Source organism: Sapajus apella, unplaced genomic scaffold (genome assembly GCF_009761245.1).
Source record: "Sapajus apella isolate SASKATOON/1434 unplaced genomic scaffold, GSC_monkey_1.0 scaffold19, whole genome shotgun sequence".
Taxonomy (NCBI): Eukaryota; Metazoa; Chordata; class Mammalia; order Primates; family Cebidae; genus Sapajus; species Sapajus apella.
The window spans coordinates 23,619,668-23,691,756 of NW_022436959.1; the positions used below are offsets into that span (position 1 = coordinate 23,619,668).

The following is a 72,089-nucleotide window of genomic DNA, read 5'->3' on the forward strand; positions in this document are numbered from 1 at the left end:
GTACATGAGATGGGTTTCCTGAATATAGCACACCAATGGTCTTGACTCTTTATCCAGTTTGCCCTTCTGTTTCTCTTGATTAGAGCATTTACCCCATTTACATTTAAGTTAAATATTTTTATGTGTGAATTTGATCCTGCCATTTTGATGCTAGCTGGTTGTTTTGCCCATTAGTTGATGCAGTTTCTTCATTGTGTCGATGATCTTTACAATTTGGTATGTTTTTGCAGTGGCTGGTACTGGTTGTTCCTTTCCATGTTTAGTGCTTCCTTCAGGAGCTCTTCTAAGGCAGGACTAATGGTGACAAAATCTCTCAGCAGTTGCTTGTCTGCAAAGGATTTTATTTCTCCTTTCCTAGCTCCTTCTGAGCCCTCCACCCTGTTCCAAACTCTGCCTGTTACCCAGTTCCAAAGTTGCTTCCACATTTTAAGGTATACTTACAGCAGCACCCCAGCCTACTGGTATCAATTTACTGTATATATCTGTTCTTTACCTGCTAATAAAGACATACTTGGGAGTGGGTAATTTACGAGGAAAAATAGGTTTAACATACAGTTCCACATAGCTAGGAAGGCCTTACAGTCATGGCACAAGGGGAAGGAGGAGGAAATGCATTATCTTACATGGTGGCAGACGAGAGCATGTGCATGGCAACTGTTTTTTGTAAAACCATCAGATCTCATGAAATTTCATCAGTATCACGAGAACAGCACAGGAAAAACCTGTCCCCATGATTCAGTTACCTCTGACTAGGTCCCTTCCACAACACTTGGGGCTATGGGAGATACAATCCAAGATGAGATTTCGGTAGAGGCCCAGCCAAACCATATCAGATGTCTTTAGTCACCTAGATTCCTTTGGGAAAGTGATAGATTAGAATTCACAATGAGTACTCAATTGTGTCATGTATAGTGTATCAAAATTGTTCCAAAAGTTGTTTAGTTTTAATGATGCAAAAAAGATGAATACATAAGAGCTCTGGGAATTCAGAGACGGGAAAGCTTATTTCAATCTTGGGAAACCAGAGAATGCTTCATGGAGGAGATAGCTCATTAATGTTTAATTTAGTTTGTCTTACCCCAAATGAAACAGATCATGATATAAAAAGCAGTGGTTCTAATCTTCATGCATCAGAATCCTCTAGATGACTTGTGAAAACACAAATTCTGGGCTATACTCTCAGAATTTGTTATTCAGTAAGTGTGGATTAAAAATCTAAGAATTTCCTTACTAGTTTTCCAAATGATACTGATACTAAACATCTGGTGCCACACTTTGAGTACCATTAGCATAAAGGTAGACAATGAAATCAATTGGACTATATTATTTAATTTTAATTTCTGAGGAATAATTAGGCTTAATATCCTCAAATGGTCTCCAAATTTATTTTTATTTTTCTCTCATCATATTCAGATAACTGAGTCTCTACTTTGAATTCTCTTGAATTGTGACATTAGTCCTCTTCTGTTTTTTGTTTTTCAATTTTCTCACATTTTTTTTGTTATTTTTTTTCTAATGACAGTTGTATTACTTGTATCATGTCAATCTATGTTTTTTAACTAGAGGCTCCTAGAAGCTAAGCTAAGAAGAAAGAGCAATTTTTTTATATATCAAATCAAAGGAATGCCTACACTTTTTTATGATAACTGTAATATGTACTTGTCTTAGCCTTGTTTCCTTAGAAAGCAGAGACTGAAGCAAGAGAAAGTGTTACTCCTTCATTATGGAAGGCCAGAATGCTGTCTCAGGAGCAGAAAAAGGGGAAAAAGTAAATGTGGTAGAAAATGGGGAGAGCCAATAGGAGAATGTGTTTTCATCCTGACTACCACTTGGGTATCAAGCACAAATTCTCAGTCTCCTGGCACCATCTTGTGAGGGGTTTCATAAATGACTAATTTTCAGAGAAGCCAAGGAAAAAACAGGGGAAGGAAAAAAAATAGAATCATTGGCCCCTTTCTACCACTGGTCAAAGTGAGCCCACAGGGAATTAAATTCCTCTGCACTCTCTAATTGTGCACGTGGGAGGGCCAAAGTCTTCGGTGCCCAAGTGCTACTGTCAGTAAGGAAACTCAAGGCTCCAGAACTGTTCTCTGTGCCACAGAAAGCTCAGGGAGAAATAGATTATTAATGGCCAATAAGAATACAAATGGCCAAATGCCCAAGAGACAGTTTAGGCCAAAAGAATCCAAAGTAGTTCATAAGAGGGCTATAATACTGTTCATCGTAGAATATTATCTTCCCTGTCACTTCTGCTGCTCTATAATAATGTTGAACATTTTGCTTTTAAATTTATTGCCCTGACTTCCAAGAAAATAATCTTTACTGACTCTGCCCTTTTCTCCGTGGCCTTCCTCATACCACTTTTCCTTTATATATCCATCAAATATTGCTTGGACTCCTACCTGTAGCCATCTTTTCTTCTCACATCTACTTTCTGATCTCATCTACTCAATATGCTCAGTTGAAATCTACATGCTCATGCTTACAACATGTATCTACTGTTGAGATCTCTTTATGGAGCTGCAGACCTATAAATCTAATTGCCCAGTGTCTATTTTTGCATGGATATTTACTAGGAATTCAGCATTTTTAAGGTTTAACATACTGTTTGAAGATCTTCCCTTCTCTGAAGATCTGTTTGTCTTGTATTTCTTAACTATTCATCAGTCTTCACCATCTCCTTCCAGTCTTTATGTAGTTGAGATGATAATTTTTTAAAATTTCTTGCATCTGTTTAGTTCCTTCCACCCTCATTAACACAAGCCTATGTGAATTACCATCATGCCCAGCTGGGATTACTGCCAGGGACTTCTAATTGAATGACTTTTTAAAGCGTCCTTTCTTTTCCATTTTTGAGGGACTCCTTCTCTTGCCTGGGCTGAAATGCAGTGACATGATTATAGCTCACAAAATATTGAACTCAATATCGATCCTCCTGCCCCAGACTCCTGAGTAGCTGGAACTACAGGCGCGGGCTACCATGCCCAGCTAATTATTTAATATGTGTGTGTGTGTTGGTGTGTATTTATTTATTCTTTAACGATGGGGTCATGCTATGTTTGTCTCAAACTTATGGCCTCAACCTCTCCTCCTCCCTTGGTCTCCCCAAGTGCTGGGATTATATAGGTATGAGCCTCTTCATCTCGCCTAGGATCCCTTTTTACTCCAATTCTAAACGTTCTTCAATTGTTCTCCATGGCCTTAAGAAAGAAAAGCAAACCTGCAAACCTTTTGTCCTGTTTTTACATGATTTGCTTTTTGCTTAATTGTTTATCTCATTCATATCATTCAGTATTCCCAGAGAGTTGTTGTGAGCTGCAGTCAAATTAAATGATACCCAGTTCTCTGAATCCACCACACTGTTACTCACCTTCAGGCCTTTGTGATTCCTTTTGCATGAACCCACATGAACTTCACTCTTTACCAGACTCGTGATTCATTCTTTAAGATTCAGTTTTTTTGTTGTTTTTTAACATGTCTCACTTTAACTGTACTACATCCAACTCAGATTTGTCATTCATTCATTCTTGCACTTTTGTGTTGTTTTAATTGGTTTGCCTATATGGCACTGTGCCTACAATAATCAAAGGAGACAGGTAGTGTGTATTCTAATCTGCTGTTTATTACATGTTGTTCTCATTTAAGTTATACATTCCTCAATGGCTGGAGCAACCATGTACGTATATTCAGGCCCATAAATGGCCACTATGTGTTTGAATACACTAATAAATAATAATCACATTCACTGACCAACTAATTTGCTGCACACATTGGATGAGTTATTGCATATTATCTCCTTTTTTGGCTGAAGAAACTGAGCCTCAGAGAGTATAAATAAATTGTCCAAAGCCAAACAGCTAGTAGGTGACAGAGCCAGGTTCAGCATCACGCAAATCTACTTCCAGAATATTTGTCTTTACTATAGTGCTATATTAAAAGTGTAAGAATTCAAATTCCAACTCTGTCTCTTGCCAAAATAAGGCTTTGACTTCTCTTAAAAGCTGTGTCTCAATCTGCTAAAATGGATGGCAATACAGTGCATTTGAGATGACTTTTTTAAGAAAAAATATGCAAACATATCCTTTCAGCTTGTAGTTTTTCTTAAACATTTGTCATTATTCTTATTATTTTACTTATTTACTTAGTATTAGAAAGCAAACAGCATAAAATGTAGACCACCTGGGATATCATGAATAGACATAAAAATTCATATTTCATCAGGATTTAACAGAATAATGATCCTCTACTTTCCTAACAATGAGGGAAATGAATACAATTGTATCATGAAATACTATATGCATTAGAGACATTTTATTTGAAATTTATAGGAAATTACTGTGGAAAAATAATACTGAGGTGGAGAATTTTCAAAGACAGTGGATCTTTTTATTGTAACTCTACACTTACAGATGAACTCACAAAAACAAAATTGTGATACATTTACCTGGGTTGAACACCAAGGGTGGGCAGTAAAATAACATTTAACATGGAAGGCCTGAGGAAAACCACCTAAGGCAGCCTTGCACTTTTTGGCATGCGAGTTAGTCTTTAATCTTGATATATTTTTCTTAGGAGGGTGAAGAGTAATACATTGTACTGTTAGTGATTTTCAACAATAGCCTTTTCTTGAAGGATTAAGTATATATATATATATCTGAACCATCCACCAACATATGATAAGTTGAACATATTTAACAAGCCTAATTTTCTTTCTGACTTAATAGGACACAATAAATGGAAACTGTGCAGTCAGAATAATGAAAAGAGGACATAATTTATCTCATTCTGTTGGTGTCCTTTCTATGTTCTTTTGTCCTTTGATTGCACTGGCGGATAATATTATTTTGTTCCCAAGGAAATATGTCCCTTTGATTAGGTTGTAGATATTCTCTCATTTGTCACTGTTCTATCAAGCTATGCCATGTAACAGCAGGAACTCTTGATTATTTAATTGCTTGTAAGAACTCATTAAATTTGACTATCAATCATGGGACATATGGTAAACATCACCCAATAGCGTGAGAGGTTGTAGCAGTGATCTGTCACTAGGGCAAACCTTTTTTACAGCAATGCAGACTTTGGTTTAGTTGTCGGATGGTGATTATTTTTAATTGATATTGATTTACAAGGGAGGGTTCATGTATAGTAGCCTTAATCCACACTTTCAAGTTAATAATGTAAGCATTTATAATTTTATTAGAAACATACTCAAATGAATCTTTTCTGCTTTGTACATGATTTTCTTCTGTAATAATTGAATTTATTCTTTTATAAACAGTGCATAACAAATTTTGAAATCTATATTTTCTCTTGATAGAATTCAAATAGTACTCCTTAATAAATAGAATTTACAAAGTTAATATCAATACCTGGATATCATCAGTTGTGGGGAAACAATATCTTTCGAGACTGTTTCTGAAATAGAGAAAAATCAAAACAGCTATGTTGCTAGGAGCAAAGTTGTGTGGGTTTAACTATTCTATCTTCTATTAAGTGAACATAATTTTTAATAATGTGTATTTACAGTGAAGGTTTAAAACCATCTAGCGATCCATTGTATTTCCTTCAGAAACTAGGCCTAAAGCTGCTTTCAAAATTACATTCTATGTCATTAGCCTGTTTCTTAGAAACTCATGCATCTGGTGGTTATCTAAATCAGCTGCATATAGGGTTGAGAAAAAAATAAAGTTTCAATCATCTTCCGGTTTAGATGAATTAATACACTTTGAAGCCATTAGAAATTATAACTCTAGCAGCCTTCAGAATACATCCCCAAAGGAGAGGCATGCACACATGTTGGATCTAGTTTGATTCCATTTTGAAGCTCCTGAAGACCTCCTTCAGCAAATCTCTCAGATTGCTACTTAAATTGCAGAAATAGTTCAGTGTGGTTTGTCAGATCCTTCTAGGGAATTAGAAAGCTTAGAAGATACTAGAACTCTTTGTCCAGGCATTCTGGCATAGAGGTGATGACTGTGGAGGTGAATTTCAAAACGTTGAAGACATTTATTACTGCTTTCAAATATATTTGGTGCAATGGGCTTGATAGGCTCGTTGGTGCAACGGAATTGATAGGATCAGATATAGTATCAGAATAATATATAATTATTCTTTTGTGCACTGGAAATCATTATATGTCAATTGGTTAAAATTGTGGGACTAAGGTTCTTTGAGCATAGAAGCACCACAAGGGGAAAAATGCAGCCACGATTTCATCCACAGTCTTCAGAAAGACTGGGGTTCACACCATCACCCTTTCTTCCTTCTAGGTTGGGGGATAGGGTGAGTCAAAGGAACTCCAACCATGCTCTGTCCAAATGCAAGTGAGGGTTCTGGGGGCGACCAGGAGCGGGGAATCACCCTACAACCTACATGCTTTATCTGAGGGTCCATCCCCAGAATTTCCAGCTTTTGAAAGTGGCCTGGATAGGGAAGTTGTTTACTTTTAAAAGAAGGATGTACTAACAATTCCCATGCCAGAGTGAAATGATTAAGTATAAGAACAGATTCATGGAGCCAAGTCACTACATTCTGTGGAAGGGAATCTCTCAGGAGTAAAGCAGTTTTGTGTTTTTCCCCACATCTTGTATCCTTATACCCACTTTTAGGATAGGGTGCTGGCAACTGTACCAAGAAGTGGGTAGTGATGATGGCAAAAAGGGTGTCTGGGAGGGGGGAAACAGCTGCAGACCTGCTGCTCCTACACTCGCCCGCCCCATTCTGGGGCAGTGTGATTTCATTCATTTGCTCCCTTGGATACTGCACCTTGGGTCCCACTTTGTCCGGGATGCCAACTGCACTAGCTGCATGCAAATGATGTATCTTGTGCATTTTAACTTTTTTTGCCGTAAATGTTCTGGTTTTGTATATTTTAATCTAAGGCGCTCATTTCCTGCTCTGTGTTCTCAGGTACAGGAGCAATCTCAGGGATAAGTCAGCAGCAGCTCCAGGTCTGCACAGCAGGAATACTTTGTGTTGTTTTTGCCACCGTGGGGAGCAAGTATCTGGAGTTCACAGCCCATTGAACTACCCCATTTTTGCCAGTGAGAGCTGGCTTTTCTGCCATAGTGTCCTTTTGAAACCCTCTCTGCCTTGAAAATGTTTTATGGGAGACTAGGTTTTAACTGAGTTGCCCCATGACTTGACTGCCTCCTACTGCAAGATTGGAAATTAGCCTAAACAGGAAATGGTGGTACAGAGAGGCAAGGAGAGGCTGGGCCAGGTGAAAGGCCCAGAGAGGAAGCCAAGATTAGGTGAGGGTTGTCTAATCCTAGGGCACAGGACGTGCTTTACATCCCAGATACATTCATCACCAGATCAGGCTAGGCATACTGTGCACAGCAGAGTGAGTGTGTTCATAAAACCGGAGTTGGTAAGGGTAAGTTTTAAGACCAGTGCCCCTGTACTTAATTCTCTGCTGTTGAGGAATGGCTATATGAAGTAAGGTGTAAAATCTTTAACCTTTCAAAATTCTTGGGTTCCAGGAAGACACATGAGCGAAGGCTTTGTGGTGCCTGGGGCCCGTGTCCTGCCCTGCTGCAGCAGTGATTGACAGTGTCATGGCAGCTAAAGGAGAAAAGGGGCTTTAGTTTACATGATGTGAGATCGCCGCAAACCTACCTCACTGTGTCGAAATGAGACAAATGCAATAGAACACATTGGGTGGTGTGTGTCTGATCCTGGGTTCTTGTCTCCCCTAAGTGCTGCACCCCTCTAGTTATTGTATTTGGGGCTTGTAGGACTTCACTGATTGCTAGGTGGCCTAGTTTGTTTAATACAATGTATTGGTCTTTCTCTGTGTTCTTGGGGGTTTTGTTTACAAACTTCTTTTTATATTGAGAGAAAAATAGCCAAAGCATCTTTGACAGAAGGTTCTGCACCAGGCAAAAAGATGTGAAACATTAGTTTGGGGGGACCCTCTTCTTAAAGTGGGAATCTTGAACCATCCTTTGGTATTCCTCTTCCCCTCTTACCTATCAGACCAGATCTTCTGTCCTAAAAATATGGCTTCTACCCTGTCCTCTTTTCTGTTCACCCCCAAAAGAAAACCTACACACCCACACATGTACACATTTAATGCTTAGAATGTCTCCACAACTCTTAAACGATGTATACAAAAACCCAGAAGAAGCTAGGAACCCCCCAATCCATTGTTGCCAACCTCCTGAGTCAAGACCATTGCCACATCTTTTGGTGAGCCACTGTGCCCTGCCGACCATTTTTTGATGTATTCATACCAAACACTTAAGACACTGCTATAGGCTGTGCATGGTGTGTCATGCTTGTAATCCCAGTACTTTGGGAGGCTGAGGTGGGCAGATCACAAGATCAGGCGTTCGAGATCATCCTGGCCAACACGGTGAAACCCCGTCTCTACTAAAATACAAAACATTACCCTGGTCTGGTGGGGTGTACCTGTAGTCGCAGCTCCTTGGGAGGCTGAGGCAGGGGAATTACTTGAACTTGGGAGGCAGAGGTTGCAGTGAGCTGAGATCATGCCACTCCAGCCTGGGCAACAGAGCGAGACTCCATCTCAAAAAAACAATAACAAAAAGACACTACTGTATTTTGGGTGATCAAACCTACTTAATTTTAAATCCTAAAGTAGAGAGATGCAATTGGGGGACTGCCATGTAGAAAGTGGGGTCAGGAGGCCAAGAAAGGGAATATGAATGTATATCCAAGTCACTCAGGAACTTGTATGCAGGTGCTAGAAACTTACATCAAAGCGGCCACAAGATTGTTTAATAGGAGACGGTCAAATACAACTCCATGTTTACTGCTAGAAACCAAAGCTTTGTGTAAAATCTTGAATTTATGGGGAGGGAGGGTAGGAAAGCCTGTACCTTTCTGTTCTTTTCCTGATTCCTTTCCTTCATTCCTGAACTGCTGGAGACTGAGCCCCTTTGGGCTTTCGTGACCCCGTCACTGGGGTGTGTTTATTGGATGATGGTTGATTTTGCTGTACTGGGTATTTCCTTTCCCATTTTCTAATCATTTATTAACACATGGTGACTCTTCCCTTTCCTTCTCCTTTCCCTAGGAAAATACAATGAATAAATAAAGACTTCTTGGTACTCAAAAAAGAAAGATAATACAGTAGATTTTTAATAAATATTTATAACCTGAATGAATGAATAAGTGAATTACCCTTACACCAGTATACCTATACCTAAAAGTTTTTCCTTGGGAGAAGGATGTTTGTTGTTTTATGTCTGCACATAATACTAAGACCGTTAATCATTTTTCTTTATAGTAGGCTAACACTTTAGGAACAATATCTCATTTAATCTAGTTAATGTTAATAGAGTGATTACATGTGCTAGGTACTGTGGTAAATACTTTCTCTGTATTATCTTATTTAATTACTATTGTAAGCATATATGGAGTAGATCCCATAATTTTTTTTTTCTGCTTTACGGGAAAGGAAACAGTGGTTTTGTGAGATTAAGCAATTTATTTAAAGAAGCACAACTAATAATAGACAGAGTCCAGGTTGGAATCAGAGTATGCCCGACTCTTTAATCTTCACTGACAGTTTCTTCTCTAGAGAAAGTAAATGGGGGATCCTTGAAGTGCTACTCTCCTCTTTCACTCATTGCAAAGTGGTTATGCCACATGTCCTCAGAGTCCTCAACATAGGGCTCTAGGTAGGCAATACCTCTTGTATTGTGAGTAAAACCATTTTGCCATCTGTATGTTATTCTACATCACCCTTAACCTCTAAAAATACAGGCACAACTGCTTTTTTCAATCAGAGCTGCATAGATACAACACAATTATAAAGTAACTGTGAGAAACAAGGATAGTTAATCAAAATAATGTGTGCAAAACCATAAGTGACTGGACATCTGCCACTTTCTTTGTATCATTAGGAATCCCTGAATACACAGGATATGTAATAACCATTTCTCAGCTCACATCTAGGTAAGAATTCTCAACCATGAAGGACATTTTGTCTTAAACAGTTTTTGTTAGTGAGTTGTGACTAGACAGATCCCCCTGTCTGAAGATGTTATTTTATTCCCTTTCTCCGATTGCTGGGAAAAGCAATAGGCTTTTCCTTTGAGGAGAATAAGTCTCATGTTCGATTTTTTGGTTCTTGTTTGTTTTTCCCTTTACATTGATCCATGTGTGACCTTATCAGTTACATTAGAAAATTTACTGTTATTATCTATGAAGTTTGCTCTGGCATTAGTAACAGTTTCTCCTTTTGTGCCCTCACAAAATAAGACTTTGATCTTGTCATGATGATATTACTTAATCTTCTCCTATAATTTATATCTTTATATGTCTCTTGCCCCTAGTAGACAATGAACTTCCTGAGGGCAAAAATTAATAAACATGTCTTGCCCATATTTGCACAAACATGTCCTGCCCATATTTGCACAAGTTGAAAAACATAAATTTCATTTTGTAGATTCTAATATTCTTTGATTAAATAAATAAGGTAGTGCCACAACCTGGTGTGTAGCTATATTCTCTGACGCTCCACAGTCTACTTTTTATTTCAGTTCTATAAATGACAGTTCATATGTCACAATCCTATCTTTAGATTTTCCATAACATATATATTTAATGTTCATTAAATTAAATGAAGGCCATTTTCTGATTATTGATCCAAATATTGAATCTGTCAAACTTCCGGATGAGTTATTTATGTCATACATGCACATCCCCCATAATTCTGAAATATCTTTTTGTTGACTGCATGGAAGTATTCTCTAGCTATAACTAACAAAATTTGAATTTCTGGGGATAACTGATATTCCTGCTAGAACTAAGTTCTTTATCAGTATCAAGAGTACAAGAAACAAATGCTGCCATATGGAACAAGAGAAAATGACAGAAAAAATACAAAGAGGTCCTGTATTCATAGCATAGTTACTCTGTGATGCACTTGTCTTTTTATGATTAATTTAGGCATTTTCACTAATAGATTCAAAGATAATTGCCAGATAAACAGCTGTGCTATCTCTATAACAGGAGAGGAAATGAGTAAGGGATATTAAATAAGGAAAAATGTTTCTCAGGTGCATTAATCTGGAAAATGGAGCTCATTGTAAGACGTTCTGTCTTCCTTGATATTTGGATTTGAAAATTGGAGTATTAAGGTTTAAGGACATGATAGGGCACCATAAGAAGGGATAATATCTTTATGAAACCAAGTGATTATAATAATATAATTATGAATAAAATATTTTTGCTTTTAAATTATTCAGCCTTGTACTAAAACCTATGTTATACATAAAAAGTTTACAATAATTTTTCCAGAAGTGTATAAATCCTGAATTAAAACGACGTTTTAGAAATACTAGGAATACAGAACAATACAAATAGAACACTCATAGTGTCCTCATTCATTTTAACTCATTGCTCTCATTAATCCTAATTCTTTTTAAAATTTAAGGTAGAAATATTTTTGCTTAAGTATAAAGTGCTGAAACCATCAATAACTTCAAAATAGTTTATTTTATAATCTTTAACTTTTTCAATCAAACTCCTATAAAATACATCCTGTTTGTAAATCTGGAAGAAGCAATCAATCTGTATCATCAAATTTTTAAAAGTTGATCTGATGCCAAATGTAACTAGACAATTAAATTCGGTAGTTGCCTTAATAGATTAAGTAATAACTTAGAGGCTTTGTTAACGTCTGTATAAAGCTGTTTTCCAATTGTAACTATTTGTTTCACTTTTCATGAGTATAGTGAATCACTGTACTTTTAACAATCTTTGCTCATGTAAACTATTAGCTCAGGTCCTTAAAGACTTAGTGTATTGATGGGAACTGCATTATACTAATTTTATGACTTTCAGATAGGTTAGTGCCAGGGAGGTCAGCTCAAGAGTAATGAATGCCATTTTAAACTACCAAGAAGCATGATGATTTTCATACTGATATTGCCGTGGAAAAATAACAAAGAGGCTGTGAGATTATGCCACAAAGTACAAAAACTATTCCAGGAAGTAAGTGCATAAACGTGGCTCTGCAAGTGTACGGAAAAACCCATTAAAACCCATTAAAAGGACCCAAACTGTAGACAGAAGATAAAAAAGGATTGATCAGCTGCATCCATGAAGACAATAGATTGTCCATTTATTAATTAAAAGTACATTTTATATATTGTGATGTGATAAATAGTTTGGCTGTATAGGTTAATTCCCTCAGATCTGTGCTGAGGGCTATTAGCATTGATGAATTATGCACTATGACATTTAACATTTCTGATAGACGATCTTAAGGAGTGCTGTACCTGCAGATTTCCATCTGGTATTTACACAGCAATTTAGTCTGGCTATAGTTATCTGTGAAGCATTGTGAATACAAGTGGGACTATACCTTAAATAAGCATGTGCTCTTGTGGTGGCTGGGTGATTATAATTCTAGAACGAGAATTAAGTCTCTTGAACCCTAACTGTCTGGATCACCACAAAACACAGAGTACTTCTACCTTACATAAACATTATCAAGTCTCATTGGAATAATGAATTTAAGTGCCCCAACATATCTTGAATCCATATGCATAATATGGAAACCTGTTTTTTGTTTTTATAGTAATAGGGTGACAATGTCCATTTATTTTTATAAATTACCATAAGGGCATTATTTTAAAATTTGTTTTGTGTTTTTGCACTTTGCTCTAGGTTATTTTTTAAAATACACTACTTTATTAACTTAACACAGAAAACTGTTCAAGCATCTTTGTGAGGTTTTAAAAAGCTGTCAAAATATCTCTCTTTAATGGCCTTTCTTCAAAGGCTTTCTATATACAAATGGCCCATTTGGGAAAAGTAGAACACATGGTAAAGTGGAATGTAAAATAGAACAAAACAACTACCAGGCAACATTTGAGAGTAATACACATATATATCATACTTTCCAATATACAAAAGGACTTCCAACTTAAATATCTTAATCTTGCCAACAATCCCATAAGATGTAAAGGAAAAATGTTTCTGCCATCATTTAACTGATTGGAAGAACAAGAATTCAGGAGTTTAAATGGCTTGCCAATACGGATAGGTAGGAAACAGAATTCAGGTTATTCAAGGCCTGGTTATGCCTGATTCTATTATAAAACAGTATCTTTTTTTATTCAAGGATATATTGAAGAAGATGAAAGGTTAATACTAGCTATTGAGTTTTATGTGTATATCAGGAACTTTATATAGCCTCTTTTATTTAATCTCATAAAGGCCAGGTTCATTTAATTAACTATATAAAGTATCGCAGTCCATAAAAACTCACCGTTGGATGTCTGAAACTGTGTTTCAACCCTGGCTAACCGATAAGACACTCATGGAAAATATAAACTGTAAATGTGTGGGATATATACTTATGGCAAAGACAGAGTAACAGGACCTGGAGTTATCCTCCTGTCTGAAACAACTGTAATATAGGACAAAATATATTTTAAAAGTGGTTTTCAAGGAATTACACATCAGATGATTAAGAAAATGATCCCTGAAATAAAGGACACAAATGGGGTGTCCAGGTTTAATGTCCTCAGAGAAGAGGGATCCAGGCAGAGTCTGGTGGACTCTCTGAGCTGAACTGATGATGCTGAAAGTTTGGCAAAAATAGGTAACATTCACAGGACAGAGTACCAGACAGGAGAGAAATGCATGTAGAAAGAATTCCAAGGGTTTGGAAAAGGCCCCTTGATTGTTCAGTAGATTATTGATCAGGGCATATATGTATGAAAAATATCAAAGGATGGGTAAAAAATTACTTAGTAGAGAGAACAATACAAGGATTTTGTACAGGGCTGAAAACAATGGCTTTTCTTGTTAGCCACACTAAAACTCATAATTCGTGAAACACTGGGTAAGGAACCAAAAGAGTCCCTCAGCAGTGGGAAATAAAGTAGCCATGGATTAGTGTTTTGATTTGATCTTTAAAAAAACTTAAAAACAAGGAAATAAAAGATCCAATTATTTCTAAGTAAATTAACTATCTTTTACAAAATGGATCAATAATTTTTTTAGAAGTTCCAAACTATCCAGCAGCTATTAATAATAACGTAAAATTTGCCATGGCTGTTACAATATAAAAATAAGGGCCATGAAAATAAGAAAATATGATCCACAATGAAAAGATGTTATGACTATCCAAAATGAAACACATTAAGAGAGCATCAGTAAGCTGTTGGTAAGTTTTATGTGGCCTGATACATTATTTGGAGTCCTTGGAAGACACAAAATTGAAAGGCAACAGTAAAGCAATTGAAATGCTAATTGCTGAAAATTTTCCAATTTTGATAAAACCTGCAAACACAAATTGAACAACTCAATGAATCTCAGTCATAAGAAACATGAAGAAAAGTAGAGGAAAAGATGTCATAATCAAATTATATAAAACAAGCATGAAAGAGAAAATCATAAAAGCAGCCAGAGTGATGGGTGTAATAAGACACAATGTATAGAGAGGAACACATTTCTTATCAGAGTAATGTAAGTGAGAAGACAGTGGAGCAACATTTTCAAAGTACTAAAAGAAAAAGAAGAGCATGTGAACCTACCATTTGTTAACCAGCAATAATATCTTTAAAAACAAAGATAAAGTGTTTATCAGACACATAAAAGCTGAAAGAATTCATAAATAGAAGAAATGCATCATATAAGTTATAAATGGAAGTCCTTCAAGCAGGAAGAAAATTGACACATAGATCAATAAAAGGAATGAAGAACATGAAAAGGGTAGTCACAGAAGAAAAATTATGATACTTAAAATAATGTAAGTCTCTTAGTAGATAATTGGCTGTTTATAAAAAAAATCGAGACAATGTAGTATGGGTTTTACAACATGTAGAAGTAAAATATATGAAAATGCAAAAAGCAGGAGAGGAGAAAAAAGGATGTCATTTTAAGGGGCTTATATAATACATAAAACAATATCACTTGAAAGTAGACTGTAATAAGTTAAAGATATATGCTACAAAACCTAAAATAATCACTAAGATAACAAAGTAAGAAGCTTTAGCTAACAAGCAAACATAGGGAGAAAATTAATAATCTAACACATTCCAACTAAGCAGAAAGAGAGGAAAAAAAAGAAAGAACAGGCCAAACAAATAAAAAACAAATAGCAAGTTGACAGATTTAACCGTAATCATATCAGTAATCACATTAGATGTAAATGGTCTAAATTTTCAAAATTAAAACACAGATTGTTAGATGGAATAAAGAAGCAACACCCAACAATAGGCTGAATAAAAAGAAGAAAATGAAATATAAAGACACAAAGAGGTTAAAAGTAAAAGGAAGGGAAAATAAATACTGAGCTAATACTAGTAGAAGAAAGGTAGAAAAATTCTAATATCACACAAAGTAGAGTTCAGAGCAAAGATTATTACTAGAAACAGGACAGTCATCTTATGATTATAAAGGGGTCACCCAATCAAAGAAATATACAAATTTGAAGCATTTATGTATGCATCAAACAAAAGTGCTTTCAAGATACATGAAACAAACAGATAAAACTGCAAGAAGGAATAGACAAAAATCACAATTATAGTGGAAGAATTAATATCCCTGTTTCATAAATGATACAAATAGACAAAAAATCAGTAATGATATAAAGAATGTGAACATCACTGTTGATCAATTTGACCTACTGGACATTTTTAGAAGAGTTGATTCAACAACAGCAGAACACTCATTATTTTTGAAAAGAGCACATGGACAATTTACTAAGATAAGCTGTACTGTAAGAATAAAATTAGTGTCATATTTCAGAACAATCAAGTTACATAAAGAATGCTCTGTAGTTACAATGAAATTAAATTGGAAATCAAAAATAGAATGACATCTAAAAATTTCTAAATACTGGAAAACAAATATAGATAAATCTATAAGTTAAACAGGAAAATTAAAAAGGTTTTCATAAGTAAGTGAAAATGAAATCACTACACATAAAAATTTGTGGACTGCAGCAAAAGCAGTACTTATAGTAAAATTTAAAACACATAATGTCAATATTAGAAAAGAGGAAGGTCTCAAATCAAGATCTCCAGCTTCTACCTTGAAAAACTAGAGAAAGAACAAATGAACTCAAAATAAAGCAAACAAGGAATAAAATTACCAGAGCAACATTAATAAAATAGAAAGCAGAAAGACAATAGAAAAAATAAACCAAAAACTCGTTCTTAGGGAAATTAACAAAATTCATACACCTCTAGCCAGGCTGTTGAGAAGAAAATTGAAAGAAGACATAATGTACCAATATCAGATATGAGAGAGGTTATGATGTTCCTACAGATTCCATAGATATTAGAAGAAATTTAAAAATCACAAATAATTTTCAAGTAAACAAAATCTCCAGTTTAGCTGAAATATACAAATTCCTTGAAATACACATACTACTATAGCCTACCCAAGATAAAATGGATTACTGGAGTAGCCTTATAACTGCTAAAGAGATTACATTTATGGTTAGAAATTCTACAATGGCAACTCTATTCCCAGGTGGCTTAACTGACAAATTCTAGACAATGTTAAAAATAATAATGTGTAAAATCTTCCAGAAAACTATGAAAAAATTATTTCCTATTCTATGAAACAGTAGTATCCTGATACCAAAATCAGAAGAAGACTTTACAAGAAAAGACAAAGACAGACCAATAACTCTCAATATAGATGTACTAATTGTGCACAAATTTTAGGCACCTCTAATCCAACATTATATGAAAGAAATAATACATTGTGGCTAGGTGAGTTTTCTGTCAGGAATGCAGATTGGGTTTGTCATTCAAAAATCAGTGTGATTCACAATATCAAATGATTTAAAAAGTTCTCTTCAAAAAATTGTAAATGCCTAAATGCCCTGTTATAGCCATAAAATGAAATACTGCTCCCAAATAAAAAGAAATAACTCCTATTTCATACATGAGTATTAAAATAAACATGCTGAGTTAAAGAAATCTTCCTAAAAGATCATATATCCTTTGTGATTTTATTTACCAAACGTTTGGAAAATGCAAACTTATGTATAGTGGCAGAATGCATATTACTGGTTTCATGGGAAAAGTTGGGAGAGGGGCTGTGGGGGTTTGAGAAGAGCTTGGAGGAATAGATTGCAAATGGGAATGGGGAAACTTTTGGAGGTGATGATTATATTCATTATCTTGGTTTTGGTAATTGTTTCACAGGTGCAGACACATAAGTCTTATCATATATGCTGTTCCTTATTTATTTACTATATTTCAATAAATCTGTTTTTTAAGAGAGACAGCTATGGAACCCCAAGGTCTGTGTGACATGCAATATCAGAATCTCCAAAATCGTGGCATGGACCTCAGTGTTAGCCCCACCTGGCTGAAGGGAGTTAGTCTTTATCATTCACCCCTCTTGCCAACCAATTTCCAATTGTCTTATCTGATTCTGAGAGGGGAATAAATTTTATTTTCTCAATTTCTTTAAAAAGCAGTGAGAGTCAAGTTTCAAAATAATCCTTCATGTTTCCTTTGACTCAACTGCTGCAGACACAAATTACTAAGAGAAATTCAAGAAGCACCAACTGACCAGTGAATGTTTAAAAACTTTTTGTAAATTCTGCTTTGTTGAAAGGATTGATAGTGTCAAAGCAATTTCACTCAATATAAACATGTGAACATTGCACTAAAAGATCCAGGATCTACAAGGACCTAAAGCAAATTTACAAGAAAGAAACCAAACAATCCAATTAAAAAGCAGACAAAGGACATAAACAAACTTCTCAAAAGAAGATATACATGAGGCCAATAAACATATGAAAGAAAGCTCAGGCCGGGCGTGGTGGCTTACACCTATAATCCCAGCACTTTGGGAGGCCGAGGCGGGTGGATCACGAGGTCAAGAGATCCAGACCATCCTGGTCAACACGGTGAAACCCCGTCTCTACTAAAAATACAAAAAATGAGCTGGGCATGGTGGTGCGTGCCTGTCATCCCAGCTACTCAGGAGGTTGAGGCAGGAGAATTGCCTGAACCCAGGAGGCAGAGGTTGTGGTAAGCCGAGATCGCGCCATTACACTCCAGCCGGGCTAACAAGAGCGAAACTCTGTCTTAAAAAAAAAAAAAAAAAAAGAAACTCAATATCACTGATTATTAGAGAAATGCAAATCAAAACCACAATGAGATATCATCTCATGACAGTTAGAACAGCAATTATTAAAAAGTCATAAATGAACCCCATTCCCAATTGCTACAAAGAAAATACCTAGGAATACAGCTAACAAAGGAAGTGAAGGACTTCTTCAAGCAGAAGACAAAGCACTGCTCAAGGAATTCAGAGAGGACACAAACAAATGGAAAAATATTCCATGCTCATGGATAGGAAGAATCAATATTGTGAAAAAGGCCATACTGCCCAAAGTAATTTATAGCTTCAATGCTGTTCTCATTAAACTACCACTGACATTCTTCACATAATTTTTGCTCTCCACTTGGGAATAACTTGTCTGAGTTACAAGCCAAGCATCTTCTTATAAACCTAAAATCTATTACACAGTAAAGATTACGGGCCTTGGTTTTTCATGATCACTATAATGTCTAAATAACAGTCTTATTATTGGCGTTCATTATTTGTTTATAAACAACTACATAACACCTTTTTTTTTTTTTTGCTTCCCTCTGTCATTTTATTCTCAATTCTACAAACCTCTAGAAAGTTGAAAAGATAAAGAAGATCTCTTTTTTTAAATTGACACATTTTTCAGTAAGCATAGCTGAAAAATACATGTTCAAGGTTATGTGAAGTTTATGTAACCTTCATGAATCAAACTGACTAACAAACTTTTTTGATATAAAATTGAGTTTGTGAAAAAGATTATTTTGGGATAATGTTGAGTAAACAATTGTAAATAATTATTTAATAGAGCAATGTCTTGAAGCAAAATTTCAATAACTACTAAATAATATAGACAAAGTATCATGATAATTCTTTCTTCTGAGGGATGTGTTCTGGAGCATCACTGGTCAACCTATATAGTTGAATATCTCATGCATTTTTCTGAGAATTTAGATGTTATTTTAAAGTATTATTGGTTAGCTCTCTTTTCCTTTGTTAGCAATTAATAATGTAAAATTTTCATTAGATTAGATCCTGGTGGGTTAGATTCCAAGGGTCAGACTCAATTTTGCTATTTTTAGAAAAATAATTTTTAATTTGGATTTTTACACACAAATTACTCACTTTAATTCTGTTTTTTAATCTGAGCTACAGTTCAGAAAACAATTCTAGATTTTTAAAGTTTTTCTTGTCATTGGAAACGTCTGAGTATACTGCTTTAATCTGTTATTTGCATTTTAATGTCTTGAAGAGTGGGTCATACTATGGGGGTGGCCTTGAAGGTGGTGGTATTGATGGGTTATAATGTTCAGAATATTGCATTGGAGATCAGTCTCAACATTGTTATTTATACAACAGGCAGTTCATTTCATTTATATAATCTGAAGTTTTCTTGACCAAAGAAATTAGAAATGAAATGAGACAAAAGTAAGCTGCTTTCTAGCTGAATAGTGTGAAAGTATATCTGATTGATGTTGTTCCACTGTTTTGAGAATTCTTTAGTGATGAATTTATTCCTGTGCTAGTTAAGTAATGGATGTTAATCCCAAGGCTATGGAGAAATGCTTTTCCTCTTTATCGCTGTTCATTTTGTTGCATTAGGTTTCAGATAGCTCTCAGGGATGTTAAGACGATATACTGAGCACCTTTCCCTATGTGTCTCTGAGCTTAACCATGGACATATTCAACATTAAAACACGCTTCGTTAGGGCTGAGCACAAGAGAAATCTGGTTGTCCCGATCTTTAAGTCCATGACAGCCTTTGATACTGATGATAACACTTTGACTGTTTTATCTCCTTTGCCCATCTCCATTTTATCTGTTCTTCATTTGATAGATTCTAGCTCCATTTCTTAGAGGCTCGACCTCTTATAGCTTTATATGACTCAACTTTAAAATGAGGATTACAACATCAATTTCACAGGATTATTGCATGGCCTATATATAGTCACATATAAAGTACCCAATAAAATAACTGGCAAGCTGGGTGTGGTGGCTCACGTCTGTAATCCCAGCACTTTGGGAGGCCAAGGTGGGTGGATCACAAGGTCAGGAGATCGAGACCATCCTGGCTAACATGGTGAAAACCCGTCTCTACTAAAAATATAAAAAAATTAGCAAGGTGTGGTGTAACACACCTGTAGTCCCAGCTACTTGGGAGGCTGAAGCAGGAGAATTGCTTGAACTCAGGAGGTGGAGGTTGCAGTGAGCCAAGATCGCGCCACTGCACTCCAGCCTGGGTGAGAGAGTGAGACTCTGTCTCAAGGTAATAATGATAATAATAACTTGCAAATAATAGTCACTTAGGTCAGGAGTGATGGCTGATGCCTATAATCCCAGCATTTAGGGAGGTCAAGGCAGGTGGATCACTTGAGGTCAAGAGTTCCAGACCAGCCTGGCCAACATGGTGAAACTCCATCTCTATTAAAGATACAAATACTAACCAGGCATGGTGGCACATGCCTGTAATCCTATCTACTCAGCACATGGAGGTATGAGAATCGGTTGAACCTGAGAGGTGGAGATGGCAGTGAGCCAAGATTGTGCCTCTGCACTCCAGCCTGGGCAACAGAGAGAGACCTGGTCTCAAAAAACATAATAGTCACTTAATAAATACTTAGAACTTCTGAAGATGGAAGGAGGCATAGGAGAGAGAAAGAAAGAAAAGAAGGGGATGTGGGAATAGTAACAAAAAGAATTATTATTCCAGGAGCACAACAGGTTGTTTTTTTAACTAAGGTGATTTGAAGGGAAAATTCTTTGTGCTAACACCACGTTAAAATATCCAGAATGTAATATTTAAAATATATGCACAAATGCTCCTTCTCACGTCACAAAATTCATTTGTAAGATGATTTTAAAATGTATCTCAAAATACATTGAGGATTTTAGTCCATCCTTTAACCTATCTAACAGGAAAATGATATGAAATTGCTACGCTGTTAGGGGCGACGTAGGTAGGCGATGAGTAGAACCTAACGAAACAGTACTTTATCAGTGTAAAGCTAACTTTTTTGACAAAAAGCTGTAGGCATTACAAAAGGGAAAATAAGAAAAAGGAGTAGGAGAAGGAGGAGAAGTAACAATGAAAGGTAGCGATGTTCAAGGGAGCATCCCAGCTTGTGTAACAGAAAGAAATGCTGAAAATCCTGATTTTTGCCCACTATCCTTTTCACAAGCTCTTTCTTTTCTGTTGATAAGCCAAGTGTATTAACTCCATTTGATTTCTGTACAAAACTTGATGAAAAATTATTTCATTGATAAGCCAGGAAGATTTCTCTAAATATATGTGGCTGCTCTTAGGACTCTTCACCTGACTTATTATGTATATGTCTTGATGTCCCTGAACTTTGTCCTGCTTTGGTTTTGTAATAAAGTTGCCATGAAAACTCATCACATCTGTTGCTATTCCTCCAGGTTCAGTCTTTATTGTAAAGGTGAAAAAATCCACTGAGATAGATGGATTCTATTTTATTTTTAGATCAAATGTTTGGTGAGAAAATGTGAACTTCACAAACCCGTATGCAGTAGGTCAATTCAACTCTTCAGTTTTGTAATATTTGATAAATTTGATATAAGGGCATATATAGTCAAATAGAGTGCCCTTAAGAATTCTGTTTGATAAAACTAGATTTAGTAAGTCTCTACTTTTGAAACTGAAAGGATGTTTTCAAAGTAAAGAATAAAAAAAGAGAAGATCCCTTTTTAGCAGCTAAAATAAACTTGGATTTACATGTTTCATATCTTCTTCTAGAAAAACAACATAAAGCTGCATATACAGATTACATCTTTAAATAGTAGAATAGTAATGAAACACAGGAATTCTCTTCATTACATTGCAAAATACTAAATAAGAACATATTGTAATTTTAGCTAAGAATACATGGATAAAATCACAACCAGATGAAGTAAAAAAAGATAAATGTTATTATCCAGAAAATTTAAAAAGCAAGTAAAAATGTAGAAGATTTTCTTGCTTAATGGTGAATTTCTCTTAGTTTGTACCTTACTTTAAATGTTCTCCTCTGTAGTATGATTCACCATGTCTATGCAGTATTTAAAAAATGGATAGGTTTAAAGTATGTTACTGGTGTACAGGAAAACTTTATATACAGTATTTTAATTGTATATTTCTTACTAAATTGTAATGAGCTTTTTGGAAAGTAAGGTGCAATGTCATTCAGCAGTGCACTATTCCACCAAACATTTATGTTAAGTACCCAATATATGCTTGCGTTAAAATGAAGTATGACTCTCCTGTAGTGGTACTAATCTGTTTCTAAAAAGAAACAAGCACTATTGGGAACTTGATAACCGCTCTTTGTAACCTTGTTAAATTATAATGAAAAAAATACATACATATAGAAAAAGCATATAGTATTTGTAAATTCTTACTTTATGACTTTGAACTGTATGAACCTGAGTCCAGAGTCTTTCATCTCTAAAGTAAAATTAACAGTATCAAACTTGCAAGTTGTTTTACATAGTAAAAGAGGTATCATGACAATGCGTAAGTATGTAAATGGTCAAATGATAGAAAGACTTAGATTTCTGAATTACTTTTTGAGTAATTCCTCAAAATTGGCTTCTGACATATCCTTACTATAGCTTATCCTAAAGTCTTGGTACAAAAATTCCTTCCATGGCAGATCCCAGCCTGCCTGTGGATTATGACAGCACTTGATAACCATCAGGCTAACTGCTATTAAAATATGTGGGAGTGTGATTCTAATAGAGCTGGAAAGCGTAAAAGAGAGAGAGTGAATTAGCCTTAGAGTGAGTATTAGGACAAAGATCCCAATAAAGAAGACACTAAAAGCTAGCATTTTTCATATGCAGTGTAAGTAACTGAAATAAATATTAGAGTTTTATGTGGCACATTTTTGGCACTATTTCTCCATTTGCTATCTCTAATGGGTACAGGGCATGGCCCTATTAGAATACCATAAGATGTTTTCATTGGACTGGGATGGAACTCAAGTGGGAATTGAATGTGAGTGAGAAGGTTGTTGTCAGCCAAGAAACAAAATGAAAAATTTATTTTAAGTGCCTTCATCAAGGAGTCAAAAATAGATCGACATATATCTTTAAAATTCTCGGTTAAATATTTTGGGGTTCTTTTCACGTTCCTTGTTTAGGATAATGTCATTTAAAATGACGTTACTACTTTTGATCAGGATAATATACAATATTAAGAAAACTAGATAAAATTCTAATATGCTATAGTTAATATGTTTTAAATTATTTTGATATAATTAGTTATATTTACTTCTGGTAATGTAAGATAAATGAAGAATTTTCACAGTGATCAACTCACATTACTTGATTAACAGTCATTTTTGTTAGTCTTAATCGAGTGGCATTTAGAATTTAATATGTGCACAATTTTATTGCATATCAAATGTCTGCTTTGAACTGTTTTATCGAGATCTTGATGTTTAAAATGGTATTAAAATTTAACCTAGTATTGCACATTACATTATATTAATGTCTTTAGGGACATCCTCAGAATTGTAAAATTGAAAATGTAACAAATATTTATTCATTCACTCTAGAGAAAGACATGATAAACAATGATAACCAAACCTCAAACCTTAAATCTGTTAAACAGTAATTTTAATTTTTGACCCTTAATAGTTTTGTTATTTCTTTAATTGATAAAATTGCATATACTTATGGTATACAACATATATGATACATAATATTTGCTGAGAAAGGAAAGCTGAAAAAAGAGAAGATGACGAAAAGGAAACAGGAAGATGGTATTTTTTTTTTTTTGGTGGTCCCTAGGAGTCTGCATTCAGATGAAGCCTAGGAGTATAGTAGAAACAAGTTTACATTTCTGATATTGATTTAATCTTTTTTTTCTATTGCATTTAAGTGTACATTCTAATCAAGAAAATCCAGAATTTAATTAGTAAATATCTATAAGTGATTATCAGTATTACAAATATGACTCTCAAAATTACATATAGGCACACAAAACCTAGTAGAAATATGTCCATATATATTAACAGAGTGGGTACTGAAAACTTTGTTAAAACTTTCATTTTGACTTAAGACTGTGACATAAAATTGAATATTCTAAAATATTCTCTGAATCAGTATTGGCAGATGTTACATTTTACAAAACAAAATCATGACATTGCAAAACAGCAGGTAAAAAGTCCAATGGAATAATTTGATATATAAATAGTCAATGAATGCTTCATAGTACAAAATTCACTGTATAGTATTAGAAGTTGAAATTTCCTAACAGTGATTTTTTAAAATCTAAATTCTTTGATGCTATTCCAATATTTCTGATCAATGAAAATAAATTCCTATATATTGCCAATATATAAAGGCTAGTTTTGCATATCTGTAAAGATAGGTGTTTCTATCAGTTTCAATACAGGATATTTGTTGGGTATGAAATGTGATTTTATCTTATTGATAGACAAGTAAGTTAGCCTTTAACTGTATGCTGATAAAGACATGAAACTTCAAGCTAAGAAATATTTTATGATTCATGGCACTGAAGTCAGCATGACTATCAACATATTTGCATTGGTTCTTCTCGCCTCAAGTTCCGCATGGGTGACATGATGTAGCCCGGAAGAATACTATATACACAATGGATTTCTATCATAGCTCAGGCAAACTAAATGGGAAAATTTATCCCTTTTATTATGCAATAAGAAAGCCTGGTCTTTGTTTGTGGGGAGGGATTGTAACCAGGGGAGTGTCCCAGTTCCCAGTTTGGAAGAGGTTCTTGGCTTCTCTTACTACAAAGAATGGGGAAAGGGGTCCCCGAGGTGTGGTGAGCTTACCATTCAAATAAATATTGTGGACCCAAAGAGTTTTGTGGGAGAGCGCCTTGTAAGACAGACACAGAGAGAGAGACAGCTCCCACGGTGTTGTGGGAGGGGAATCCCAGAGCTGGTGATCAGTTCAGGTAAGGAGCAGCTCAATTTTAACCCTTCAATTATTCCCTCCCCATTCATGTTCTCATCCAATGAGAGGAGTTCTTTTAAACTTCCTCTGGAATGACTGATCTTCGATATCAGATTGGCTACTTGGTCCACAGCCCTGAGTTACAGAGCCCCCTCCTCCCAGAGGTTTTGTCGGGATTTTTGGAACAAAGGAGTCCCACTTGGCTTTCCCTACCTAGCGTGGGAAACCGAAACAAAGAACTTTACATTTGAAAGCCCTCTGGTTCCTGGATGGAGGCCTGGAGCCAGAAAACTCCTGCCTTTGAAACCATGCCCCTCGCGGTCCCGGGAAGAGAAGTCCTTCAGAATGGTGCAAGGAGATGGTGACATATTTTTTAAGGCTACCAGCTACATGGACCCTTTCGGAAGAGCCCTAGGTTAAAAAGCAGTCATTCTACTTCTACCAGTTCACAAGAGCCAAATGTGCAAACGAGTCCCAAATCCACATTCAGTGAGATTACCTCAGTGGCTTGAGATGAGCCCCGGTGACAGTACTGACACCAGGGAAACCATTAACATTAAATTTCAGGGCTTTTTTATTATTATTATTCCCAGAGAACTGGTTGTTAAAAACTTACCAGCATACCGCTGTACCACTCTGTGTTACTGGTTTTTTAAGACAATAGTTTAGGGGACGATGTGCTTAATAATAGGTACCAATTCTAACCAATTTTCAAAGATCTGTCTGAGTATGTGTGAGAGAAAGACAGCCAGAGAAAGAATAAGGAGGGGACGTTCCAGTCAAACAGCTTAACACGTGACACAAAACTGCATCTCGGAGGGTGTCAAAGAATACTCCTTAGGCTGAACCAAAAGAACAAAGACTTTGAAAGGAATAGTTTCATAGAAACCAATGAACTGTTTTGGAACCTGAGAAAAACAAAAATATTATTTTCAAGACTTACATTGTAGAACTAAAATTTAGAAAGACCAAATTTAAGAAAGAAAGGAAGAAAACGGACAACTCTGTAGGTCTTATGGTTTAATACTGTCACTAACAGAGGAAGAGCCTGAGGCTCCTATTAACCCTTGAAGATATTTTTGGAAGAGTCCCTAATAGTAGAAACTAGATTTTAACAAATCACGTTATTCTTATGCTAAAAAAATACAGGGTCAATACCAATGTTAAGCAAAAAGGCAGCATCATCCTCTGAATTAGGTTAAGAATGAGTAACCAACAAACTATTCTGAAGAGCTAAGAAGGTTGTTTAATTTTTTTCTTTTCACTACTCCCAACAGTCTATCATTTGTGTAACCCTATTTCAGCTCCTTCCCAAAACCTTTAGGATTTCTCCTTTACTAACTATAGCCACTTAACTATTTACATTACTTCAGTGGATCTCCACTGGATTCTCCTAAGAAAACCATTCAGCTTTCTTCAGCCCATGTAGCAGAATGCACCAGACTAAAATGAGTTTTACTTTGTCATGGCTGGCCACAGTGCTAGCAGTTTACGTCTCAAGAAAGACAGAAATTTCGTTCAAAAACTTTTACTTTTTAAAGAAAATATGGTTTAGCGATGTATGGTATTAGTAACAGAATTGTAGTAGAAACTCAACTTTCTTAACCCAAAAGCCAGCCCTGAATTTGCTTTCAATATAAATCTTTGAAGGCCAGCTTGAACTTCTGAGGTCATGGGGCTGTGAGGATGCTGACAGCAGCTTGCTGGTTTTTGATTTTTAAAATCAATATTATCTCAAATTATGAAGGGTTTAAGAAAATAAATTTCCAAGTGTGAACCGATTCACTCTCTTGAAAGAGTCTGAATTTTCATAAATTCTGCAATGAGTCACTAAGCATAAAAAACCCTGACATCTATTGGTCATAGTTTAGGAAAAAGGGGATCCCATAAGCAAATCCCAATTCTTTAGAATGCATTAATAAATGTAAACAGGATGTTTCAGTACAGAAAGCATAAAATTGCCTGATAGATGCAAGGCATATCTTTAATGATGTTTAAAAAGGAGCTAAACATCTCCTTGGGAATTCTTAAAAACATTTATCTCTTAAGCAGTTAGTTATTTAGCTTCACAAGTCTTTGTTGTTTAACAAGCTAGAGAAAATAGGTCAGCTAATGTTATATTAATCAGTAAATTAATATTTTAATTAGACTTCTTTCTAGTTAAAATGCTTGCAGCTTTTCCCTTTTGTTTTTCCTTTTTCAGCACTGATGGTAAGTGAGATCATTATCATATTGTACCTTGGGGTTGTGAGATAACAGGGTCCAGCCATGGCTTTATTCTTAGAAGAGTGGGAGGGTTGTCACATCACTTGCACATTTAAAATGACACTCCATGGCTTCTGTGCAACGGTGTCTTAGAGCTGAGTCATAGAATTCTCCAAGTTATGCTTTTGAATTCCTATTCTAAAATCATACCTTTCAACTCTGAGTAGATAATACGTTTTGATTAGTAGAAATCCTGTCTTTGTTCTAGGAAAAGAAAAACAACCTTATTCAAATTATCTGAACAATATAAATGTAAGTTTCAGTCTCTATTTTCTTGTTTCTTGTATCAACCACAATTCAAAAATAAGTTAGATTCAACAATTCAAAAGTAAGTTAGGGTTTGATGGCCTATTATCTGTAAGTGAATAAAGATCCACCAAAGTTTTACAGTAGATATTTAACATAGGCTAGGTATTATTCTTTTAGATTTCTCCAAAACAAACCCAGAAAACTCTATTCATTTTTTTGTTTACCTATTTTACTTTTTGAAGAATTAAAAATAATAGCAGTTGCATAATTTTGTATGATATTATTTCTGTGGTGATCTTAATTTTCCTTTTATAGCTTGTTACTGTGAAATTCTGAGTCCAAATCTGGCATGACTGATGGAGAATGTGGCTGAGGTATACACTCTATCTAGTATAAAGAAAGATACAACAATCGGTCTTTCTCTGCTTTCCTGTAATTCAGCTGGAGTTTATTTAAAACAAAAGGAATGGTAAGTAATTTTATGGTGTTGAAAATACATATGTATTAAAATATATGTAAGAGCAGTGAAATAAAATGTAAATATATAGCTAGGAGGTATAGTAAAACCTATCAACAGGAAAATCATCTAGGATGGATGAGTTTCCATCTCAGCCTCCATTTTTATGAACATTAAAAAATTTAAATCTTAGCTACATAGATCCACGAAGTTGTTAATATGAACTTTAGCATAACCTAATTGCAGAAAACTGTACCGCAGTTAGAAAATACATGCTTAACTGGTTTAAATTACTACTAAATGCATTGTTTCCACTTTGTCCATATTCGTCCCATGGCTCTCTGGTGTATATTAAGAAGAAAAGTTCCAATCAGTTTGCCAATGTGAAAAAAGCCACATAAAATTCTCAAAGAAATATTCAAGTTTATAATCTAAGAAGAATTATAGTCATTTAACTTGCATGAGCCTGTTACATAGAGTTATAATATCTTAAAAATTATTGTTTAAATTAATGTAGACAAATGTTAGCAATTACATGAGCAGAATGTTGAATGTGTAGAATCCATATGAAATTCATATGGTCAAATGTTTTCTTTAGTCTGGTTAATCTGCTATATCTGGTTTTCATAGGAAGGTTTTAAATAAAAACAGTAGATAAATGAAGATATAGGAAATCAAACATTGATATTTAAAAAGCATATATGTATAGATTAATAAACATTTACCAACAATGGTAATTAGCTCTGAGAGGGGAAGAGAAAGTAACTTAGAGGCCATGAATTATGGACCACACTTTCTGCTAGTCACCAGACACATATAACAATAATAACAAAATACCTTACATTTATTGAATGTTTACTATGTTGGTTCTTGTTTCAAGCATTTTATGTTTTAAGCAATTAGTTCTCACCATTCAGTGGTTAGAATGCTATTTATCATCCCTTCAGCCTATGAGTAAACCAGAGGTAAGGGGTGAAATAACTTGTCAAAAGTCCAGTGTATGGTATAGCTGGGATTAGATGCAAGTTCTTGTCATGACCTACATGATGTTAAATCACGTTTAGCCTAAGTTGCCTCCTTACGTATTTTATGTTTCTCTGGACATAGTGAACTATAACCTAAATGGAACTGTAAACAGACTGTAACCTACCCTTTAGCCAATCACCGAGCTTTGGCCAGTCAAAGGGGGCCAACTATTAAAACCATGTTCAAATAAGGCAAATGCTGAGCTGTAACCCCTCAGGCTGTTTCTGTCTTCACTTCCGTTTTCTATATATCACATGCCTTTTTCTGTCTGTAAATCTTCTTCAACTACCTGGCTGTTCTGGAGTCTTTTTGAGACTTCTGTGGCTGGGAAGACCAGATCTGTGACTCATTCTTTGCTCAGCTAAAACCATGTTAAATTTAATTTCACTAAGGATTTTCTTTTAACAAAGATTAATATCTCTTTTTTTTGAAAATGATGGTGAATGAATTGATGTTAATTTAATTTAAAAACAGGATAGTTTATTTTTGAATAATTACAATTCCCTTCTCAGCACTTTTCAGAATTTCTCTGCATCCAAATTTCTATTTTCTCAGAAATAGAATCTGATTGCTGGGCTCATGCTATGTGACCATAACTGAGTGATACACTCAAATGTGATGAAGGGATAGATCACGTGATCTCTTAGTCCAAAACGGCCAGGGCATCTCAGGCTACCGGAATGCCCAACTCTGTCCCATACAGGTAGTAAAAAAAAAAAAAAAAAAAAAGTTGGCCCAACAAAAACAATCAACAAATGCCAATTATCCGTTTCATATTAAAAAAAAAAAAAAAAAAAATAAAAAGAAAGAAAAAGAAAAAAAAAACAAATGTTGCTATTTTCCAAACCACTTAACTATTGTTTTAAAAATAAAACTCAAAAAACAATCAAACACAAAACAAACAAACACAAGGCTAAAAATCTTCCAAAAACAGTATTGTAAAGGTTAACGACTAACTGTCCTGGCTCTATTCTCTGCTAGATTCGTTTATAATCATTTTATATTTGTTAGCCTCTGGGCTTTTCATCTTTAACCGCCTTGTCACATTCATTTCTTCTAAAACCATAAAGTCACAAATAATCCTGCTGCTAAAACCCCAAATGTCCTTGGCTTGTAAGCTCTATCATAAATCTCTAAATCAACCTGCACCCCTAAAAGGCTACCCTCTAAAAAAAACCTCAACTGCAGGGCCCCTTCTATGCCCCGTTTCAGCAAAAAGTAGTTAAAAAGCTATCAACACCTGTATTCCAACAGAAATTGGGCTTACCTGTTCAAAGGGGGAAATGAGGGGAATGTGTTCTCTTTCCAGGGTCCACAAGGGGGCGTAGTTTTAAGGGCAAGAACTTCCCAGTGCCATGCCCCCTCCCATCTCTCTCCATCTCGTATATTTAACGGTTTATGTTTAAATTTCACAGGCACGGAAAAAAACTAAGAGTGAATCACCCCAGTGGAAGTTTAATGGAACTCCTTTCATTGGCCAGAGGAACTTTTGGGGAGGTGAGAATTTCTCCCAGGATACATTCCCCAGCTCCTTCACCCAGGCCGGATTTCCAGCCCTCCGGATCTCCTTCCCACATAGTGGGAGCTCTCTTTCCCCTCCGGGGTCCCCTTCCATCCTCTGTGGAAGCTCTTCCCTTTCCTGGATTCCATCTTTCTGGTTTCTCTCACTCTGTAAGGGGAGTTTTCCTTCTCTGGTTTTCTCCCTCTAAAAATCCTTCTCACTCAGTGTGAGAGCGGCTTTTCTTTCTCTCATTCAGTGTAAAAGCTAGCTGTTTCTTTCTCTCTCCTTCTCCTTTTTCTCTCTCTGCCTAAATAAATCACATTTCTGCAACACTTTTGGGGTCTGGTATTTATTTCACAAGCTCACTGCGCGATGGTCTCCTCTCTCATTCTTAAAAAAGTAGTGAGCCAAAAACCAGGGGAAATGGCCTCGCAAAAAAGCTAAGGGCTCCCCTAAACCCCAAGAAGACCTCAACCCATCAGACCAGCTCAGCAGCTTGAGCTGAGCATGCTGAACAACTCCCAGCACCTTCAGATTGGGTAAGCAGTATCTCCTCTTTTCTCTATCAGAAGAGGAGACAAGTCTCTCCGTCTCTTTAAAAAATTCCATTGTTAGTCACGGAGTCAGGAAGACCGTCTTCCCTCGGTGTCCGTTCTACTGCAGGGACGCCTGCCTTGACCACTCACCTACGTTACAGCCCAGGACTCAGTCAGGGACGCCTACCGAAAACCCTGGCAGCTGCTCGCTCCTTCTCCTTGTCTTTACTCCTTTTCTTAAAAATTATCTCTTTTGCTATGGGCAATATTCTGCCCTCTATTCCTCAGTCTTCGCCTCTAGCCTGCGTCCTAAAAAACCTAAAACCTCTTCAACTGTCACCTGATCTGAAACCTAAACATCTCATTTGTTTTTTTCTGTGACATGGCCTGGCCTCCATACAAATTAAACAATGGTTCCAAATGGCCAGAAAACAGCACCTTTAATTTTTCTGTTCTGTGAGACCTAAACAATTTTTGTAAACGAATGGGCAAATGGTCTGAGTTGCCCGACGTCCAGGCATTTTTTTTGACACTGCAATCTCTCCCTAATGTCTGCTCTCAAGACAACCCATCCCAAATTTGTCTTCTGTCCCTTCTGTCTGCCCCTCCTGCATCTGCCAGCAACAGAGTCTTCCTTGACCATCCGCCCTTTCTCCTTCCTGCCTGTCCGAACCAGACCCTAATCCAGGCCCTAAACCACCCTCCCCCACACACACTGAGCCTCCCTCCTCTTCCTCTGCCTCCGACCCCCTCCTTATTCCCCTGCTGCCACCTCCCCACCTCACACCCAGTCCAGTTAACAGTTAAGTCTGCGGCTGACTCCTCTGCCCCTACCTAATAGTTCACCCTTCGAGAGGTGGCCGGAGCCGAAGGCAGCAGTTAGGGCGCACGTTCCTTTCTCTTTATCTGACCTTTCCCAAATCAGTCAACAGTTATGCTCCTTTTCATCAGATCGTCAAATATTTAACCCAGTCCTATAGTCTCACCTGGAGTGACTTAAATGTCATCCTTCTCCTCTCACCCCTGAAGAACATTTATCACCCAATCAGCCCCTAACATTAAAAAGCGGCCCTCAAAACCCACAACGGGAATGAATCAACCTCGCCTTCAAGGTGTTTAATAATGGGGAAGAAGCTTCCCAGCAGCAGTGCATCTCAGAACTACAGATGCTTGCCTCTGCCATAAGACAAATCTTAGCCACTCCACTGGCTCAAAAAGACTTCGAAGTACCCAGACTGCAGCGTCCAGCCACCCCTCCTGGACCTTGCTTCAAGTGTCGGAAACCTGGCCACTGGGCCAAGGAATGCCTGCAGCCACGGATTCCTCCTAAGCCTTGCCCCATCTGTGTAGGGACCCGACTGAAAGTTGGACTGTCCGACTCACGTTGCTTCAGCTTGGCCGCTGAAGACTGATGCTGCCCGAACACCTCCGCAGCCCCCTGGACCATCACAGACACCAAGCTTTGGGTAACTCTTACGGTGGAGGGTAAGTCCCTCCCTTCATAATCAATACAGGGGCCACTCACTCCAAGCTGCCTTCTTTTCAAGGACCTATCTCCTTGGCCTCCATAACTTGTGAGAATTGATGGCCAGGTTCCCAGGCCTCTCGGAACTCCCCAAGTCTGGTGTCAGTCAGGCCAGCACTCCTTTCCACAATCTTTCCTAATCATCCCCACGTGTCCAGTTCCCCTGTTAGGCCGGGATATCCTAACTAAATTTTCTGCCCCCTTAACTGTTCCTGGGCTGCAGCCACACTTCATTGTCACCCTTCTCCGCAAATCTATACCTTCTTCAATAGCTCCCCTTATGTCCCCCTAACTTAACCCTAGGGTGTGGGACACCGCCTCCCATCCCTTGCTACAAATCACTCACTCTTCATCATCCCCTTAAAACCTAACCACCTATCCTGCCCGGCACCGGTACCCCATCCCAGCACAAGCAGTAAAAGGCCTAAAGCCTGTTATACTCACTTACTGCAACATGGCTTTTAAATTCCTACAAACTCTCCTTACAATTCCCTATCCTAGCTGTCCCCAAACCTGACAAATTCTACAGACTAGTCTAAGATCCCTGCCTCATCAATCAGACTGTACCTCCCACCCACCTGCTTGTACCAAACCCCAGCACCCTCCTATCTTCCATACCCCCTTCCACAACTCACTATCTTGTTCTTGACCTCAGAAACGCTTGTTTCTAACACCCAAATTCCTTCCCCACTGTTATAATCCTTCGCCAGCATACACACACTCTCTGACACCCGTATCCAGCTAATTTCCCGAAGCCCAACCCCATCCACTAAACAACAGCGTCTCTCCTTCCTGAGACTTGCAGGATACTTTCACTTCTGGATACCAGGTTTTGTCCCCGTGAGTAAGCCACTTTATGAACTTACAAAAGGAAACTTAGCTGACCCCATAGACCAAAAATCCTCCCATTCTTCCTTCCATTCTCTAAAAAAGGCCTTAGAGACTTCTATTTGAGTGCTTCCAACTCCTCTCAACCTTCTCTCTCTATGCAGCAGAAATAAAAGGCAGTGCCGTCGGAATTCTTACACAGGAGCCAGGCCCACGGCCTGCAGCCTTTTTAGCAAACAACCTCACAGTCCCGGGCTGGCCCTCATGCCTACGCGTGGCAGCAGCTGCCATCCTGATACTCTTAGAATCCCTCCAAACTCACAGGCTATGCCCCACTTACCCTCTCCAGCTCTCACAGCCTCCAAAGGTTACTTTCCTCTGCACCTTACCTCTCACACGCTTCCTTTCAGCCCTTTGCTTTCTCCAGCTTTATGGACTCTGTATCAAAACCCCCACAGTAACCATTGCTCTTGTACCTGACTTCAACCCAGCCTCTCACTTAATACCCAGCGCAATCCCTGATAAATCCATGATTTAGCTCCTAATCCATAAAGCACCCTCCCCGTTTCCCCATATTTCTCTTTTTCCTATTCCAGACCCAGACCACACATGGTTTATTAATGGCAGTTCCCCCAAGCCCAGTCGGCTGCCACCGGCCAAAGCTGGCCATGCTGTTGTAGCCCACTCATTTATTATCAAGGCTGCCATGCTCCCCTGTTCCACACTTCTCAGCAAGCTGAATGGATCGCCTTAACCTGTGCTCTTATTCTTGCCAAAGGACTACAATGTTAATATCTGTACTAAATCTACACCTCTACATCCTATGCCACCATGCTGCCATATGGGCAGAAAGAGGTTTTCTCACTTATTTCTTTTCCATCGTGGAAGTTCATCCTCAAAACAATCACATCTCAATGTTCTATCTGCCGCTCTCCTACTACTTAGGGGTTTTTCAGACCCACCCCGCCCCCAACACACACACTTTTTCCTTCACATCAGGCCCGTGAATTTTCCCCTACACAAGATTGGCAAATAAACTTCAAGTTTTGCCTAGGTAAGCATTCACCCTGTCTCTCACTCCATCCTTGGCTGCCCTCCCCTTGCTCCTCAGACTCTGCTCCAGACCCCTCTTGCTGTCTGCCCACGCTCAATCTTGTTAATGAAAGTGAGTGGTTACTTACAGATACCACACGCTTCCTCAGAAACCATGAAAACAAAAGCTCTCCCTCCACAGAGTTACCCTACCAAACTGCAGCCCTTGCTGGTTCCCGTGGCATTTGGGTCCAAAGCCCCAGCCCCTCAGAACTTTTTCTCACCTTTTCAGTTTACACTTCCAGTTCTGTCTAAGCCAAGAACTTTTGTTTCCTCTGTGGTTCTTCTTCTTACATCTGCCTTCCTATCAACTGGACACAGACTTGTACCCTCATTTTCCTTACTCCTAAAATTCAGTTTGCCAGTGGAAATGAAAGCCTCCCTGTTCCCCTTGAGGTCCCAATACAACATAAACGGGTCATACCACTGATCCTCTTACTTGTAGGGTTAGGAATTACTACTGCACTCAGCTCACGCCTAGCAGGCCTTATCACTTCAATTGTCACCTTCTGTAGCCTCCCTAATGATTTCTCTGCTAGCAGTGCAGAATTAACTCAATCACTGTCCCTTCTTCAAGCTCTAGTAAATTCCCTAGCTGCAGTGGTCCTCCAAAACTGCAGAGGTCTTGATTTACTGACTGCTGAAAAAGGAGGTCTTTGCCTATTCCTAAATGAAGAATGAAAACCAGTCTGGCCTCGTATATGACGCCATCAATAAATTAAAAGACAGAGCCCAAAAGCTCGCTAATCAGGCAAATGGTTATTCTGGACCTGGCTGGACTGGCTGGACACTCTCTAATTGGGTGTCATGGCTTCTTCGAATCCTTAGTCCTCTGATACCTACAAAATCTTATACAAGCGATAGCCAATCACTCAATACAACAAATGCTCCTTCTAACAACCCCACAATATCACCCCTTGCCCCGAGATCTCCCAGTACTCTAAATTATTTCCTATTTTTAGGTTTCCGTCCCACCCCCAATGCTGCTCAAAGAAGCCCTGAGACACATTGCTCTACACTGCTTTGTGCTGGCCTTCCTAATACTCTACTGCCCTCTACTCTTTCTTTTTCCTTGATATTACTACTATAAAGAGTCAGGAACATAAGGTCTTCTAGGCTGACGGTGCCATGGACACCATGATGATCCCCATGACCTGCTTGTACACCTCTGGAGGGCCTCGCAGCATTAGAAAATCTGAAGTAACTGGAAGAGCATGAAAAGAGGAAGAATGGTCAACCCCTGCAGCACCTACCTAACTTGAGATATTATTCTATTGTTTCTCATTCCAGCCTCAACTGATAAGGCTATTGGACTTCGTAACTGAACTTGGTCAACCTCGTGACTCCAGACCCTACCACCCCCTCCCAGCTTGCAAAAAACCACCTTAAACTGTTACTTCTATAACTTTCCACTGCCTACCCCAAACCTATCAAACCAGCTCCTATCCCACTGCCCTCCGCTGACTCTCTTTCCAGACTCAGCCCGGCTGCACCCGGCTGAATAAACAGCCATGTTGTTCACACAAAGCCTTTTGTGGGGGGGATCTCTTCATTCAGAATTTTAAAATATATGTTTGACCTCATAAGGTACCGAAGTGTATTAGTTCATTCTCACATTGCTATAAAAAGATTCTGGAGACTGGGTAATTTAGAAAGAAAAGAGGCTGAATTGGCTCACATTTCTGTAGGCTGTACAGGAAGCATGGTGGCATCAGCTTCTGGAGAGCCCTCAGGAAACTCATAATCGTGGAGGAAGACAAAGGGGAAGCAGGCCTGCCTTACATGGCAGGAGCAGGAGGAAGAGAGACAGGAGAGATACCACACACTTTTAAACAGCCAGATCTCTAGAGAATGCCCTATTCACTAACAAAGGGGGTTGATGCTGAACCATTCATAAGAACTCCACCCCCGTGATCCACTCACATTCATTCCACCAGGCCCCACCTCCAACACTGGGGATTACAATTCAACAAAGCATAAGGCCCCAAGCCACATGAGAGTTAGCATACTTCTTCAAGCTGTACATCCAAACATTCAAATCATGTGGACCGTTTGAATTATCAAATACAAAAAAAAAGAGCATAAACATTTTTATGCGTAAAGAAAAGGAGGGACTGGTAGTGTTATGAAAGGCAAATGATTATCAAAAATATACAAGCACATTTTTTAAAAGATCCATTTATAAAACGTCAAATTATTGAAATGCAACAGATGAGTTAAAGAGCATATTAGACGCTACTGAAAAAAAGATTTAGTAGATTTTGAATAAATTCTCTGAATAGGATCTTAAACAAAATTTACAATAGTCTTGATTTAAAAAACCACACATTTAATGAATTTCTAGGCTTGAAATTAGTAAGAAAATCTCCCCAAATACCTCAACAATACAAAATCCTGGGCTGACACTCAATATAGATCTAGCGCTATGAGTTGATATGAAAGGCAAGGCTGCTGGAGATGAGTCCATACAAGCACTGCAACATGGAGAGTCAGCCGTGAGTCAGCTGCAGAAAAGATACAGCCGTTTCCAGACAAATGCTGAGAGAATTTGCCACTACCAAGCCAGCACTACAAGAACTGGTAACAGGACCCCTAAATATTGAAACAAATTCTTGAAATACACCAAAGTAGAACCTCCTTAAAGGATAAATCTCACAGGACCTATATAGTAATAACACAAGTTATTCAGGCAACAAATAGCATGATGAATAGAATAGTACCTAACATCTCAACACTGAGTGTCAATGGCCTAAACACTACACTTAAAAGATACAGAATGGCAGAATGAATAAGAATTTACCCACCAAGTTTCTGCGGTCTTCAGGAGACTTGCCTAAGACAAAAAAAGCCACGTAAACTTAAGGTAAATGGGTGGAAAAAGATATTCCATGCAAATGGACACCTAAAGTGAGTAGGAGTGCTATTATTTTATTGGATATAACAAACTTTAAAGCAACAGCAGTTAAAAAAGACAAGGAGAAACATCATATAATGATAAAAGGACAAGTCCAACAAGAAAATATCACAATTCTAATATATATATGCACCTAACACCGGAGCTCCCAAATTTATAAAACAATTACTATTAGAACTAAGATATGAGATACACAGCAACAGAATAATAGTGGGAGGCTTTGATACTCCACTGACAGCACCAGACAGGTCATCAAGACAGAGCGTCAACAAAGAATGGACTTAAACTATACCTTACAACAAGTGGACTCAACAGATATTTACAGAACATTTTACCCAATTGCAGAATATACATTCTTTTCATCAGCACATGGAACATTCTCCAAGATAGACCATATGATAGGCCACAAAAGAAGTATCAGTAAATTTAAGAAAACTGAAACTATGTCAAATACTCTCTGAGCCCACAATGGAATCAAATTGGAAATGAACTCCAAAACGAACCCTAAAAACCATGGAAATACATGGATATTAAATAACCTGCTCCTGAATGATCACTGGGTCAACAATGAAATCAAGATGGAATTTAAAAAATTATTTGAACAATAACGATACAACCTATCAAAACCATTGGGATATAGCGAAAGTGGTGCTAAGAAGAAAGCTTATTGCATTAAATTCCTACATCAAAAAGTTGGAAAAACATCAGTTGACAATCTAAGGTCACACCTCATGGAACTGGAAAAACAAGAACAATCGAAACCCAAATGAAGCGGCAGTAAAGAAATAATGAAGATCAGAGCAGAACTAAATCAAATTGAAACAAACAAAAAACAAAACAAAAGATAAATGAAACAAAAAGATGATTCTTTGACAAGATAAATTTGATAGACCATTAGTGAGATCAACAAAAGAAGATTCAAATAAGCTCAATTATAAACAAAATGGGAGATATTACAGCTGATATTATGGAAATACAAAAGATGATTCAAGTCTACTACAAACATCTTTATGCACATAAATAGAAAACCTAGAGGAGATGGGTAAATTTGGGAAAATATACAACCATCCTTGATTAAACCAGGAAGATATAGAATCTCTGAACAGACCAATAAGAACCAGTGAGATTGAAATGGTAGTGAAACAATTGCCAGCAAAAAAGTCCAGGATCAGACGGATTCACAGCTGAATTGTATCAGTCCTCTAAAGAAGCATTGTGCCAATTCTATTGACACAATTCCCAAAGATAGAAAAAGAGGCAATCCTCCCTCATTAGTTCTATAAAGCCAGTAGCACCCTAATACCAAAGCCAGAGAAAGACATAATAAAAATAGAAAACTACAGACCAATATCCCTGATGCACATAGATGCAAAAATCCTCAACAAAGTGTTAGTGAACTGAATTCAATAGCATATCAAAAAGATAACCCACCATGATCAAGTGGGTTTCATACGAGGGATGGTTTAACATCTGCAAGTCAATAAATGTGATACACTGCATAAACAGAATTAAAAACAATAATCACATGATCATCTCAATAGATGCTGAAAAAACATTTGACAAAATCCAGCATCCATCTATGTTAAAACCCTCAGCAAAATCGGTATAGAAGGGATATATCTTAAGGTAATAAAATCCATGTAAGACAAACCCAGAGCCAACATACTGAATGGGGAAAAGTTCACAGAATTTACCCTGATAATTGGAGAAGGCAAGGATGCTCACTTTCACAACTTCTATTCAACACAGTACTGGAGGTCCTAAACAGAGGATTAAAAAGAGAAAGAAATAAAGAGCATCCAAATCAGTAAACAGAAAGTCAAATAGTTGCTGTTTGCTGATGATATGATCATAGACCTAGAAAACCCTGAAGACTCCTCCAAAAAGCTGCTAGAACTGGTAAATAAATTCAGCAGAGTTTCAGGATATAAAATTAATGTTCACAAATCAGTAGCTCTGCTGTACACCAATAGTGACCAAACTGAGAATCAAATTAAAACTTAACCCCTTTCTCAATAGCTGCAAAAAATAAAATAAAACAGAATACTTAGGAATATAATCAAGGATGTGAAAAACCTTACAAGAAAAACTATAAAACACTGCTGAAAGAAGTCATAGACAACACAAACAAATGGAAACACATTTCATGATCATGGAAGGGTAGATTCGATATTGAGAAAATGATCATGCTGCCAAAAGCAGTCTACAAATTTAATAAAATTTCCATCAAAATACCACCATCATTCTTTAAAAAATCCTAAAATGTATATGGAATCATAAAATAGCCCACGTAGCCAAAGCAAGATGAAGCAAAAAGAACAAATCTGGAGACATCACATTACCCAATGTCAAATTATATTATAAGGTCATGGTCACCAAAACAGCTTAATATTGGTATAAAAATCAGTATATAGACCAATGGAACAGAATAGATAATGCAGAATTAAAGCCAGATACTTATAGCCAACTGATCTTCCACAAAACAAACAAAAACATAGAGTGGGAAAAGGACACCCTGTTCAACAAATGGTGCTGGGATAATCGGCAAGCCACATATAGAAGAATGAAACTGGGTTCTCAACTCTAACCTTATACAAAAATCCACTCAAAATGAATAAAAGACTTAACTCTAAGACCTGAAACCATGAAGATTCTAGAAGATAATATCAGAAAAACCCTTTCAGACGTTGGCTTAGGCAAAAACTTTATTATGAAGAATCCAAAAGCAAATGGAACACAAAGATAAATATCTGGGACTTAATTAAGCTAAAAAGCTTCTGCACAGCAAAAGAAATTATCAGCAGAGTTGACAGAAAGCCCGCAGAATGGGAGACAATCTTCGCAATCTATGTATCAAAAAAGGACTAATATCCAGAATCTACAAAGAACTCAAACAAATCAGAAAAAAAAAAAAAATCCCCTGAAGACATTGGACGCAAAAAGACAATTCTCAAAAGAAGATATACAAATCGCCAACAAGCATATGGAAAAATATTCATCATCACTAATTATCAAGGAAATAAAAATCAAAACCACAATGTGATATCACATCACTCCTGCAAGAATGGCTGTAATAAAAAATTTTTTTTAAATAGATGATGCGGATGTGATGATAAAGGAACACTTTTACATTGTTAGTGGGAATGTCAACTAGTACAACCACTATGGAAAACAGTGTGGAGAATCCTTAAAGTAATAAAAGATCTACCAGGTGATTCAGCTATCCTACTACTAGGTAATACCCAAAGGAAAATAAGTCACTATATGAAAAAGATACTTGCACATACACATTTATAGCGGCACAATTTGCATTTGCAAAATATGGAACCAGTCCAAATGCTCATCAATTGAGTGGATAAAGAAAATGTGATACATGCATATACACACACACCATGGAATACTAGTCATCCATAAAAAGAAATGAATTAACATCATTCACAGCAACGTGGATGGAATTGGAGACTATTATTCTAAGTGAAGTAACTCAGGGCTGGAAAACCAAACATTGCATGTTTTGCTCATGTGAGAGCTAAGCTAGGAGAATGCAAAGGTGAAAGAATGATATGTTGGACTTTGGGGACTTAGGGAGAAAGGCTGCAGGGTGGCATGGGATAAAAGAGTACACGTTGGGTACAGTGTACACTGCTTGGGTGATGGGTACACCAAAATCTCAGAAATAACCACTGAAGAACTTATTCATGTAACCAAACACCAACTGTACTCCAAAAACCTATTGAAATAAAAATAATAAATTTTTTTTAAAAGGGAAAGCTAAAGTGAGACACCCACAGCAAGCCATTGTCCTGGAAGAGAGCCAGAGTGTTCCCAAATTGGCAGTATCCTTTTGGTTCCTGACAGAAGTAAATGCAAGTCCTTTCCTCAGGAAAGCATTTCTAATTTGCCTTGAGAATTTCTGCTGAGGATTTAAACAAACATACAAACATATATAAATAAAAGAAGCTCATTTTGGAACATCAGAAAACTTACAAAAAGGTCAGTGGTTGCCAGGAATTAGTGAGGAGGGAGGATTAAGTAGGCAAAACAGAGGATTTGGGGGCAGTCAGAATACTCCCTATGATGCTATTTAATAATATGTAATTAAACATTTGTCTAAACCTATAGAATTTACAATGCTGAGCTTGAACCCTAATGTAAACTATGAACTTTGGATGATAATCGTGTGTGAACGTAGGTTCATCAGTTGTAACAAAGGTACCATTCTGGAGGATCCCCCAGATAATGTTGATGATGAGGGAGGCTATGCATTTGTACAGGGCAGAGGGAGTATAGGAATTCTCTGTACTTCTGCTCAATTTGCTGTGAACCTAAAACTGCTCTAAAAAATAAAGTTTATTTTAAAAATCAGTAAACACACAGTAAGGAAATAGTAATTATACCCTTAAAGCTTTCATATGCTGAAATTAACACATAATAGAAAAAATAATGTCTACATAGAAGCTGAGCATAGTGGCACATGCCTGAAGTGCGAACCACTCAGGAGGCTGAGGTAGGAGGATCCCTTGAGCCCAGTATTTTGAGACCAACCTGGGCAACAAAGCAAGACCCTATCTCTACAATGTATTAATTAATAAAGATTTTAAAGTATAAGATGGAGTCACAAAAATGAACAACAAAATGGCAATAGATTAAAAAAAAGGTAGATTTGAAGTAGAATGATTTCAAACTTTTAGAAAAGAAAATGCAATTTTTATAGCAGCCATTTAATAACTGAAAAAATTCTTAAAATAAGATCAGCTGCAAATTAGACAGCTGAAAAGAAAATCAAGAGTTGCAATGTGTTGGGACATAACAAAAGGGCAGTTAAGAACCAGAAGGACTAACATCATCATCATCATCATCATCATCATCATCCTGGAGGAGATAGCAGAGACAACGGAGGAGGAAGGAGAGTAGAATATTTGAAGAAATAATCATTAATACTTTTCCAGATGTTAACAAAAGATAATGTCACAGATACAGTATGCAAAATATTCAAGATGATGAATACAAAAGAATTCATTCATGGATACCTAGTAGTAAAACTTTAAGACCAAAAAGAAAAAAAAAAATCTTAGAATTGTCAAGAAAGAATAAAGAGATGATCAGAAAGGAGTTGCAAGTACATTTACAGAGTACTTCTCAATAGCAGCAATGAAAGCCATGTGGAAAGGGAACAGTCTCTCCACAGACCTTAAAGAAAAGTATCAATATAAAATTACATATAAAGTAAAATCATGTTTAAGAAAAATGCAAAAACACAAACATAAAGGATTTACTGTCAACTTAGTTACAGAAATTTCTCAATGACATATTTCAAGAACAAAATGGGTGAGAAAAGTATCAGATGGAAGAGGGCATTCTAAGCAAATAAATGTTAAATTTGCTGTGAAATTTAAATATTTGTTGTAACATAATAACTAGATCTCTATCTTGTTCAATTAAAAATGAAATTTAAAAATCTGGAAATGGTACAGTCTAAAGCAGAAAATTCCATTAGATTACATTAAAGTCCTTAGAGGTAAAGATTTTTGATTAAAACAACCACCTTACAATTCCTAGGGAAATTACTAAGAACGTAGAAATAGATTGCAGAACTTCCTACCTAATACAAGGGGAAAATGTAATGAGGAAAAGAAATGTGAATGAGTAAACCAAAATTTAAGTGGGGAAAAATAGAAAGTAATTACAATGATTTTTTTTAAAAGAAAGTATTTAAAGATTAAGACTGTCAGTTTAGTCTCAAATGCATTATATTTTGTTTATAATACACAGATTTGCAAAATAGGCAGGCTGAAAACAGTGTGTGAAATACAAAAGCCAGGTTAATATTAACACAATAACTACTGGTGTAGCAATTAGACAAAAAGACTTTATAGCTAAAACAGCAAGATGAAAGAGTATTAGTATATATCAATGAAAGCTTTAATTCATTGAGAAGCTATAACAACTCTAAACTCGTATGTGTCTAATAAGATAGGTCCAAATTATATAAAAAAGTGACAAATGTGCAAAAATAATTTGAAAAATTCACTATCAGAGCATATAATTTAATGCAACTCTCTTCCTAGTCAATATATTAAACTCAAAAGAAGAAAGATTTAAATATTGGAAACATATTTCTTAAAACACAGAGTACTTTAGCAAAACTGATTTCAGAAGAGTCCATAAAGAGTCTCAGAAAATTTCAAAGCTGACATTCCTATATTACAGCAAAATTTAATTATAAATCAGTAAAAATACATTTTGAAATTTAAACATACAATTCTTAGTAAGTCAAAAACAAAGAAGAAATCACAATGGAAATTACTCCTAATTATTTAGACCATCAAAATAATGAGACACTACAAATGACTCTCTGCCTTGCCTGTCTCTCTCTCTCTCTGCATATATATGTAGATATATATACATATATATAGATACACTCTGTCTCTATATATACATACACACATACTTACATAGAACTGACATTTCAGATCATAGGTGAAAGGATGATAATTGTACTAAATGAGAATTCAGTAAAAGGAGCTTAAATGCTGCCATTGCTGGTTTTTTTTTTTTTTTTTTTTTTGAAACAGGCTCTCCCTCTGTTGTCTAGGCTGGAGTGCAGTCGCACCATCTCAGCTCACTGCAACCTCTGCCACCTGAGCTCAGGAGATCTTCCCCGCTCAGCCTCCCAAGTAGCTGGGATAAAAGGCACATGCCACCACTCCCAGCTAATGTTTTGTACTTTTGGTAGAGATGGGGTTTCACCATGTTGCCCATGTGCCGAGATCAACATTGAAGGTTGATCTTCAACTCCTGAGCTCAAGCAGTCAGCCCTCCTTAGCCTCCCAAAGTGTTGTGGTTACAGACATGAACCACTGTGCCTGGCAGCCTCTTGTTATTCTTGTTTATCTTTCTTGAAAAAATAAATCAACAAAAAGGAAATTGGATCCTTGCATCGTACCACAGAAAAATATTCAAAATATTAAGTATATCTATATGGAAATCAGTACAAGAGAATATATGAAAGGATCTTCATGACATTAAGATAGGAAGTAGATTTCTTAAAAGGTATAAAAAAGGCCAATCCATAAAGGAAAAGGTTGGTGCTGTATATAGACTAAATAAAATGTGTACATTTTAGTTAAGCTGTTAACTAATCGAAAGGCACGATGAAGAGAATAAAAGAGAAGCCACCACTTAGAAGACACTCTTGATAGTAATCAACAAGAGATTAGTATCTACAACATATAAAGATTTCCCAACAACCAACAGGAAAATAAATTTTTAAAAAACTAAAAGTATATTGGCCAAAAGACACAAATAGGAAACTTGAAGAACTATGAATGATAAATAATTTTAGGAATGCCATGCAAATATAATTTTTTAGAAATCAGAAATGCAAATAAAAACTGCAATCTATCAGCATTACACACCCACCTGTTTTGAAAACCTTAATTTGGACACTATAAACTCTTGATAAGGACATGAATAAATTAGGGTTCTCATACATTGCTAGTGGGGATGTAAATTTATACAACCACTCTGTCAGGTATATAGTCAATGTTATTTATATTTGTGTTTGTATTACTGTTATTTATTAAGTTATGTAAGTGTATATCATTCACTCTTTTTTCTATGGGATATTTTACATTGTGAGCTAAGATATTGAAGGATAAGCAAGAGTTAGTTAAATGAAAGTTGGAGCCACACTTGTAAACAAATATTTGCAATAAATAAAACCGACAATTATTGAAATTTATTATAAACGAGAATATTTTTATATAGCTCATACTTTACATCACTTAATCTTTTCAACAGCCCAAAGAGGCAGGTAATAGTTTACTTACTTTCCCAGATAAGGTAACGGAAGCAAAGAAAAGCCAAGTAACTTTCCTAGGAACATACCACATTTAGGTGGTAAAACAAGAATGAGAACTCAGGTGATCAGATTCCAGAGTCTACTCTGTTCACCTCCATGGTTTTTGCCTCTCAAAGGAGTGCTCGGTCCCTATGCTACCAAAGTTTTGAGTAGCTGGAGAATGCAGAGTTTGAGTGTGAGCCATAATGCATGCTTAGACAGTTCTTCTCAGTCTCTACCTGGAATATTTCTCTGCATCACAGGTATTTGGTTCTTAGCCAACTAATGTCACAAAAATCTCCGAGTAAGACAGTATTGACTATATAAATATATGAATTCAATATCTAGGATTTTTTTGTGGCTAAAGTGTCTGCTTTTCAGTTTTATGATACCTTGGAAGATAATTAGTAATCATGTGGTTGTCTGGTGATCATGAAATCAGAGCGAAGACCAATAGGTATTATTGAGGGATACTCCATCCATACCATCAATGAATAGGTGAAAAATCTACTGATAGAGAACATCACTCCATTCACTGCAGTACTTTACAACGTATCTGTGTATTGACAGAATTTTAGCTTCAAGGTCAAGCACTCAAAGAACCATTTGCTTATACTCAGGTTAAATTTACATTCCCTGATTGTTCATTCTGTATCTGTAGGACACAGCATAGAGCCTAGCATATAGTAGGTGCTCCATAACTATGAATAAACCCATGCTTTTCCTCTTTTGTCATCCTGTATTTAGAGTTTTGGATTTAATGCAGACTTGTCTCTGCATCTCTTCATCTATTGCTCTTTCTTTCAATAACACATTTTTTTTTCCAGTGGGAACCATATCTTGATGATCAGTTTTAATCTTTTTTAATAACAATAAAAATCCTGTTTTGCTTCCAGGTGCTCTGCCACTATTGCCTTGCATGGAAGTAGACACAGCTGTCTCCAAGTTTCCCAAGCAATGAACTCTCTTTTAAGATTTGGTTATTGTCATTCACCAAATGTCCATTTCTTCAAAGTTGTGCCTTAAAAAGCATCCTACCCATTTGGCAGCCAGAGTCATAGTGCTCCTTAGAGAACTGAAGAGGAAATGGAAAGGACATTCATGGGCCAAGAAAAAAGTTTGATAGAATGGCCTTGGGGAGTTGAGAACACAGGGGAGGAGGTCACTGTGAGGTCTGGCTGAAAGCAGTAGAGCAGAGCCATGCATTCAGAAGAGAAATGGTGTTTAACCAGACAAAAAGACATTTCTGGGAGCTTGGGGGCCCAGTTCTAGGTCGGAGAGACTTTAGAAGCATTGTTAATACAATGATTACTCCCTAGTTGACCTTCACAAATACCTGTCTCATAAATTCACGTTTTAATATGAATTGGAAACTTAGACTTGAAAGAAAGTGCATCACAATCAGGTAGAAACATTTAAAGGCAGGGGGAAGCAGAGCAAAATGACACAGCATTTGACTCAGAGAGAATGCCCAAAATACCAAGAATTGAAAAGTATGTTGTACATTATATAGAATGAAATATAGTTCACTGGTACTTGCAGCTGGTAATGTGCGGTTACTTGACATCACAGGCAACCTGACCGACGCATAATGGGAACTGACTTCACAAGTTCAACCACAGGTCAAGAGTGGAGTTTCATCTTTTGGGTTCCCAAACTTATTCTGAGACAAAAGGGACAGTTGTGTCTAAATTCTACATTGACTCTTTGATCTGAATCAGGCTATTCTCAGCAGGTCCTTACACCCCCACTATGAGAAAATGTATCTTTTACTGTGTTTGAATTCAAAGCAAAGTGAAATTTGAGTGGTACAAAATTAAAAGGTCCTTCCAGCTCCACAGTGATTTGAGATTCCTACTTTTCAGACTACTACATGCCATAACTAAGTCAATATGTTGTAACACACATGGGCAAAATTCTTAAAAATATCTATTCTGCAAATATGCTAACAAGAAAAATAAATGATCTATTTAAGATAACTGTGGCTAATCTATTAATAAAAATAAACCTGGAAATTATTTTGAGATGGTAATTTTTATTCTTAAACAAGAGATGTACTGTTGTGCTTGCCATTTTAAAAAATAACTTTCATTAAAGTTGATACTAAAATCCCCTACTTCCTAGCTTCTGCATCACTCTTAAATAATATAAAAAATAATACCCTTTTAGTTTCATTTGTGGTTGAAAAAAGTGTTTGACTCACTAAGGTTGAATGTCAGGTAATTTCATTTAATGCTCACATTTAAAAGAGGAAAGGTGGAGAAAGATTTAGATGAAAAGTAGAGTGTGCGACCTTAGAAATGTATTTATAAGGTCTGACTGCAGCAGCCAAAAATAATAACCATTGAACTTAGTGAATAATTTAAGGCCAATGAGCTAACAGTGATCTTTGCAATGGGATATTAATACGTAAATATTTTAGTCAGCTTTTTCACACCCAGCATAAAAATGCCTTGTATTTTATCTACAATCTCATTCTAAGTGAAATTTCTGAGAGACTCTGTGTCTCACTGAAGTCTCTATATACACATTCACACATTATAATTAAATGATTTTACTACGCAAATACATTCAAGAAAAAAGATTATATTTTCTAAAATATGCGGTGATGATACCTAAGGCCATGTTTCATTTCACACATTGAGCCTCTGTGATAACTAAATTTGGTTCCTTTATCTGGGTCTATTTGCTGTGACAGTGTAATTTGCCGAATATTACAATCATTTGCTTTTTAACTAATACCTAGCCTTAAAGAAATATTTCTAAAGTTGATCAATAGGCGTAAATATTTCTGAACATGCAAAACCTATTTGCTACTCACACAGCCATAATATATATTCATGTAATTATATCCACATATAAATTCATATAGGTTAATTCCTTTGTGTTTATTTGATATTAATAAACAAGACAATGACTCTAGTTTTCAGGCAAATGATGTATTTTTATCAATGTGTTTACTTGACAGTTACTTTAAGGTAGGAATATTTGATAGAAACTAAAGATGAGTCTCTACTACTGTACATGGGAGAGTGGAAAAAAAAAAACTAGAAAAGGCATTACTGGGGAAAAGTCTACAGGTTTAAACTGTGGCCCTGCTCAGTCACAAATGGAGCAAGTTACTTCATCTGTCTCAAATCATTTTTCTCACCTTAGATGCAAAGATATCTCTGGCTAATTGATAAGGCCCAAATTACAAACATGAATGAATAAACTGTGATGATGCCTGAGTCCCCCCAAAATTGTAAATAAGTGGAACTTTGAAAATGCAATCATAATTTAATGGCTATTTAAAAATAATGCGATGATTTTGGGTAATAGTCTCTGATTCTCTTCTGCAATGTTTTTTATATCCTTTTGTAGACTATGAATTTTCATAGGCTATAGACATGGCCGTATAGAAAATGCAACTTTCTTTATTTAAATCCATAACAAAATTAAGATCATCCAAGCCAAGTAAAGGAAATGTTTTTTATCAATGTAGAGTTTTGTCCATCAAAGCGGTTTGTCTATGTCCATCTAAATTTTTTTTAACTAAAAGAGAGCCCAGGTGTTGGGAAAAGAGGCGAAGGAGAAAGGACTTACAGAGTGTCCACATAAATTGGTTATAAGTAGCCTATAAACAAGGAACAACAAACTGCGGAAGGCCGCAGGAGGCCTCTGAGGAGAACGGCTTCTTCATGCCTCGTGTTCCGGTGCAGGGTGACTTCCGCTCTGTTACCATAAACATTGTGCTCAAGGATGTAAAACCCCATCGTAGCACTATCACGTAGCCAGACTTGTAGGCTCCTTGCAAGGCCCGAGTTCCATCAACTGCACGTAGATAACAGGCTAAAGATAACCACATGTTCTTGTTTTGTGAAACTCCCAAACCACCACAGTTATCAATCCTTAGGATGACACAGCAGTTCCGACTCACTGATTCAGTTCCGCCTCACTGATTCATCCACGATGACTCCACCCCTATCCTATATATCAAAGTAATTGTAATCAATAAATAGTGTGGATGATCAGTGCTCAGGGCCTTCACTGTTTCCTCCAGAGTAATAAAATGATGGCCCCCTGGTCCCACTTTTCCTCTTAATCTGTCTTTAATTCCTTTGTCACCACCAAACTCGAGATATCCATGGGTGATGTGGGGCTCATGGGTTCCCTATACCCAGGTACTAGTTCAGAAAAGCACCTGCTGAGTTACCTTAGCTAGCATTGCTTGAGCTAGTTGCATCAGTTGCCTGGAATCCGGTTATTAGGTCCTTGTAAGTTACAACTTTTTCCTTAGTCTACCCAACCTTTTCATGTCATCAGATCTCTCTGTTTCCTTTTGATTTCTTGCTCAGAGCCACGAAAATGTTTTTTCATAGTCTGCAGACCTGTTTGGGTCCTACAGGAAAGCAGTATGTTTTATTTCAATCCATCTCTGATGAGGCACATTATCCCCATGTCAATTCTATAACTGTTGTACTCTATCTGAGTCCTGGTAACTCTGCAGGGCTTGTCATGAACCCTAGACTTGTTCTGGAAGTCAAAAAAAACAAGTTTAATTCTTTTTAGGATCCCAAGTATCTGAGGAATCCATTTTCTGTCTCCTCTGAAAACTTGAGCCTGCAGGGAAGAGAATATTGGAGGTCTCTTATCAAGACCCTGCCATTGTCTAAGTTTTATTCTTCCCTTCAAATAGTCCTTTCTCTCCCAACATGAGAACATTTGCCACTTTTCTGGGTAAGTTTAGCTTTCCATCTACTGTTTTCAATCTCTTTTTATATCTTTCAGGTCTTAGCCTTTTGAAACTCAAAAGAACTGGGTTCTTGTAAATCAAAGCATTTCATCTCAAAGCTGTAGTATCTTTCTTGACTTTCAAAGATTGTTTGGGAATCCAAAATCAAGTAACTTGACTTCTTACTTCTCTCCAGATTTCTGTGAGCCTCCCTTCTTTTCCTCTGGCTATGCACTATGCTGAATCACTGGAGAAGTCTGTGGTAACCATGATCTGTACTTCACACTTGTGTGACTCAGAAAAAGGCATCACCTCTGGGTGGATGCAACAGAAACCACACATCATCTGGGTAGACTGGCCATATATGTACAATGCTTGGCAATGGGACTCTAGCTTTTAGCAAAGAAAAATTCCCTTCCTCCTAGTCATTGTGGCCACAGCAGAAGACTGGTGAGTGGCTTGGTGGCTAGAGTCGGGACCAGATTTCAGCCCACTCAGATTTCTTTTTCAGTTCCTTTATACAGAGCTCTGTAACACAGATGTAAACTGCATTTTTGGAGATAAATAAAATGTAAGAGGAAAAGAATTTCTAGTAATGTTTTACAAATTTATCCCACTACCTGTATTTGGTGAAAGCACGGCAAATTTGTTGTTATTATAGCCCAGGTAGCAATATACAATTGTGATTTGGAACATGTTGTAAGAAAAGTAAACCATGTCCCACTGAAAAATGAAGTCACAATTTATTTTAATGAATGCTTTCAGAAACAGGAAAATTTACACAAATCTTAAATTGTCAATTACTCAGATATGTAAAAAAAATGCAGTCAAATGTTTAAGTGGTGGAAAGAATATCATTTTCCTATCCTCTGTCATCTTCAATTGTTTAAATATTATTCTTGTTTACTTTGGTCACATTTGCAAAAACGCATCTGCCAATGCTTACTAGATAAGGAAAACTTATTTGTTATCTTTTAGTGTCTGTGGCATTAATAACTGGGATATATACATCATTAAGAATGTATCTAATATAATTAAGTAAGGAATTCTGAAGCCAGATGCAAGCAATATTTACAACTCAGTATGAAGTTATGAACCACATAAATATATCACAGTCTCCTTTACTTTCATAATGTACAGTTCTGAAAAATGAAACATGGGCTTTAGAATATGCTCCTTGAGAATATGCCATTAGGACAAATACTTAAACCAATGTATAGAGATCAAATCAATTTATATAGAATTTTCTTTTATTGATTATCAATCCACTTTATTGGAAAAGTACTAAGATCAAAATCATTTTGCAAAAATGACTAAACCTGATAAAGTAGTAGCACTAGAGCACTGTGTTACATTGAAAGTATATTTTAAAAGTGAAAGTAAATCAATAATAATTATACCACCCAATATATTATCTTTTCTTATTAATTGTGTGATTATAAAAAATGTAGTATAGATGGAAGGATTTTTTTAAAGAACACAATAGTCTATTAAATTAGTCAAAAGTATTTTATTCCACTAATTTTCAGATGTCAACTCCAGTTTTTAACATCAGAGGAATGCTGTAGAGATAAAGCATAAGACAATGATTACATAAAAATGAGAGGTTTAAAAAATTACTTTGCTAGTGTTCTGACTTTTTCACAATTAGTGAATGAATAAAATATGTAAGCAAGACATTAATTATAGCATATAAATAAAGATCCATCAGCATGTAATTCTATTGAAGACATATTAAATAACTCAAGAAGTGGATTAGTATCTGTAAACTTCTGGAAAATTTCTAAACCATCTATTTCTACATCCTTACTAGCATTGATTGCAATCAGTTGAATCAGTAGTTTATGTTCATTTCCTTTCATTTGCTATTATTTTACACAGGGGAATATTTGCATTTGCATTGTATTCCTGACATGAGTAAAACCCATTTCAAAATTCATACCTGCTTTAATGTACTTGTATATTTGTATGCTATTACTTCCTCCAATAAGTCATCATTGTACAGGAATGTTGACTCTAAGAATCTTGCTTTAACAATCCAGGAATAGTTATTTTAAAAGAATAACACATAAATAAAAGAACTAAAAACGAAATCTGGCAGTTAAAAAGAATTGTATTACTTTTTACCTAAGTATTAATCTCTAGGAAAAAAAATAGAGAAACTATAGATTAAGAAGTACATTAAGGTATTCATTAAAAAGGCATTTAGAGAAACAACCAGAATCTCAAACACAAAACCACTCAATAATTCTAGTCTTGCTGACTGGTCTAATGCAATGCCGTAGACTGGACTGAGGTGATGGGGAGGAAGTGTCTGCACCACATGTTGAGCAAAATGAAAGGACTTAACCTCCCCTGGCTTTCATTTAGTAACTTCCTGAGCAGAGTAGATATTTGTTGCTCTAATCAACTGTTCTATTAAAATTATTTTGTTCTTAGCTTTTGTTGCTATATCTGATGGAGGTATTATTTTTTTCTACATGAAATATAAAAAAGAATTCTTTGTGGCTAATTAAAGCACATTTATTGTTTTAGGTTCCTGGAGCCAGATTTTTTTTTAATGTCAAAGTGCTTTCTATCATAAAGCTATGTAAAAGTTACTCTGTTTTGATGGAAAGTTATTATTTTTTAAGTGCATATATACTACTAGGGAAAATAAATACATTTTTATTATCCATTCTAATTTACAACACTTGCAATGTTTAGTTCATATTTTTGAGTTGAGCTGTTCATATAAAGAAATTTACTCATCTTTTTTTCAATCCCTGTTTTGTACAGAATTAACAAACATAACAACATGAACCCTAGGAGTCTTGAGATTTACATTTTAGTAGTTTGCACTGCGCATTTTGAACAGGTTCGTCCATTCTATCAGATTAAAGAATAACTTGTGAGATAAACTGGCAAGTCTAGATCATCTTGAAATCCATCTAACTTGTCAAGCCACTTCTCAAACTCTACTAGGACAGGCGGCCCCTACTTTGAACATCCCTGCTTATAAGTAAATGTATTTTCTTTTGCTGCACAATAATTCGAAACTTTAATGCAATCAATCTTGTTCATTCACTTGGAGTCTTGAAAAATAAATTTAATCCCCTTTCAAATAGCATACTTTTAGGAGTTTAAAAACAACTCTTGCATCCCTTATACACGTTTTCTTGATCAGGCTAAGTATTCTCAGTTTTTTTCAAACTTTCCTCACATAGAATCATTTTTAAAATTCCCTCATTATCCACCATACCTGCCACATCGTTGTTCACGACACCTGATCTACTTGGTTATATTAGTTTCTAAAGGTATTATCAGAAATATGTACACGGGCTATTTTAAATGTACATTATGATATCAAGTATAAATCAGCTTCATTTTTCTAGCTACCTCATTATAATTAAGAGCACTTCTGCATCATAACATGATTTTCTGCAGTCCTACCATTCAGATGGTTTACTATGAACTTTCTAAAACCCCTCTTTTTATAAGTTATAACTAAACTTTATTTATTTATGAATGAACAATGGAATCTCACTCTGTTGCCTATGCTGGAGTGCAATGGCATGATCTCTTCTTATAGCAACCTCTGAATCCCAGGTTCAAGCTATTCTCCTGTCTCAACCTTCGGAATAGCTGAGACTACAGGAGCATACCACCACACCTAGCTAATTTTTATATTTCTTTTCTTTGGTAGAGACGGGTTTCACCATGTTGGTCAGGCTGGTCTTGAATTCCTGACCTCAGGTGATCCAACCACCTTGGCCTTCCAAAGTGCTAGAATTACAGGTGTGAGCCACCAAGCCTGGCTGATTTAGTCCATATCCAATTTAATGTGGCTTGTACTTAGAAAGCAATTATAAGGTATTCCTGGGGCAACTATTGCTCATCAGAAGTGAGTTTGTACATTACTTTTTTTTTATTCCTAGTAGATGTAGTCCTGATAGGCTCAGGACCTTGATCTAAAATTAAGTTTTTTCAGGCAGAGCTAATGACTTAACTAAAGAAGGGTTAAATAGCTGGGGAGGCATTTGTGAACTTTTGTTCCTGAAATCTTGCCAATTCTATTTGAGGAAGACCAGGATGTAGGACAGTCCACTTGGAACAAAAACTAGACAGTTTGTTATTCCTTTTGGTTATAGGTAAAGTAATTATTATTTGGTTTCCTTATACAATTATGTTTTGCTATTTAAGCCAATATGAATATTAATCAAATTACATTCATTAGGAAAACAAGAAAAAATATGTTGTGACCAGTAAAAACAGGCCCAGAGCAAAGTTAAATGCCCTCCCATTCTCTACTCTGTCTAACTTAGACAAAAACATAAGTACCATATCGTCATAGGTAGAGTATTGTGTTGTAACTGAATACAGTTTAGATTCCATAAAAGGCAAAAAAAAATCATTTCTGCCTCATCATTGTGTATTTTGATGTGAATAACCATTTGTCTTAAATGTGAATTGAAATGTGACAACCACACTTTTGTATTTTTAGAATCAAATGAAGCTTGTGCTGTATGATCTTTTGAAACTTAGAGATCAAATTTTGTCTTATCTTTTCTTTAAAACAAATTATTTTTGCTTCATTTCCATTTTCTCTATTCTCTTCCCAGTAGACTTACTCATTTTGTTATTTATGCATAATATTGCCAGATAAATAATCAATCTAAAATTATTCATAAACAGATTTTTAAACATTATAATTGATTAAAATGTTTTATTCTGGGGGAGGCAAAATGGTACCAGATTAGAGTATTTTGATATTCATAGGAAAAGTAGTCTTAAGTTTCAGTCCCATATTTAATTCTGGAGAACACATATCACTGTATAAGAAATATACTGACTAATCTGATTTTCCTTTCCCACACACGGGTATTGTATTTTTTGAAAAATTAAAACAATAAGTATCTTATAGCACTCTACTGTAAATTCTGAGAAAAGGAACATGATTCAGGCAGGTAAAATGCATTAAATATTTAGAAATGGGATTTTAGTGATAAAACAAAATCAAACTAAGGAACAGAAATGCCTGAAAACAAATGTCTAAAGGCTATTACCAGTGATGGGGTTAAATTTAACCTGGAGATTTTTATCCTGTAGAAGAGTGCTGGAAGCCATTCTCTTGTTGAATATCCAAGGAAATAAGTTTTCTGGTTTTTGAGTATCACACCTTTTAAAAAGTTATTTACCCATCTTTTGTATTTATTCTTATCTTTCATGCCAATAAAATTACCATAATTTTTGAATTTACTTCTTTCAGAATGTAAATGCAGTCATAATACCCTCTAAAGTTTTATCAAAGAGCCATGTATTTTTATGAGTGAAATAATAAAATTTAGTTAGCTTGAATTTAAAAATTTGAATAGATTAAAATTTTGTTTTTCTTTTGGGAGAATGTTTTTGTAAAGCAACCCATACAGGGTTTCATAATGAAAATACTGAACGTTGCTTACAATCAACTGAATATGGAGGTTCTCCAAAAGACTGAAAAGTAGAACTACCGTATGATCTAGCAGTCCTACTCTAAGGAGAGTAGCTGCAGCCAGATTCTCTGGTTCCCACACCAGGAGGTGAAACCGAGCTGCCCAGGTGAAAACCAGGAGTCCTAACCGCTAGGCCACCGCAGAAGCAGAGTAGCTACATCTGGAACTTAGACCCTTGGCCTTCCTAACCCGGAAGAATGGAGAAAGGGGCTGCGGTTTTGTGGTGAGTGTTACAGCTCAAATAGAACTCGTGGACCCAAAGAGTGTGCGATAGTGTGATTTATTAGGCAGAGGGAAAGGACAGCTCTCACACCGCCGTGGAAGGGGATCCGAAGAGGGTGCTGTCCAGGCTGAGACAGCTAGAGCTTTTACTTCTGAGTTATTCCTTCCCATTCCTTCTCCCATCCAATGAGAGGGGTTCTTTCAGACTTCCTTTGGATTAATTGTTCTTTGAATCCTTTACCAGATTGACTATTGTTTTTCAACCCTTAATCACAGAGCCCCCACCTCCAAGAGCCAGAGGCAAGAATATCAGAGACAAAGCCCCTACCTAGCCTGCCAGAGGTGGGAAAGTGAAAACAAAGGGCCCTAGCTGGCCAAAGGAGGGAAAGTGGAATCAAAGGCCCCTAGCTGCGCAGGGAATTCCCTCTAATACAGTCCGTCACTACTAATGGATACATACCTGAAGGAAATGAATTCAATATTTTAAAAGATATCTGCACTCTTATGTTAATTATAGCATTATTAACAATAGCTAAGATACGGAATCAACGTATAAGTGTCCACTGACGGATGAATGAAGAAAATGTGGTGTGTATCCACAATACAATATTATTCAGCCTAAAACAAAATGAAATCTTGTCATTTGCCACAGCATGGATGAAACTGGCAGATACTGTTAAGTGAAATAAGCCAGGCATAAAAAGACAAATATTGTATGGCCTGACTTATATGTAGAATTGAAAAAAGTTGAATTCATAGATGTAGACTGTAGAATGGTGGTTATCAGGGGCTGATGGGCAGGGGTTGCAGAGCTGGGCTTGAAAAAATGCTGGTCAAAAGATACAAAATTTCAGTCGGGTAGGAAGAATATATTCAAGAGATCTACTGTACAACCATGGTGACTATAATTAATAGCAATATACTGTATTCTTTAAAAATGCTAAGGGAGTAGATTTTAAGTGTTCTCGTAACATAAATGCTAAATAATAATGTATATATTAATTAGCTTGATTTAGCCATTTCATAATCTGTATATATTTCAAACATCATATTGTGTATAATAAATAAATGCAGTTTTGTCAACTGAAGATTTAAGTTTAAAAAATTAAGTGAAACATCAAAATACTTCAAAATAAGCCTAATAATAACATAAATATTAAGTTTCTTACATGAATGAGAAAAAATATAGTAAAAGAGCAAACTTATTGAAAACATTCTGGAAAATAAAAGAACTTGGCTTTGATGAGCTGAAAGGAAGAAAATGATGTTGTTTCATAATTTATATTTGAATTACTTAGAAAATTGTTATTTTAATAGAAACAATAACATAACTAGTTTCTGTTTATTGTATATATTAACTGTCAGACACTCTACTAAATGCCTTACAAAATTATCTCTGATACAGAGTGAAGTCTAATTTTCCAACTATAATATCATAGCCAAAAATACCTATCATTAAAAAGGACTCCATTTTAATTTTGGAATTATATTTGTCATTTAAGATAAAATAAATACATTTTAATAGCCCTGTAACAAATGGGACAATTTCTAATTTCTTGAGAAATGATACCCAAACTTCTGCAGATAATCTAGAATGTTCTAATTGTTTAGAAAACTTCCATCTAAGGATTATCTTTATTTTTAAATGTACATAATCCAATTTTCTCCAAGATACTAATATACATACTTCAATATTAAATATTGTAGAATGGAAACCATTACCTCAGTGCCTCACTCAAAAGAGAATTCCTATAAATCAGTGCAACTGGCTTGGAGAAAGGCTGTTGATTTAAAATCTATGCAAATAAGATGCTACGTATTGACTTTGAATACAAAGGTGACGGAAGGCCAAGGTTGAAGTAGGTGTTATTTTAGGATAATATCAGTGTCTCTAGCCCTTTTTATTATGCTTGCAAATACAAGTTATATAGCAAGTGCTAATCTTCATGGATGGGGAGGTTCTTGAAAATTTTCTCTTTTTGACTATCTGGAAATAATCTCATTTTTTTAAAAAAGACTATTGATTCAATCAAAAGTTACAGCTGATCCCTCCTGAAATTTCTTACATTCTATCACTGTAACAGGACCATTTTTAAACTGGGCTCAGATTCAGATGAAATATGATCATTGCCAGCTGCATCAAGTGGCAAAGTCTGAGTAAAAATAAGTTATTTGACCAGAACAGCAGAACAAAGCTGAAAATCTTCTGACACCTGATCCCTTCAGCAGCTGTGGAAATCTATTGAAAGGGCTCTCCTTCTAATGCATTTGTCAGAATGCTAATTGGAAAAATGACTTCATGTTATGAGTCATACAGTCACCTCTATGGACCTCATTAGACTTAAATGAGCACACTCAAGTCCAGTGCAATCATTCAGTTCAGCCATATGTTGGTAAAGAAGATCTCTCAGTAGTTGGGCTCCTGGCCAACTGTGAACGTTAAGTGAAGAAACGGGGAGAAAACTGAATGGGAGATGTTTATGGCAGATGTAGATATAAGCCATTGTACTTTCCTGAGTAATCCAAAATATGTGTTTGGAACTATAAGAAGTTCAACCAAGCTAAGCCAAAGAAATTAGACCAAATTTTATGGCACACCTAAAATGTGGTCTGATGCAGAAGGAAATACAAAATTAACTAAGACAGGGACTTAGGGTCTCACAATTTAGAAGGGCAGATAACCACATACAAAGGTACATTTAGTAAAAGGAATGCTATGAAAAATGTTTAACAATAATGTGCCACTTAAGTTTCTAGAGGAAAGTGTGGAAGTAAGGAATCCATTATGATTGTATCAGGTGTGGAGGAGTAGAGGCTGGAGAAATGAGGAAACTTCTTAAAGCAGTCAAAATTTGACCTAGGACTGCAAGGATGGAGACAAATTCTGGAATCACATGTGGGCGTTGGTAGATAAAAAGGAAGCAAATGGGAAGGCTTTTGCAATAGCAGATAATGCCAGGGAAAACAACAGCATTGAGAGGGAACAGACAATAGACAATTGTGACTATTCTAGAAAGCAGAGGTTCAAAGCAGCTTTGTTGCTGATAAGACAATAATGGTAGAAAAGTTTTTAAATGTCAGCCTAAGAAACCACTACAGTAAAGCTAGGTGATTGCAAAAGACTTAACCGATGGTTTTAAATGAAAATCATTTGTCTCTAAAAGTATAGAGAGTAACATTGTTAGTTTTTCTACGGGTAAAAGGATGCTTACAGTCTCTTCATAGGCATGTATATATGGAATGCAAAATGTACCACATTATCAAATCAGTTAAATACTTTTTAAGACTCTTTGCTACAAAGAAGGAGATTGGTTTATCTGATTTTTTTTTAATATTTAATTTTTGTGGGTACATCGTAGGTGTATATATTTATGGATTACAGGAGCTATTTTGATACGGGCATGTTTAATAATCACATTAGGGTAAATGGGGATATTCCTGACCTCAAATATTTATCCTTTGTGTTATCAACAATCCAGTTATACTCTTTTAGTTGTTTTTAAATGTACAATTGCATTGTTTTTGAATATAGTCACCCTGTTGTGCTAGCAAATACTAGGTCATATCTATTTTTTTCTATATTTTTCACTTATTAATGGTCCCCATCTTGTTCCCTACCTGCCTCACAGCCTCTGGCAAACATCTTTCTACTCTCTGTCTCCATGAGTTTAATTGTTTTAATGTTTAGCTCCCACAAAAAAACAAGAACATGCAAAATTTGTCCTTTTGTGCCTTACTTAACATAGTGACCTCCAGTTCCATCAATATTGTTCCAAATTACATGATATTCTTTCTATGGCTGAGTATTACTCCATTGGGTATAAGTACCACATTTTTTAAATCCATTCTTCTGTTGATGGACATGTAGTTTGACTTGGCTATTTTTGAATAGTGCTGCGATATATGATATATATGAGAGTGCAGATATCTCTTTAATATACTGATTTTGCTTGTAATCCCAGCACTTTGGGAGGTAGAGGTGGCGGGTGGATCACTTGAGGTCAGGAGTTCGAGACCAGCCTGGGCAACATGTCTATCCAAAAGACAGGCAGTAACAGCATCTGTTGTCTTCAGATTTTTTAATGATCGCCATTCTAATTGGCATGAGATGGTATCTTAATGTGGTTTTGATTTGCATTTCCATAATGACCAGTGATGATGAGAATTTTTTCATATGTGTGTTGGCCTCATATATGTCTTCTTTTGAAAAGTGTCTGTTCATATCCTTTGCCCACTTTTGAATGGGATTTTTTTTTTCTTATATAGGCTATTAATCCTTTGTCACATAGCTGGTTTGCAAATATATCCTTCCACTCGATGGGTTGTCTCTTCACTTTGCTGATTGTTTCCTTTGCCATAGAGAAGTTTTTTAATTTCATGTGATCCCATTTTTCCATTCTGGTTTTGGTTGCCTGTACTTGTAGAGTATTACTCAAGAATACTCTACATGTCCAGTCCAATGTCCTGGAGAGTTTCCCCAATGTTTTATTTTAGTAGTTTCATAGTTTTCAGCCTTAGACATCAGTCTCTAATCCATTATTATTTGATTTTTACATATGGTGAGATGTAGGGTCTATTTTCATTCTTCTGCACATGAATATCCAGTTTTCCTAGCACCATTTGTTGAAGAAACTGTTTCTCCAATGTATATTCCTGGCACTTTTGTCAAAAAATGAGTTCACCTTAGATGTATGAATTAATTTCTGCATTCTCTATTCTTTTCCTCTCATCGATAGGTCTATTTTTCTGCCATTACCAGGCATTTTAAAATACTATAGCTCTGTAGTATAATTTGAAGTCATGTTTGTGATTCCTCCAGTTTTATTCTGTTTGCTTAGGATAGTCTTGGCTATTTTTGGTCTCCATATAAATTTTATAATTGTTTTATTTCTGTGAAGAATGTGATTAGTATCTTCTAGGGATTACAGTGAATCTGTAGATTTTTGCGGGCAGTATAGATATTTTACTAATATTAATTCTTCCAATCCATGAACATGGAATATCTTTCCTTTTTTTGTGTCCTCTTCAATTTCTTGCATCAGTGTTTTATAATTTTTACTGTGGAGATCTTTCACATCTTTGGTTAATTCCTAAATTCCTATGTATTTTATTTTATTTATAGCTATTATAAATGGGATTATTTTCTTGATTTCTTTTTCACATTATTTGCTTTTGGTATGTAGAAATGCTACTGATTTTTTTTATGCTGATTTTATATCCTGCAATTTTACTCAATTTGTTTACCAGGTTCAGCAGTTTCTAGGTGGAGTCATTAGATTTTTCCAAATACAAGATCCTATCATCTGTAAACAAGGATAATTTGATTTCTTCCTTTTCAGTTCAATGCCCCCAATTTCTTTCTCATGTCTGATTGCTCTAGCTAAGACTTCCAGTGCTATGCTGAATAACGGTGATAAAAGTGGGCATCCTTGTCATGTTCCAGATCTTAGAGGACAGGCTTCAGCTTTTTCTCATTCAGTATGATACTAGCTATGGGTCTGTTGTGTATGGCTTTTTTTATGTTGAAGTATGTTTCCTTTACACCAAGGGTTTTTAGTGTTTTTTGTTGTTGTGGTTGTTGTTATGAAGGAATACTGAATTTTCTGCATCAGCTGCAATCATCATATGGATTTTGGTCTTCTTTCTGTTGGTATGCTCTATCACATTGATTTGTATATGTTGAACTATTCTTGCATCCTTGGAAATAAATACCACTTGTTCACAATGAATAATCTTTTTAACATTTTGTTGATTTGGGTTTGCTAGTATTTTCCTGAGGATTTTGTACTGATATTCAACAGTTATATTTGTTGGCCTGTAGTTTTCTTTTTGTGATATGTCTTCGTCTGGATTTGGTATCAAAATAACACTGGACTCATAGAACAAGGTTGGAACTACTCCCTCCTCTATTCTTCAGAATAGTTTGAGTACAATTGGTATTTGTTCTTTAAATGTTTGGTAGAATTTATCAGTGAAGCCATTGAGGCCCAGGCTTCACTTTGCTGGGAGACTTTTTATTAGAGCTTCAATTTTGTTCCTTGTTGTTCATGTTTTGGATTTCTTCATGGTTCAATGTTAGTGGGTTATGTATGTCTAGGAATTTATCCATTTATTGTAGGTTTTCCAATTTAGTGGCATATAGTTGCTCATAGTATCCTCTAATAATCCTTGGATTTCTGAAATATCAGTTGTAATACCTTCTTTTTGATCTTTGACTTTATTAATTTGGGTCTTCACTCTTTTTTTTAGTTAGCCTGACTAAAGTTTTTTCAATTTTGTTCATAATTTCAAAAACCAATCTTCTGTTTCATTCATCTTTTGTTTTGCTTTCTTCATTTCAATATTATTTGTTTCTGTTATAATCTTTATGATTACTTATCTTCTATTTTTGGATGTGGTTTGCTCTTGTTTTTCTAGTTCTTTACAATGCATTGTTTATTTGAAGTTTATATATATATATATATATATATATATATATGCTTGCAGTTACAAGCTTTCTTCTTAGTACTGCTTTTGCTATATCCCATAGGTTTTGGCATGTTGTGTTTCCATTTATTATTTATTTCAAGAAAATTTTCAATTTCCTTCTTAATTTTCTTATTGATTGGTCATTCTGGAGCTTATTGTTTAATTTCCATGTATAGATGTAGTTTCCAAATTCTTCTTGTTATTGACGTATAGTATTGTTCCATTTTTGTCAGAGAAGATGCTTGATATTATTTCAATTTTATTGAATGTTGTAAGATTAGTTTTGTGATTTAACATATAATCTATTGTTTGGAATAATCCATGTGCAGAGGAAAAGAAAGTATTATGCAGCTATTGGATAAAATGTTCTGTAAATATCTAGTAGGTCCATTTTGTCTACAGTGCAGATTAAGATTGATGTTTCTTTTTTGATATTCTGTCTGGAAAACCTTTCCAGTTCTGAGAGTGGTGTGTTGAAATCTCCAGCTATTATTGTGTAGGTATCTATCTCTATCCTTAGCTCTAATAATATTTCCTTCATATATTTGGTGCTCCGGTGTTGGGTGCATATATATTTACAATTGTTATATCCTCTTGTAAATTGACCCCTTTATCATTATATAATGACTTTTCTTTTGTCTCTTCTTATGATTTTTGGGTTTTTGTCTTGAAATCTATGTTTTCTGATATAACTACAGATAATTCTGCTTTGTCTTGATTTCCTTTGGCATGGAATATCTTTATCTCTGTATTTTCAGTCTACAGGTGTCTTTATAATTGAAGTAGTTTTTTGGTTGTTATTGTTGTTGGCAACAGATCATTAAGTCTTATTATTTTGTAATCATTCAGCCACTATATGGAGAGTTTAGTTTATTTACATTCAATGTTCTTATTGATAACTGAGGACTTCTTTTTTTTATTTGTTTACTGGTTATTTTGAAGTGTTATCTTTCTTCTTTTCTTCTTCCTTTTTATTGAAAGTGATTTTCTCTGGTGGTATGATCTAATTTCTTATTTTTTGTTCTTTGTATATTTGGTGTATAATTTTTTATTTGAGGTCATCATGAGGCTTTCAACTACTATGTTATAACTCACTATTTTAGCTGATAACAATACTGTTTGCAAAAGCAAACAAACAAAAAGAAAGCTAACAAAACCTTTATGAATGAACTTTTCCCCCTGCTTTTTAACTTTATAAAGTTTCTATTATCTCATTTTACCCTCCATGTCTTGAAAAATTGTCGTTATTTTTTTTTTGGCTCATCATTTAGTCTTTATATTTAAGATAAGAGTAGTTTAGTTACCACAGTTATAGTGTATAATATTCTGTGTTTTTCTGTGTACATACTATTACCAGGGAGTTTTGAACCTACAGATTATTTCTTATTATTCATTATCCTCTTTTTTTTCTTTCTGATTGAAGTACTCCCATTAGCTTTTCTTGTAGGACAGATCTACTGTTGATGAAATCATTCAGCTCTTGTTTGTCTGTGAGTCTTTATTTCTCCTTTATGTTTGAAGGATATTTTCATGAGATATGCCATTCATTGGTAAAGGCGTTTTCCTTTAGAACATTAAATATGTCATGCCACTCTCTCCTGACTTACAAGGTTTCCACCGAAAAGTCTGTTGCCAGACATATTAGATAGTTCTGGACTAAATGCTCCCTCTGTGGGTAGGCATTAGATGAATTCAGCCTGGGTTTACTTGTGATAGGACAGCACTGAGTTCAGTGCAGAATCTAACAATTACTCCAGCATCCCTTTCTCAAGCACAAAGATTATCTGTCAGCACCATGTAGCCATTGACTGGGGATGGGAGAAGGGTACTGTAAGCAATTCAAGACCATCTTTCCTATCCTCTTCCATGTATTTTTCAGTGATATAAAGTTAAAACCAAGTAATAAGAGTGCTTACCTGAGTTGTGGTTTTTATGAAGGGGTGTGTGTGTGTGTGTGTGTGTGTGTGTGTGTGTGTGTGTGTAGATTGTTGTTAAATTTAGTGATCCTCCAAGGTGGGGGTGTGTGTCAATCAGCAGAGTCTTTTGTTTGGACATCTTGACTTTCCTCTTCTAAGATGGAATACATCAACTAGTAGATTAATACATAAACTACCAAGGGCCGCCAAATTCTAGTAAGAACTGTTATTTCTGTTAAATAAACAATTCAAATGAGCAAATATTTGTTGAAAGATTATTATGGGCAAAATTTTATGTATTAGGGACGTAATGATGACATAAGGAAGAATACAAACATATAAGGTAACAACTGCTGCCTTGTTTGTTTGGTTTTTATTGCCCTAAACTATGGTCTAAGTCCAACCTATTCACTGCTGATAGAAGAATTCCTAGCTGGTAATTTGGAGAACTATGCTACCATCTCTTTTTGATATCCATTGCTCTTACCATTAGTCACAAAGTCATTACGTCCCAGACTATGCCACTTCTTTATCCTGATTCCCTGGCTTTCTAGGTATACTGGTCATTTCAGTGCTTTTGAGTATGTCAATGTTGTTCAGCTACTTTTAGATGGACTACATATTACAGGTAAGGGGCTGGCTGGAGGGCAGAGAGCTTTACCGCATGGTTTAATTTTTTGGCAGGATATATATATCCACTGTTGTTCTCATGTTTCACTATTTTCTCCTCAGCTTGACTTTTAAAAAAAGAAAACTATTTAAATTAGACATGACATAAATAAGCCTAGGTGCATAAAGACTGTCACATAGAAAAATTTCATACGGTGAACAAGCCCATGTAACAATCACTCAAATCAGAAAACAGAACACATCTAGTACTCCAAAAATCTTCTCTCTCCATACTGTCTCCCAAGTCCCTACCTTCCACCCTAATTCCCCCACTTCACTCACAATGTAATCACTATCCTGATTTCTATAACTATATTCAAGTATTCACTGTTTTTGAACTTTATATTAATATAAATGAGATTTGATATTGTATACTCTGTTGTTTCTGGAATATCTTGCTCAACTTTATGTTTGTAAGATTCATCCACATTTTGTTATAATTATCATTTGTTCAGTTTCCTTGCATAGTAGTCTATGTAAGTGTAGTTACATAGTATGCTATGTAATTGTAGGAATATGATTTTGTGTTTTAAATATTTTTGCTCTTCTGAACGATGCTATAGTATACATTCTTGTCTATCATTTTTGGTACACTTATGGAGTCTTCTATACCTAGAATTAAAATTATTGGGTAAAAAGCCTATGTATTTTGAGTTTTAGTGCCTACTGCCAAACAGCAGACCACCATTACACTCCTTAGACTCTCAATAGTATGTATGAGAATTCCAGTTACTTCAAGTCCTCTTCAAATTAAATATTGTCAATCTTTAACTTCAGCAATTCTGATGGGATGTGGTGGTATCTCATTACAAATACAATTTGCATTTTTCCAATAATAATAATACTGGACATATTTTTTAGATTTAGATTACTTAGAAGTATGTTGCTTAATATTTAATTTATAGTTCTCTTTTTATTACTGATTTCTAACTTAATTCCTCTAATGTCAAAGAACACAATTTAAATCATAGAAAATTTGTTGAGATTTTTTTTATGGCCCAGTATTTGGAAAATGTTCCATGTCCATTAGGAAATATGTGTTTGCCCTAGATGTTAGCTGAGTATTCTATATAGATTTATGGTCCATATATTCAGTGATGTTCAATTTTTTTACAGGCTTACTGACTGTTTTCTGTGTCAGTCAGTTAGACTTTCAGTTAATGAGAGAAATGTGAAAAAAATCTCCTGGTATAATTACAGATTTATCTATCTCTTTGATATGTATTTTTCTACTCTTAAAGATTTTTAAGAAACCAATACATTGTTTCTATTCTCTGACCAACAAGCATGTACCTTTTAACTTGTTTTATGTGTTTTAAGAGTAATTAACATTCTGAATAAACTGATGTTTACATCTGATATTTGTTATTATAAAGTATTAATTTTCATCTTCAGAAATGTTTCTGGCTTAAGGGTCACTTTGTTGAATACTAGTATAGCTACAAGCCCTATTTTGCTTACTTGTTTGCATGGTTTTTTCCAGGCAGTTTCTAACTTTTATGTATATGAATACTTTGTCTGTTTCCTTTCTAAACAATTTATACATTTTTTTCAGTGTGATAATGCTTCATTTTAGTCAGGTATTTTAACTCATGTAATACAAATACTGATAAATTTGGTTTAAATATATATCTTAGTGTGCTATTTCTGGGGTTTCCACTGTGTATTTCTTTTCCATTCTTTCTAGCCTCATTTTATTTGATGATTTTATTATTCTAAATATTCTCTGTTTGCTACTTATGAACTTTTGATGACTTTTGTGTGTTTACCTTGGAATTACAATATGTGTCACTGACATATAAATGTCTCTTGTTAACCGTGTTAATTGGAACATTTGCCTCTTTTCTGACACTAAGAGATCTTAGAACACTATAATCCATTTATTTTCTTTGACATTATGTTGGGCTTATTTTGATTATGTTACTATTATTGCTTAATAAAGCCAATATTTATTCATATTTATGATTACAATTAACATTCTCATCGCACCACATTCCTTTCTCTACATTGAGTTATAGTTTGGGGGTAATTTCTTCTTTTAGAAATAACCCTGGGTGTATATTTTCTATTGGCTTTTTAAAACTTCATTAAAGATAATTTTCTGCTTATGTCGTTGAGAAGTTAAATCGTTTATGAAGGCAATTTTCCTTGTTTTCCTTTCATTATTTTTTACATTTCCTTTTGTCATTGTATTTTCAGTAGTTGTGGTAAGATGTGCCTAAGTCTGGTTTTCTTTGCATTTACTCTCCTTGGGGCATGAAGGTTTCCTTGGAGGCGTGGTTTGACGTCTTTCAACAGTTTTGTAAAATTATTATCCTTTTTTTTTTTTTTTTTAAGAATTGTTTTTGCTCGGATGTCTCCTCTTAGTTTGAGATACCAATTATACACACCTGAGATCTGACTTTTTTCTTAGATTGTTTTCTGTATTTCTTATTCATTTTATTGCTATAAAATTCAGAGTTTTCTTCTGATATATTTTGCAGTGTACCAACTTTCCCTTCAGCTAAGTTAAATCTGCCATTGAATCCATCTTCTGAGTTCTTATTTCAATTTTATTTCTTGAAAGTATGTTTGGTTTTTTCAAACATGGTATAGTCTTCTCAAAAAATAATTTCTAGTTCTTTGATAACATTATCAGCCTTGCTTATCTCTTTAGATATTTTAAGAATAAATTTTACAGTTTTTAACTCCAATCTTAAAATCTTGTTGGCCTGGGCTTATTATTTGTTTGTTCTGCTAGTTAGTGTTCATGCTCACTGGTCTCCTGCTGGGCATAGTATTCTTTTTTTCTACAATTTTTGTTATGTAAAGTTATTAGTGCTTGGCGTGGTGGCTCATGCCTGTAATGCCAGCATTTTGGAGGCTGAGGTGGGCAGATCACTTGAGGTCAAGTGTTGGAGACCAGCTTGGCTGACTCTGTCTCTACAAAAAAATACAAAAATTAGCTGACATGGTGTCGCTTGCCTGTAGTTCCAGCTACTTGGGTGGCCGAGGTGGAAAAAATTGCTTGAACTGGGGAAGCAGAGGTTGCAGTGAGCCAAGATTTTGCCACTGCACTCCAGCCTGGGCAACAAAGTGAGACCCTGTCTCAAAAAGTAAATAAATAAATACAAATAAAGCTTTCAGCACAGGGCATGTTAAAAGATGGTTACGGTGAGTATGCATATACACTCTACCTGTATTTTACTATGAACATTTTAATATGTTTATTTGATTATGACATATCTATCATTTTATACATTACTCTTATGTCCATAACTTATTTACTATCAATTTTAAAGGAAGTTGAAAATATCAATATTCTACTTCATTATATGTTTGATTTTCATAACATTAACTATAGTTCAATATTTATTTATAGATTTTATATTTATTATGTTAGGATAAGACCCTAACATAATAAAATAGATCTGTTTGTTGTGAGATTTATTTGAAAAAGAGTCCCACATAACTCAAGCCCATATCAAGATATGTAACACTATCATCTCCCTAAAGAGCACCCTCATGAACCTTCCAAATCAATCTGTGACCACATTTTTAATCTAAAAGCATATTTTGTTTTTATGTGTAATACAATTGTTGTAGCTTTCTTGGAACTATATAAAAATAGAACCATATAGTATGTGTATTTTGTGTCAGAAGGCTTATATCATTCGGTTTAAAGTTTCTGAGTTTCACCCATGTTTTTCCATGTATCAGTAGTGTATTCCTTTTTACTACTGAGTAGTATTCAATTGAATAGTTTTATATTAGTTAATCTGCTCTCCTATTGATAGACACATTGATATAATTCAGGTTTTGGAAATTATGAACACAATTGCTGTGAACATTTGTCTCAAGTTTTTCTGTGGACATGTTTTCATTTTTCATGGGGAAATTCCGAAACTTGGAATGATGTGCTTTGGTTTGTAAGAAATTACACAGCCTTTTAAGAAGAGTTTGTACCATTTCGCATTCTCACAAATGTTATATGAAAATTCTAGTTACTTCACATCATCACCAACAGATGGTGTCTACAATCTTTATTTTTATTAATTCCTGTGGACATATTGAGGTATTCAACTACAGTTTTCTTTCTGCCTGATAACTAATGATAACATGTACTCCTACATGTTTTCATTTACAGTATATATGCCATTTAAAAAAACTATGTGATTTCTTTTTACTGTTGAGTCATATCTTTTATATTCCCCTTGCCATTCCTCAGTCATATCCTGAAAAGTATTTTCTTCAGAAATTGATGTAGAAATAATTTAATGCCAATGATGACATTACCTGATTACAGATAGAATTTCTGTTTTTTCCTTATTAGTACTTTGGGCTGTAGCAAATCTGAAGACAACTTCATTCCATTCTATAGAACAAAATGATTCTAAGCTGGGCTGCAGTGACTGCTAGAAATGATCTTTTGTCACTGACAGTGTTGCAGTAGAGGGTTTCAGGCTAAACTGAAAGGGATGTACCACTAAACCCTCCCTAATGTTGGACCTAAACTCTCAGATTTGTCTTACCTAGTCTAATTTCTTTCTTTCTTATTCTCTGGGTTCTATTCAGCTTATTAAGTTATTGTCTTCATCTCTATACTCCTTCTTCTAGACACTGTTTTGTGATACTGGAATTAGAAATCTGCAGAACACATTTCTGCCCTGCTACCTGGCTCAGTAATTTGCTCTTCCAAAAAGATGCTCTAGAGAAAGACTACAAGCCTGGAGGAAGAAGAGGGACTTGCTTGTTCCTGTTTTTGTGGTATCCTGTGAGCTCCTTACCTGCTTGTAACTCTGAGTCACTGCAGCAGTGTTTCTTTACCTAAGCAGGAAAAATTTCTTCTTAAACAGCAGCTACTTGTGGTTTGCCATTTTTCAAACCCTTGCCTAATCAGTTTCATTTTGTTGTTTCACTCCTAGAAAGACCAACACTAACTAACTTTGTGCCCTATATTTAGACATCAGGATTCAAGGCTTATCAAATTCCTAAGACTGGATACACCACCATTAGCTGTGCAGGACCTCTTTATCAGAGGTTTTAGTCTTGGCTTCTTTGAGTCCTTTCCTATAAACTTTAATAACTTAAATATAATTTCTCTATCCTTTCAACTCCATGGGTGTTAAGTACCCTTTATAAATGCTACAACAATGATGCTTTAGAGATCTCATTTTAGGCTTTCAAATAACCAGTTAATGACTATTTATATTTATATTTACATTTATATTGAGTTTCTTTAAAAAAAAAACTGGCATGATTTTTGTTTGCTGAAAGGACCTAATATGGAAATTGGTATCAGGAGTGGCCCCAACAAAGGCACTCAAATATGAAGTTTTAGGATATGTTTGTTCATGTGATTTGGCTTGAAAATGGGTTGAGCTCCTTTCCAAGGGGAAATGGGTTGTTATTTATCCATGGTAGTAATAAACAAACCATTTCTTGTAGTGGATTGTGCTGAACTGTCAAGTGATTCAGGAGTTTGTGGGGAGTGAGCAGCTCCTATCCCTGAATGTTAATCTGTACTGATGAATGTGAAAATCATTGTGTGTAATGGTTTTGTCTGAGTTCTCTGGAGTATTTACAAATATAAGGTAACAAAGTTTTCAGTGTTTAATCTGTATATTTGTATTGTATATATTAACTATATTCTTTTCCTTCTTCTCTTTTAATTCAAGTTAAATTGAAAGCATTGTAATTCGATGTTTGCGCAATCAGATATTTAGATGGGGCTAGGACTGAATTGGAGCAGTAATTCACATAGCTCATTGTATTTTATTTTTCTAGTTCATATACTCTAATGTATCTGTGTCAATTGTCTATTGCTACATGACAAATCATAAAGATGTAATAGCTTCAATTAACAAATTATGAGCTCATAAGTTTATGTTTTGGCAAGACAGACCTAGCTGATATAGATACATACACATGGTAGTAGCAGTGTTTCAAGAAGGCAAATGAAGAAGCTGTGAGATACCTTGAGGCCTAGGCTCAAAAGTTATACAGCATCACTTGCTCTGCATTCAGTTGGCCAAGGCTAGTCATAAGGATGGCCCAGATTCAGGGGTGAAATAATAGATTCTGCTTTTCATGGGTGTGGTTAAAAAAATCATATCGAAATGAATGTGGCTAGCAATGATGGCTCACACCTATAATCACAGCACTTTGGGAGGCTCAGGTGGGTGGATCACTTGAGGTCAGGAGTTCGAGACCAGCCAGACCAACATGGTGAAACCCTATGTCTACTAAAAAAAAAAAAAAATAATAATAGATGGATATGGTGGTGCATGTCTGTAATCCCAGATACTTGGGAGACTGAGGTGGGAAAATCATTTGAAACCAGGTGATGGAGGTTGCAGTAAGCTGAGATGCACCCCAGTCTGGACTATAAGAGCAAAACTGTCTCAAAAAAAAAAATGAATGTGCCTACATAGCTGGAAATAATTTATATGGCCATATTTGCTAATAAACTCCCACAATCTCATTCTAAGAATTGATTGACATCCGCTTACTTATTTTTTCACTATTTATTATTTCTTCATCTCCTCACTTCCTTTCTCGTGCTTAGATTATAGATTTGTTACTAAAAGTATGCCCTTTGATTGATGTTCAAATGCTTTGTGAATCTTTCCCTCCAACATACATTCCTAGGAAATCCAAATCCACATTTAATAAGCTCTTTAACTTTAGTTTGTCTGTATTGAGGAGTATTAGTAAAAATAGTTCACAAATTATTTAATATGACTATTTAGAAAGGATTCCACTCAATAGAGTTTAAATATTATCCTTGACTTCATATGAGTATTTAAATTTGCAGTACACACACACACACACCCCTATGCTTTCTCATCTCATTTTCATTCATGACAGCAAATCCTATGCTGTCCCTAAGTGCCCTTAGTAATTCCGTCATTGTTTATTCTTAAATGCTTGAGTTCATGTTTTCGTAGTTTTCTCTTTAATCTTCTGCATCAACCCTTTCAATTTTCCCATTGTCAGCTAATAACTTCACTTTTTATTTCAATTATAAAATAGCAGCAACCAGAAGAGACATACCTTATCTTTTCCAACTCCAGTTCAACTTTCTATTCCTCTTGCTATAATGTTAAATTCTTTCTGCTTCTATCTCTGGCCACTTGTGTACTAAATTAAATTTCTTATTTTCTCATTTTCCTTATCACTTTTTTAACTTCTTTCTGTCCTACTAGATCATTTCATCAAAACACAAATACACTGCAATATATCTCATTACTAAAAGACAAAAACCACAAAACTTTGCTGAACCTATTTGTCTAAATTCTCTCCAGCTCTTGCGCATTTATCTCCTCCTTTTTAGCAAAATCATTAAGAGAATTTTATACACTGTGTGACTATTTTCCTTCCCTTTCTCTTAAGTTCAGTGAATTAGATTTTCTTCCCCACAACTC

General features: G+C 35.6%; 1 long non-coding RNA gene across 1 annotated transcript; it reads right to left on the bottom strand.

The window, feature by feature from the left end:
- Positions 1-31,043: 31,043 nt before the first annotated feature.
- Positions 31,044-41,954, bottom strand: LOC116557570. The gene is made up of 3 exons (XR_004271578.1): positions 41,945-41,954; positions 41,713-41,716; positions 31,044-31,252 (listed from the first exon to the last, which is right to left on the bottom strand). It is a non-coding gene; the product is annotated as an uncharacterized LOC116557570 (long non-coding RNA).
- Between the last annotated feature and the right edge of the window lie 30,135 nt (positions 41,955-72,089).